General features: G+C 35.0%; 2 protein-coding genes and 1 pseudogene across 2 annotated transcripts; 1 reads left to right on the plus strand and 2 right to left on the minus strand.

Moving 5' to 3' along the window:
* Positions 1–2,470: 2,470 nt before the first annotated feature.
* Positions 2,471–5,698, minus strand: LOC107643277 (pectinesterase). The gene is made up of 2 exons (XM_016346871.3): positions 4,511–5,698; positions 2,471–3,313 (listed from the first exon to the last, which is right to left on the minus strand). The coding sequence occupies exons 1-2, from the start codon at positions 5,487–5,489 to the stop codon at positions 2,616–2,618; spliced, it is 1,677 nt and encodes a 558-aa protein (XP_016202357.1). The 5' UTR covers positions 5,490–5,698; the 3' UTR covers positions 2,471–2,615.
* Positions 5,699–46,120: 40,422 nt separating this feature from the next.
* LOC148563561 (uncharacterized) lies at positions 46,121–47,142 on the plus strand. Its single transcript, XM_088486852.1, has 2 exons — positions 46,121–46,465; positions 46,513–47,142. Exons 1-2 carry the CDS (start codon positions 46,121–46,123, stop codon positions 47,140–47,142), a joined length of 975 nt encoding a protein of 324 aa, XP_088342978.1.
* A 330-nt stretch (positions 47,143–47,472) lies between these two features.
* On the minus strand, positions 47,473–60,717 carry LOC107640332 (pectinesterase 2.1-like; annotated as a pseudogene).
* Between the last annotated feature and the right edge of the window lie 231 nt (positions 60,718–60,948).

Consider the following 60,948-nt stretch of genomic DNA (forward strand, 5'->3'; position numbering starts at 1 on the left):
ATTTTACTATACCTAATTAAGTATAGATTTATCAAAGAAAAGAAAAGGACGACCGCGACAATGCAAGTAGCCAACAGTACACAACAAAGCCGTGAAAGCACCCTTTCTTTCTCCTTTCTTTTCCCCCCTCTGGTTATTTATTTTTTAATATCAATCATATAACTTTATTTCGTGAGGTCCCAGAATTCAGATGCATGTATATAAAAGATTCTTACATATATATGCACATTGCCGAAAAAGCTATCAGTTAATTTAATTTATAAACACAAATTATTAATCTCTTTCACATATTAACAATACATTTTTTATATGTAAAATATGATTTATTTGGTGAGTTTTTAACAAAATATGTTTTTTTGAGTTTTTTTTAAATCTTCTAAAAATATAAAAATAATATTATATTTAAATATCTTATATAAAAATTTTTTTTATCAAAATTTTAAATATCAAACCGAATGAATTAGTTTAACCGAATTAACCGAGAATTGATTATCTGACCAATCCAATTGACTTGCAAAACTGTTCTGCAAATAAATATGTGACTGTCTCATCTTTCTTACATTTTTATCATATGCTAATATCAACTGTATAGATAATTTGAGTTTCTCAATAAAGTACAAAATATAATCACTAATTAAAATAAGATATTTACATCTGATCGCATATAAAATGAGTATTTCATATTTTGCTTATGCCCCTATTTTCTTACTCTTTTCAAAAGTAAAAAATTATTAGAGATATAATTATTTATATTATTATTTTTTATTAATTTAAATTTTTAAAATAAATAATATTATAGTATAATATTAAAATTTTTTATTTAAATAATTTAAAATATTTAAATTTTTAGTATGAATGATATTATAACAAAAATGAATAAACAAACAAATAATATTATTTCACTTTTGAGATAAAGTTTTCAAGGAATAAACAAATAATTATAAAAGTTATATGAACAATATTATATTATATTATATTATATTATATTATATTATATGATGAAGATGCATTTAGCAACTAGTTAACAAAATTTAGATTGATTAAGTGATTAATTTATTTTTTTTGTTTAAGTAAATGTTAAAATTTTTAATTTTGTTTTGTGCATATCATAATTTATTAGTTAATAATAAATATTTAAATAGAATTTAAATCTATAACAAATTAATCTTTAATCGATTGAACTGAAAAATAGGGGTGAGCACGTATCGGTTTGGTTCGGATTTAAGGAAAAATTAAAATCGAACTAATTAAAATATAATTGGTTTGGTTTGATTTGGATTTGTGTTTTTTTGTGTATGTACCCGAATTAAACCAAACCGATTAAAAACGGATTGATTCGGTTCAGGTAATTGGGTATCCGATGACTTTGAAATTCTTAAAAAATCTAAATTTTTATCTTAAAAATTCAGCAAGTACAATAAACATGTAACATCAATAGAAATAATCCAAACATGTTAAATACCAAATACATTAAAAACTAAATACATTAAAATTCAAGCATATTAAACACTAAACACATTAAAATCCAAACATATTAAATACCAAACCTATTAGAAGCTAAATACAAAAGTGTAATAAAACTATATATTTTTTATTTAATTAATATATGATTGGGTTCACAGGTTAGTTTGAGTTTCGCACACTCAGAATTGAAATCCGAAACAATCACTATAAATAATCATCGATTTGGTTCGAGTTAGACCCGATGACCTGTTAGTTCCAAAATCAATTTAATTGATTTAGTTCGAATTCAAACCGATAATTGAGTACCCACTACCCACTGTCCGTGCTCACCACTACTAAAAAATACATTATCCAATTAAAAAAACACAAAAAAAACCGTCACCTAACGCAACATACAACTTGTAGTAATTAATATAAAATTAATTTGTAAAGTAGGGGATGGCATTATTGTCTCCAACAAGAAAGTTGGGGAAAAGGATTAAATAAGAAACATGTAGCAGTGATGTCAATATTAAAATAAACATAGTGCGGTGATTAATTTAATATAAATAATATAAAATGATATCCAAACAATATAACTAGTTAATTAAAAGATTTTAATATAACTTAAATGGTATAATTTTTTCATATTTATTGAAAAAGTTGTGAATTCGAATCTCTATTTTTAATTAAAAAAAAAATTTGTTGGTACTTTGAATTTCGCATGGAATCATAGCAAAGATAAGATCGATGTTTTTTTTCTGTAGTTTCAAGTCAATAATGCATAAAACCAAAGGAGCATGACCATCAGGAAATACAAATAGTTCGGTAAGATTAGAGAGAGAGAAAAAATTAAATTTATTTTATTTAATATTTATTAATTATAATAAATAAGATATATTTTTACTGTTTTAGTTGATTTGTTTTTTCAAAACATTATTGAAGATCGAACTGATTTTTTTTTCCAATAATTATTGAAGATCGAACTGATTTTTTTTTCCAATAATTATTGAAGATCGAACTCGGATAGAGCAAGGCACAAGTTTATTCAGCAGATGCGATGCATTACATGCTTGAAGCCCTAATGAAATTAAACTCGATCGGTTACAAGTTGGAAAGGAGATTTGGGAAATTAAACCTCACACTAGTGTGGCATGCAGATGCAGTAGTCTCTAGAGGCCTGTAATGAAGTTAACACCGGTGTTCTTCAACCAAACATCGCCTTGGATTAGCTGAGCCACTGTGAACTTGCTAGCCTCTGCGGCACTGGTGATGATGTGGTAACCAGGCCACGTAACCCTCTTGCTGGTGCCAGCACCAGCACCACTGTTCATATACTCTCCATAATACAGCGTTTCCAAATAGTCCTTTGTCTTATCATCCCATTCAGACCATCCTGCGGGGTCAATATGCCCATCTATTGAAGATTGCATCACAACCGTTCTTGAATACTTCTTCCATGGCCGCCCCAGATAAGTCTTGATGGACCCCACCACGGGCTTCAGATCCGAACTCGCTGTTATTTTGCACTGCTGAATGGAGGTCCCTGTGTTTTGGTTGGGGTCTTCGCGTCCTTGGGCCGTCACCATGTTCTTTTGGTTGCTCATGGGCTTTCGGGCCACCAGGTTGCAATTCTGGAACACAACAGCAGCATTTCCAAAGATGAAGTCGATAGTGCCAGTGATGACGCAATCACGGTAGAACTGCCTGTTGCTGTGGGTGTACAGAGTGTCCTGGTAGGCATCGATGCGGCACCGGTTGATCACGGAGGTGTCGGCGCCCACACGGAGTGCCACCGCCTGGTGCTTCTCTGGCCCTGCCGTGTTTTGAAACCAAATGTCTTGCCCTATAAACCCATCACCAACGGCGGCTGCTCGTACACACAAACGCTCATTAATGCATCACATTACTAAAGAAAAATGATCAAACTAATTAACAAAACAAAAAGGATTCACGTGTTTCTTTTTTCTGATTTACTTTATTTCTTTTATTTTTTCATCACCAATGAGATTGGAGTTTATACATATTATTGTTTCTCTGGATCTAGAATCTTTGGCTTTTAGCTGGGGACAAATAATTAATACTTGTTTATTTATTCGCCCACCTATTGTAATATTCCGAAGAGCTAGTAGCATTTAATATGTTGGGTGCTAATAAATTAGGTTTGATTTGGGGCCAATTAAAAATCCAACGTAGCAGATCATGATAGTTAATAAGTGTTCAAGAATGGATAACAACGACAAAAGCAAAAGGAAAAGCACGCCAGTAATTTATTAAATTTTGGAAATATAAAATTAGTAAAAAAAAAATAATTTTATATTATTAAAAATATTATTAGTGACTACTTGATTATTATAAATTACAAAAATTATTAATTTTCTAACACTTCTTAAAATAAAATATTTTTATATGCTATAATTAGTCATTAAAATTAATTAAAATATATATTAAATTATAAAATACAAATTTAAAATGAGTTACATTATATATATAATAATAATTAATTTTAGTAATTAATTTTTACATTTTAATTTAGATATGAAAAGAAAAATGGTGTAGAACTCAGTTATAAAATGTATAGATACTTTACGCAACTGTAACGTCAGGGGCAAAAAATAGATCATCCCATTATATTTAAAAAATTAAAAAAATTTGGGTTGAATTTGTGTACCCCAAATTTTTTTAATTTTCTCTTCCATACTAATCTCCGATTAATAAGCTTAATTTTTTAAAAAAAAAAAAATCGAATGGTCCAATTTTTTCATCCTTTGTTTTAAAAAAAAAAGTTGTTCGACATTCATATCTAGCACCCACATTTTTCACAATAATATACAACACACATGCTTCTCATATAAAAAAATGAATCATTAATTTTGGTATATAAATAATATTTTTAAAATAAAAATATACAAAAATATATATTATGAACTTGACATGTACAATGTAGATAAATATGGCTAGATCAGAGCAGAGAATTATATAAAGAAAGAAAGTAAAATTAATTTAAGCATTATTAGAAGGTAAATAACATGAATAGAAAGAATCATGGGAGAGATGTATATATTACCGACGGTGGCGGATTGGAAGGTGCCAGTTCCATCGACAAAGTTCAAGCTGCCGGTGATAATTGTTGCATCCATACCGTCACCAACAAGCATGACGTTCTTCTTCTTTGAACCGATCTCAACATTCTCTTTGTACGTTCCCTTCTTCACATATATTACGTACCTTGTTTTACCGTTATCAGGTGCAGAAGCCACAGCCTCCGCCACCGTCTTGAACTTGCCGCTTCCATCCTTGGCCACCACAACATTAGCCTTTATATCAGCAGCCACAGACTCCAAAAGCCTCCGATCGGTGCGTGTGACCCATGAGGGAAACTCTCGGTTGAGTGGCTCCTCAAGGAGTTGGTGCTGATGGGTCTTTGTTGGCAAGACTGCAACAAACATGGCGAGAGAGGTTCTTGCCCTGGACATGAGGTCCGAGAGTTGAGGCTCCATAATGGCACGAGCAGAGCCATCTAAGCCATCCAAGCAAGTGGCATGGTTCGTGAGGACGCTGCTCAGCCACGTGTGCGCGTCTTGCAGGGAAAGAGTGGTGCGCTTAGTGAGAGCCACCACGGAGTCATAGACTCTGGAAATGGACAAGTCCATGAGGTCTGCACAGACTTGCAAGGCTGCTTCCTGGCGTGGAGTGGCGTTGAGGCGGACCTTGACGGCGTTGGCTGTGGCCATGGCTTCTTGGATGCCTGAGGTGGATTTGACAAGGAAGGATTGGAGAAGATTGTAGTTGTCTTCTGTGGTTGCCAGGATGTGACCTTGAGTTATTTCGGAGACATGGGCCAAGCAGGTTGCTCTGTTAACGGCGTGTTGACAGAGATCGGCACTGGGTTTGGTGCTGAGATATGAATTAGCAATAAGGGATGATGAGGCAAGGACACCAATTCCAACTACAACTACAACTACTACAGTAGTGAGGAGAAGGGATAGGAATTTCGGAGTCTTATTATTATTGCTTAGAAGAGGTTGTTGTTGCTGGTTAGCCATAGTGATTAGTGATTAGTGACTACTGCCTTTGCAAGCATGCTGCTTCTATCTTCTTTATATACACAATTCATAACCTTCCGTTCCTTCCAGGAAGTGAATAACATACAATTTTTAGATGCTTCCACATTATTAAATTTATTAAATAAACCTTTTCCTTTTATTTTTTCATATTTCCGCACATTGTTTTTCTATTACAACTTTAGTTAATAGAATAGGAAACGCCACCTGCATGAGACTCCCACTTTACACACTTTATTTATTTTTCATTATCTAAACCAAAAGATCAAAGCACTGTCAAAATTTATTATTTTTATCGTCAGTTAATTATTAATATTTAAAAATATAAAATAAAATATATTATTAATTATTAATTAAATAAAATAAATTAAAAAAATTAAATTAATAATTAAATAATAATTAAAACAATAAATTTTAATATCTCTAATATTTGTATATCTAAATTTCACTTTAACAGTACAATTTGGCTTAATTAACCACGGTATCTATGGTTCTACAATCTACACCCCTGATTCAAATAATAATTACTATCAACAATGTATGTAGTCGCTTCGTTTGACTTCATGGCGCCTTAATCCCCGGCCTTTTGAATTCACTGATTACGCAACTTTCCCGAATTATCTATGGCCATCAGCTCCACTTGGCAGCTACTTCTGTCCTTTGTCAATGTGCGTCTTATCAAACAAATTATGTATATATATTATTAAAAAAATATTAAAACATCATCATATATAATTTATTATTTTTATTCAATAATTAATTATCAATATTTAAAAATATAAATTAAAATATATTATTAAATTATTAAATTAAATAAATTAAATTAATAACTAAAAATAATAAATTTTAATAATTTTTTATTATTTTTTTATTATTTATTTATACCCACCAGGATTCACCCACAACTATCTTCTTCCTCAAGAAAAAAAAAATCTTTTTCAGTAAAATTTTATACAAGTATATGTGATTTTCGTATACATAGTTTTTTTTATAAAAGTAATATACTCATATTCACATGCTCTCTTGATTTTATTGAATTGAAGCGGATAACATGATGATTTTTTTTGGGTCTTTGTCTGTTGTTATACAAAATCCTAGTAAATCTAAATAATTTGGTTTAAAGACTTGCGACGACATCTTCGATTATATTTAAGGCCATTGAAAAATATATAAATTTGTTTACTACTTGACCAATTTGATGTCAGTAGATTTTTTGTGTGACTATATTAGTAGATTAAATTATCGGTTTATATATTCGTGTAATTTTTCAATATTAAAGATGACCAAAAATCATTTTGAAATGAATTTTACTAGTTTTTAGTTGAAAATGTTATATCATTACTGTATATTAAATGCATATTAAAATCAGTTATTAATATAAAATATATATTAAAAAATAAAATATATAATAAAATAAATTATATTATATATATTTATATATAAATATATATTAATTAACTTTAATAGTTAATTTTAATGTATAAATAATATTTTTATATTTTAATTTTATATAAATTTTTTATTTAAATTATTTAAATACTTTATTTAGTAAAATATTTAATGTGTAAAAAGTTTATCGTTTTGTATAATACATTATATATCGAATACTAAAACTCATCTCAAATGAAAGCTAAATCTCAAATATTATGCATTTGAGATAAGAAATAATTTATTTTTATCAGATCTCGAATACACCTAGAATATATAATAAATGTAAAATCAGCTGGTGTGCAATGGGAATATGATAGAGAAGTTACTCTATCCTTAACACCAGAGATTAAGAACAATGGTGCCTATATGGCGATATATATAAAGGATTTTACTAAGTAAATAATGATTTTTGTGAATAATGTGAATTATAGATTTTAAAATTAATTCAATAGAATAAAAATATATTACACTCTAAATTATCTATTTAAATCTTAATATTAGGATAATCATCTGCACATCTAATAAATTAAATATATGATATATTCATTATTCACATTGTTGAATATTTTTATTGTATATTTATACTTTTTCATATATAAAAGGTTCAACTGAGATTAATTTTCGTTTGAAGAGATTTTGGTAATTTTGGAAACTCCTCTTGCACATTTTTTTAAACATTGATACTATAGAGACAAAAAAATTAGAATTTATTTTATTTAATATTTTTTAATTATTAATAAATATTAAATAAAATAAATTTTAGTTGTTTTTTGTTAATTTTTTTTGTTATTAAATATTTTCATTTTTTTAAATACCTTCAAGTATTAAAAGCATATAGCAGGTCAACAGGTTTAGTTTGGTAAAGTTTTTACCTTTTAAAAATAACTTATAAAAACTAACTTTTAAAAGTTAACTTTTTAAAGGTTGTAACACTCGTGCTTAATAAATTAAATTAAAAATAATTTTTAATAAACACAAGCAACAACAATATACGTTTAGTAAAATAGTTTTTAAAATTTAAAAATATCATAATAGACATTAATGTAAGAATTAAATTTGAATATTAATTAGTGTACAAAATTATATTAGACTTTTTAATTTTAATAAGTACAAGTCAAATTTAAAAGGCACAAATCAATTTTAAAAAATTCTCCTTTAGATACTTTTAAAAGTACTCATATTTTTTAAAAGTTGTAAGTATAAGCATATGAATTTTTTGATTTATTAAACGCAAAACAAAATTACTTATACTTTTAAAAAGTACCAACACCTTTTCACAAAATTTTATCAAATTAAACTTATATATGTTCAGGAGACATCAACTGACTAAATGTCATGTGACACATACTCAGAATATTAAATTTTAGGATTAATTTGTCTCTCTTTTGTTTTAATTTAATTATTAGTTGACATTTTAAGATATTTTAATTTTGTTAGTTACAAGATAATATATTAGAATTTTGATATTTTATATTATTTTAATTAATTAATTAGTTAATATATTATAATATTTTAATTTAATTAGTTTTAATTGATATGTTAAGATATTTTTATTTAGTTAGTTAGAATACGTGTTAGAAAATTTATATTTTAAATTATTTTGACATAATTAATTACTTGATATGTTAAAATATTTTGATTTATTTAGTTATAATTAGAAGACATATTAGAATAGAGAGTAATTGTATAGATGTATGTATTATGATTAGTTTTGGAAGCTTCAAGTTTTTTAGGTGTTTTTTTTGACGTAATGATCTAGAATGCGGAGTAATTTAAAACACATCTCAAGTACATTGAGCTAATTTTTTTTGGATTAATCAGCGACCGATTTAAAAAATTTTATTAGAGGGAACAAAAATAACATATAAAAAAGATTAAAAATTTAATATAAATATATTTAGATATTGAAAATTTAAAATATATTAATAAAATTTTAAATAATTAATTAACACATCAAAAAGTATATTAATTTAAAAGTATTTTTAATTTTCATATTAATTTAAAAATATTTTTTTGTCACATATCTTTTATATCTATCAACTCACATTTTATTGATTATTTTTTATATAATACAAAAGAATTTATAGCTTAATAATTAAAGGATCTATAAAAAATGTAAAATTAAAAAAAATATAAAAAATTTAAAAAATAAAAATTCAAATCAAATTACCACCATTTTTTATATATATAGATATAAATAATGTCTTTTCTTTTATCAAGTAATTATTTAAATATTTTTTGCCATTTAATTAGAGAGTTGACACTCTATGATATTCATGGTAAAAAATTTTAATTTTGACGAAAATAATTATTATACATAGTACCAAAACTAAATTAAATAAAATAGTAAAAAAAGGATATATAATACATATTATCTTAATTAAATTAAAATAATTATTAAATACTAATAATCTCATTTTTATTTGAAAAACTAAATTTGACTTTAGATAATTAACTAATTAAATTATTATTATTATTATTTATTCGAGCATATATATTTATTTTTTAATATAAATAGATTAAATTTATATAATTCGATCATTTTTATTATTGTGTTGTTATTTAATAACCTAGATTTTTCATACATATATTAAAAACAAAAAATAAGTATGAGGGCAAACCTATTATTTTAAGAAAACATTTTATACTTATATATATTTACTATTTGTTTTTTTTTTTAATTTAATGGAAGCAATTGTCACCACATTTGCAAGTAAATTCGTCTCTGAACCTAATTTTAGGTGCACAACATTCTAAATATGTACCTCTATAATTCTACATAGATGTAACATATACCAAGTGCACTTAAAATATTTTTTTATAAAAAGTGTTATACATCTCGAATATGCAATACTCAATTTTTGTGATTATTTATCTTCTATCTATGGTATCCGTGATATATATAGAGAATATAAAAATACAAATATTTTTCACATCGTACATTTTAATAAATAAAATATTTGTTTAATTAATTTAAATAAAAAATATTCAACTTTATATAAATTATTTTTGTTGACAAATCATATAAATAAAATGACTATCACTCTCTTTCGATATCGTTTTAGTATAATTATGTTACCGTAATTATAGTAATTAAAATAAATAAAATGATTATCACTCTTTATATATATATATATATATATATTTTAATATTATTATGTTGAATAATAATATTTTTAAAAAAATATTTTTTAACAATAAAAAAATATTATTTTAATTTTAATAATATTTACGTAATTACAAACGGTAACATAGCTTTTCAAATTTCAATAAAAAGCCAGCGTGCAGCTAAGGCGGCGCATTAGCAAACATTTATAAAGGAATATCTGTATCGTAGCCCATATGCAAGGAACATGAGTGGTCGGGTAGCACTTTTGTTTTTTTCCCTCCTGTTTTTATTTTTAGAATAATTATATAAATCAATCACTAAAAATTTTAAAATTAAATATTTTTATTTTTAAAAAAAATTAATATACAAAAATATTTTTAAAATTTTATTTTAACAGATAAATTAATTTTTAATTTATTTTTTGAAAGAGTAATTATTTAAATTAGTCCTTAAAAATTTTAAAAATACACATTTTTGTTTCTAAAAAAATTAATAAACAAATCAATCTCTAATATTTTTTATTAGAAATCACAGTCATCTATCCATAAAAAAATAAAATAATAATTATTATTAATTATACAATAATACTTGTTGGTCGAAATATTCTATTTCGAAAAATATTGAGTTTAGAGGATAATAGATTTCTATTTCGAAGAATGAAGGATTACATCAAGACAGATTTATTGAAGAATGAGAAACAGAGATTAGTCGACGCACTCAGTTGAAGAAGAGAGGTTATTCGAAGATGATTGATAGAACCGCTTGAACTTAAAAAGGGGGATCGAATCAAGTTATTTCAAAACTGAACTTCTTTTGCTCTGTTTTTGCGGAAGCTCAAATGCAGGAGATTTTTTTGTTTTGTCTCATGTGCAGAAAAGAAACAGAGAAGGAAAGAAGAGAAATAGGCCAGTATGTATCCTGGTTCGGATTCTAAGTGCCATAAATCCTACATCCAGTCTCCACCACAACCATGGTGAAATTTTTACTATAATCCACTTATTACAATCACCAATACTATTGAATTACAACCTAATTCAACTAGTATCTACCATTAAGCTTTTTTCACCAAAGCTTAGCTACCTAAAGTGTTGTCCCAACTTGGAAGGGAAATCTAAATAGATTCAAACTCACCAAGTGCTAACCCAATTTGGCAAGGGGAACTAGTCCTAGTTCAACAACTTAATTACACATAATTTCAGTGGCTCTTTCATGCATCTTTTTGCCTTTTCTCTCATGGCTTTTCACTCACATTTTCAGCCTTTTTTTCAATACAAAAGATGATTCAAGATAGCCATAACAAAAAATCAGAAATGAAACTCGAGTAGAAGAAAAAGAATTCAGCTCAGTAGTTGAGATGATGCTCTTGAATGTGCTCTCTTTTACCTGACTTCAAATGTTGAGGTGAGGCTTCTTATATAATCAGCTTGCTCTTCTAATTTGCACTCCATTGCCTCTTCCAATCCTTCGTACCATCAACCCGTTGGAACTGTCTCTGAGGGCATGCAGTCCTTGCTCCATTCTGCTGCACTACCACTGCTTGTCGAGGAACCACTCTACCACCTCTGCTGTCCTTTGATTTGCTTTCTTCTATGGCATGTATTTTCTTTTCTCTCTGCTCCATTACCTTTGCTATACGAGGAGCTGCTCCACTACTTCTACTATTGTGCAAGTTTGTGTTTTGCTCTCTCATATTCTGAGATTTGCTTTACTGATGTTCTTGGAGTGATGTGTTGATGTCCTTGTGTCTTGAGAGTGTCCCAGCTGTCCTTTATTATTGACATATGTCCTTTTCTTCTTTATGTTCCAACCACTAACATTCGGTGCTCTCTCTCTTGGCTCATTTGGTTACCCATTCAAATACAAAGGGTTGATGCATTATGAACTTAAGTGTTGGATCTGTAGCATGTTAAGTAGCTGAAGCAATGCTAACTTGGGTTGAAGCAATATGAACTTGGACAATTGGGCCTGCATTACTTAAAACACACATTAAACCAATTTCAGGCTCTTACCCAAATAATATTTGTCATCATATATTAGTCCAAATTTAAACTTATCTCAACAATTTCTCCCTTGATGACAAACGTGATAAAAGATGATAATTGAATTTAAAAATTAATTTAAATGAGTTGAGAGCACTTCCCTTTGAAGACTATCTGAAGTGTGTAGTACTCCCCCTTTACTGTTAGCATTTCTCTCCCTTAATCATGGCTTTCCTCTTCAAGTGGATAAAACTTAAAACAGCTAAGAACAATTTCTAAAGCAATATATCACAGTAACAATAACACTAAGCACAGAGCAATCAACACAACCAAAGCACAAAGCACAGGCAAGTTAAAGTTAAGCATAGTAATAAATAGTAAGCATCATTGTCCTTAAACTAGGAGCAATCTGATGGCTTCCATTCGAGCTACAGGTGCAAAGGATTCATCGAAATCAATCCCTTCCTCTTGATCATAGCCTTGAGCAACCAATCTTGCTTTGTTTCGGACAATGGTTCCATCTTCACCCAACTTGTTTCTGAAAATCCATTTCGTGCCAGTGACTTTCTTTCCATTTGAGTGAGGCACTAAGGTCTAGACTTGATTCTTCTCAAACTGCTGCAGTTTCTCTTCCATGGCTAATACCCAAGATGGATCAGCAAGTGCTTCTTGGATATTTGAGGTTCAATCTTTGAAATAAGAGCTATGTTGTTGGATTCAGCTCTTTTCAAAGATGATCTTGTAGCTATCCCTTTGGAAGGATCACCTATAATGAATTCCTCAGGATAATTTCTCAAAAATTTCCATTCCCTAGTCCTTTTGGTTTGAGTTGAGGATTCAGGTTCCTCCTGATCAACAATAGCCTCTGCATCAAAATTGTTTGCTGCAACAGGAGCAGTTTCTTGAGAACTCGAATTTTGAGGATCTGACTCAGTAATCTTGGGCAATTCAGCTTCAAAAGTTGGACTATCATTAATGCAAATACTAGGAACAGAGTTAGATTCACAGAATGTGACATGCATGATTTCCTCAACAGTTTTGGAGTTCTTGTTATATACTCTATAAGCTTTGCTATTAGTGGAATAATCAAGAAAAATGCCTTCATATGTTTTAGGATAAAATTTTTCAAAATTTTCTTTGATATTCAGTATAAAACATTTGCAGCCAAACACACGAAAGTAATTAAGATTGGGAGGATGTCCTTTCCAAAGTACATATGGAGTTTTCTTCAAAAAAATTCTTATGAGGGTTCCATTTAAAACGTAACAAGCTGTATTCACAGCTTCAGCCCATAAAAATTTTAGAACCTCATATTCACACAACATAGCTCTAGCCATTTCTTGTAAACTTCTATTTCTTCTTTCCATAACACCATTTTGTTGTGGTGCTCTAGGACATGAGAAGTTGTGTGATATGCCTAGTTCATCACAAAAAGATTCAAAGTATTGATTTTCAAATTCTTTGCCATGATCACTTCTAATTGAAATAATTTTTAAACTCTTTTCATTTTGAATCTTCTTGCTTAATTTTTCAAAAATAGAAAATTTTTCATGTTCATGAGCTAGAAAGAACACCCAACCAAACCTAATGTAGTCATCCACAATAACCATTCCATAACTTTTTTCTCCAAGACTTTGAGTCCTAGTTGGTTCGAACAGATCAAGATGCAACAACTCCAATGGTTTCTTAGTTGAGACATCTTCCTTGGGTTTGAAAGAGGTTTTTGTTCATTTACCTATTTGACAAACATCACAAGTGATGTCCTTATCAAATTTAATATTAGGAAGACCTCTTACTAAGTCCTTTTTAACAAGATTAGAGATTTGGAACATGCTAGCATGTCCTAATCTCTTATACCACATCTATTTTTCAGATTCTATTGAAGAGAAACAAGTCACATTTTGAACTTTAAGATAATCTAGTGTGAGACCATAAACATTGTTACTTCTTTTGGCAACAAATAAAACAGCCCCTGTTTTCTCATTAATGACCCTACAATCTAATTTCTTAAAAGTTATAGGATATCCAGGTCACACAATTGACTTATGCTCAAAAGATTATGTTTTAACCCATCTACCAAAAAGATACTATCAATGCAAGTAGAAAAATCTTTGCCAACCTTACCAATGGTAATAATTTTACCTTTACCATTATCTCCGAAAGTGACAAATCCTCCATCATACTTGTTGAGTTTGATGAAAAAAGTATCCTTTCCGGTCATATGCCTTGAACATCCACTATCAAGATATCACATGTCCAATTTCTTCTTAGATGTAAGGCAAACCTGCATGTTCTTCAACTAACCTTAGGTATCCAAATCCATTTGGATCCTCTTATGTGAAATCTTCTTGGTTGCCCAAGAGCATTATAATCATGAAAAACTTTATATAATTTACTATCATTACCAAAAGACCTTAGAAAGATGAAGCATTGTTGAGGATCATGACCTTTTCTGTTGCACTTATAGCAATGGTTAGTTCTTGCTCACTGATTTTTGTGATTTACTAAAAATTTTTGGTTTGAAAATCTTGGAAGAGGAAGCTTCAGATTTTTTAACATTTTTGTTTGAAAACAGCCTTACTTTCATCTTTGAATGCAAGTCCATATTTTTCACAACCAAATATTTGACAAGCAAGTAATTTTTATCAAGATTTTATGAACTTTGAAGAAATTTTGCTAAGTCTTCATTAAGGTTTTTAATTTGTTCATTCAGCCTTTTATTTTCAGCAATCAAATCAGTGGAGGCAGTGACCATATGCTTGAGTTTGAATTTGTTTAATTCAGCTCTTAAAGTATTGTTTTCTTCTTTTAAAGAAATTTCATCACAAGCTTCGGTTGCCTTTACTTTTTCCAGTAAAAAATCATTTTCAGCTCTCAATGCTTCATTATCTTTCTTGCATTTAACATATTTATCTAAGAGTTTCTTAGAGTTCACAGTAAAGCCTTTGATAATGTAGTGCAATTCATCAATAGATAGGTCAGAGAGATCTACCTCATCTTCATCATCGTGATAAGCCATCAAGCATAGTTGAGCCTCTTGATATGAGTTTTCAGAACTGGTGTCATTTTCAAAGTCTTCCCATGTTGCCATCATCACTTTCTTTTTGTTCTTCTTTGATTTTTCGCCTTTCCTTAATTGAGGACAATCTGACTTGAAGTGACCCGGTTCCTTGCAGTGGTGACATGTGAACTTGGCTTGATCCTTCTTGAAGTCTTTGGATGGAGAACTTCCTTTGCCTTTCGTTTTTGAATCTCAGTAATCTTCTCATTTTTCTTGCAAAGAGCACCATTTCTTCATCTGAGAAACTGTCATCCGATTCCTCTTCTTTGGCTATCATTCTTGATTTTAGTGCTGCATTTTTCTTTTTGTCATCTTTGTCTTGAGACATGTGAGTGGTCTCATGGGCCAGCAGCTTGCCTCTTAGCTCATCATATGTGATTTTGATTAAATAATTTCTTTCAGAGATGGCTGTGCTTTTTACTTTCCACTTCTTCGTAAGACTCCTTAATATTTTCCTCACCAAGGTTTCTTCATAAAAGCTCTTTCCCATGGCATCCAGATTGTTGATGATTATTGAGAACCTTTCGAACATTTAATCGATGTTCTCTTCCTCTTTCATGTTGAACATTTCATACTCCTTCATCAGCATATCAATTCTGGTCTCCCTTACTTGTTTAGTGCCTTCATGGGTGAGTCTGACTGTCTCATATTTCTTTAGCCATCTTGCACCTTGATATTTTTTTTGTATTCTTCAAAAATTATTGCGCAGTGCATTAGGTTGATTGCCTTTGCATTGAGTTCAACCTTCTTCTTTTCTTCCTCTGTCCACTAATTGTTTTCTTTTGCCACAACTTTTTCATCAGCGTTTTGCTTAGTTGGGACATCTGGTCTGTTGAGAATAATCTTCCAAATGTTATAGTTGATTGACTGCACAAAGATTCTCATTCTCTCTTTCCAGTAGTAATAGTTGCTACCATTGAAGTAGAGAGGTCTGTTATTTGACTGACCTTCAGTGAGCATGAACGCCATGATGTTAGGACCCATATTGTTGGCCATGGATCTTTACTCCAAGCTGTGAAGCTTAATTCCTTGAGACCTTGCTCCTGATACCAATTGATGGAACTACTTGGACTTGAAAAGGGGGTGTTGAATCAGGTTAGTTCAAAACTGAACTTCTTTTGCTCTATTTTCGCGGAAGCTCAAATGTAGGAGATTTTTTCGTTTTGTCTCATGTGCAGAAAAGAAACAGAGAAGGGAAAAAGAGAAAGAAGCCAGCATGTATCTTGGTTCGGATTCTAAGTGCCATGAATCTTACATCCAATCTCCACCACAACCATGGTGAAATTTTCACTATAATCCACTGATTACAATCACTAATACTATTGAATTACAACCTAATTCAACTAGTATCTACCACTAAGCTTTCTTCACCAAAGCTCAGCTACCTAAAGTGTTGTCCCAACTTAGAAGGGGAATCTAAACAGATTCAAACTCACCAAGTACTAACCCAACTTGGCGAGGAGAACTAGTCCTAGTTCAACAACTCAATTACACAAAATTTTGGTGGCTCTTTCATGCATCTTTTTGCCTTTTCTCTCATGGCTTTTCACGCACATTTTTAGCCTTTTTCTCAATACAAAAGATGACTCAAGATAGCCATAACAAAAAATCAGAAATAAAGCTCGAGTGAAGAAAAAGAATTCAGCTCAGTAGTTGAGATGATGCTCTTGAATGTGCTCTCTTTTACCTGACTTCAAATGTTGAGGTGAAGCTTCTTATATAATCAGCTTTCTCTTCTAATTTGCACTCCATTGCCTCTTCCAATTCTTCGTACCATCAACCCGTTGGAGCTATCTCTGAGGGCATGCAGTCCTTGCTCCATTTTGCTCCACTACTACTGCTTGTCGAGGAACCACTCCACTACCTCTGCTGTCCTTTGATTTGCTTTCTTCTATGGCATGCATTTTCTTTTCTCTCTGCTTCATTACCTCTACTATACGAGGAGCTGCTCTACTACTTCTACTATTGTGCAAGTTTGTGTTTCGCTCTCTCATATTCTGAGATTTGCTTTACTGATGTCCTTGGAGTGATGTGTTAATGTCCTTGTGTCTTGAGAGTGTCCCAGCTGTCCTTTATTGTTGACAGATGTCCTTTTCTTCTTTTTGTTCCAACCACTAACATTCGGTGCTCTCTCTCTTGGCTCATTTGGTTATCCATTCAAATACAAAGGGTTGATGCACTATGAACTTAAGTGTTGGATCTGTAGCATGTTAAGTAGCTAAAGCAATGCTAACTTGGGCTGAAGCAACATGAACTTGGACAATTGGGCCTGCATTACTTAAAACACACATTAAACCAATTTTGTGCTTTCACCCAAATAATGCTTGTCATCATATATTAGCCCAAATTAAAACTTAGCTCAACAATGACAATTTGCGGTTACACTCAATTACACAGAAAGAGCAAGAACAGTTATTTAAGGATTGGAACACATGGGAGTTACATTTGAAACTGATTGGTCAAGGATTTCTATAAATAAGTTAAAAGTCAAAGGAACTAGGATTGGATCTTTACTTCAGAAAAACACTCAAACACACTCACATCTCAGGGACTTTCTGAGTCTGCATTCGAGTAACTTTTCTATAGGGTTTCTTTCATCATTTTTAAATTATGTTTATATTTTCTGTAATCTTTACTTTTTCTACAAATTTATCTTTCAAGCAAATTTATCTTTCTGTTTTCTTTTAAGATTCAGTACTCTATTTTTCAAATTCAAAAGTCCTTTGATCTTGTCAAAGGCAATTTACCGCTTATTTAAATTCAATGCAATTTACTTCAAATTTAGGCAATTTATTTTCGAAGTTTATCTTGTTTATATTCCAGATTTTCTTTTATTTTGTTCAATCAAAAAGACATTTTGATGCACTTTAAAGAACTGGTACTCACAGAGGAGTAGGTTTCGCTCTCAAACCATTAGATATCAAACCACTTTCGATTTGTTAAAAATCATCAAAATAATACTGTACCATAATTTTTTTGTATTTTTTAGACAAAAATAATAATAAATTTATTCATTAGATTTTTATGTATATATTTATAATATAAAAAGAGTTTTTGCATATATATATATATATATATATATATTCACTCAATAATAATAATAATAATAATAATAATAATAATAATAATAATAATAATAATAATAATAATAATAATAATAATAATAATAATAATAATAATAATAATAATCAATAAAATTATTAGAGATTATTCTACAAAAAGTTAAAAGTTAAAATCAATTGATATTTTTGCATTTAATATAATTAAAAGATGTCCTATTTTAAAAAATATGTTTGTATTAAAAGAAAATATTTTAATTTGGCTTTCAAAACATCATTATTCACCTTGCTTGTTTTCAACAAAAAGAGTGTCTTAATATGCTAGTATCATCGTCTACATGCACAAAGCTAAGCTTAATAGTAATAAAGGTTGACATATATTGAAAGTGAAATGGACAGGAGACTGTTATGTCGAATAGAAAAAAAATTTGAAAATTGATCTGTGTATTAATTTTTCTTGGGAACAAAAATGTCTGTTTTAAAATTCTTGGGGACTAATTTGGATAATTATTCTAGCGAAAAATAGGCTGATGACTGATTTGTCTGCCAGAGTAAAACTTTGGATATTAATCTATGTATTAATTTTCCTTAAGAACTAAAATGTCTATTTTTAAATTTTTTAGAGACTAATTTAAATAATTACTCTTATTATTATTATTATTACTATTTATTTTCTTGAAAATAGATAGTTATTATTTTACTGTAAAAATATATTATATGATTTTTTTCTCTCCCACTCCTTGTAATGTTAATCTTTTTTTTCTTTGCATTGATCCTCTTGTATCTTAAAGTTTATGCATATGTCCATATTTTTTATTTTGAAAAAAGTTATAAATTTATTATTTTTGGATAACACATATCAACTCTAAACAATGAAGGCTTAATCTAAAATTTGAAAAAAAATTCTCAAAGTCTTAATTCCCTATTGAGAGACATCGAAAAATACACCAATAGACCCAAAGAAATAATCTTTTAACACAATTTAAGAGAAAAAAAATATTTGCTCAGATTGGATGGCGAAGCATAGTTTTAACAATAATTTTATCTTTCTTTTTATAGATACACCTCAGAGAGAGTCAGAGTCTCTCTCTTCTTTCATAGTATTTTCTAACCCGACAGGTCAAGGACTAATCCTCATATCTTGGAGTTCTATTTAAGGATTTGCCACATGTCAATTGATTATTGCATGCATAAGGTATGATTTGAACTCCCGACACTTATTTAAGTGAATTAGTAAAGTAAATACTAGACTAACCCAACTTAATTAGAGTTAGAGGCTCTTATTGCAATACAGAGGGTGCAAAACCCTGTAACTTTGAAGTTTCTTTTTTTAGGACTTAGGCATTGATAGTTTGCCTACCAAAAAAAATTATCCTTCTATTATTATTATGGACAATAATATAATTTTGCTCAAATATTGAAAAATTAATAGGAGTATGGCTCAGATATGGCTCTTTAACTCTAAGTATCACTTTTTGTAACTCAAAGAAGGATAAACTATCATTTTTATCTATAAATATTCATAACGTTGACAAATCTACTCACAAAAAATTGCAACTGACTTTATACTTATGAAAAATGGATTCTGAGAATAAATTCCCAAAATAGTCCTTGAGATTCACGCAATGACCTAATTTGGTCCTCGAGGTTCCAATTTCACCATAGTGGTCTCTAAGGTCATTTCTGGTACTAACTCAGCTGATGGAGTACTAATGTGGCTATTCTTTGCCACGCTGAAGATAACCAAAACGATATCATTTTGGTTTGGCATCCATCGTTTGGCAAAACGACATTGCTTGGGTGCAAATGTGAGTAAAAACAGTTTGTGATCAAACATAGAAATCTGTTCTCCTTCTACACTAATGTCATTCTTCTTCTTTTTCTTCAATGGCCAAAAGCTAGGGTTTGATTTCTTGGGGTTGTTTGTGTTGCGATGACAATAATGACGTTGAATTGATAGGTTAGATCATCTTTTTCGCACCTGGAGCCAAGTATTTACATCATTATCATATACAGTGAAGGTAACCTTTGTTTTTTTTTGTATTTTTTAAATTTTTAGTATTTCGTATAATGATTGTATCAGTGGCACTGGTACAATGAATTTTTATCGTTTCTTCATTCACTAGGGTTTGAGAGATTTTTTGGTGGGTTGGGGTTTCTGCTCTGTTTTTTCAAATAGATTACAATTGGGTTGACAATTTAGAATGGGGCTGAGAGAGATGGTTGTCATAAATTGGGATGTTGTTATTACTTGAAAATTTTATCATTTTTTTTGCATTTTGAAGATATGTTTCTAAAATTCTTTGCAAATGAATTAGTTACTGGATATTATGTTTCATCACGGGGTAATTTCAGAAAAAATAAAAAAGGGGTGTTCGCTTGTTCACCAGATAACAGGAGTTGTCTAAGTGATCTAGATGTAGATATATTGGATGTATTCTATATGAGAAACTACTATAAAGAGCTTGGATATACTAACATAAAATAATGTTGGTGGCTAGTTCTTGATAGAGGCTTGGAGAATGGTTTACGGGAATTAAAATAGCGATACAGAGCTAACAGAGATGATCATTTGTGGCAAGAAGAATGGAGAAGTAGTTGATGTATATTATGAGCATGGTATTTCGATTCCAGAGGTATTATTAAGCAAGAAAATAGTGGTATATTTGGATGATAAAGATGAAAAAGGTGTTGTGTGTGTTACAAGTGGTACTAGTAATCACCCACTCAAAATCACTTTCAGACTCATTCCTAAACCCATTCCTAGCAATAGTAAGAAGAAGGCTCATTCAAAAGCTAAAGAATTAACACCAGTAGCTCTATAAGTGTTTCTAAACCAACCACTAATCTTACATCTAACAAGAATATTTCCATTCTTAAAGATACCAAAAATACCAATCCTAGCAAGCCCACCATCCCTAGCAAGCCCACCAAACCCAAAAAGTCCACCATTCCTATTAAGCCCAATAAGCTCACTGTCCCCAAAACGTCCAATAAGTCCAACAAACTAACATTTACCAAGAGACAATATACCAGGTCTATTGCAAAGGGATTCAAGAATAAAATTTACAATAATAAAGTCCCTTTTAAAGTGTCTTCTAACTCTCATGACTTTTATGAGAGTGCAGAAGATGAACTCTTTAAGCCAGGCTTTGATAACGATATTTCTTCTGAATCTGATGAAGGTGCAAGGAGGGTGAAAGGTGGCAGAAAGGTTGTGAAGTTGAAAAGGAGAGGGTTGTGTCACTAACATCAAAAGGAAATGAAAAGATATTAGTTGATCAAGATGCATTAGTTCAAGATATTAGTGATGAAGATGTGGATCTTGGGTTTTTAGAAAATGGTGTTGAGGGATATGACTATGGCTATGATCTAGGGGTTGACTCAGATGGAACAAACTTATGGCATTCGGAGGAGAGAAAGACTCTTCCAAATTCAAAGGATGAACTTGATGAAGTTGATTCTGATGATGCATGTCCAGTTTTCAGGGAGGATTTAAGATTTAGGGAGTTTCACTTGGAGATTAGTGCGAGTATAAGTGGGAGTTTTGAGAGTTTTGGGAGGTTATTAGGGAGTATACAATTCAAAAAGGTAAGCATATAAGGTTGAAGAAAAATGATAAGGAGAGGTGTAGGGCTGTTTACAAAGTGAAAGAGTGTCATGGGCTGTTTATGCATCACGGGACCATGTGGACACTTGTTGGCAGATAAAAATCTTTAATGATGATCACACGTGTCTTAGAGAAGATAGAAACAAGGCTACCAATAAATATTGAGTTGCAGTAAGCTGGTTAAAAAGGTGAGAAAATATCCAAACTTTAGACACTATGAGGCTACAGCTTATTTCAAGACTAGGTTTGACTTAACTCTAAACAAGAACTCCATATCTAGAGTCTTGATGGATGCAAGAAGTGTTGTCTATGGGGATGAGAAGGAGTAGTATAGGATGGTTAGGGATTATGCATTAATACTGTTGAAGACTAATCCTAGATCAATCATCTAGATTTCAATAATATCTCAACCAAATAGAGACGTTATCTTTAAGAAGATGTATGTATGTTTGAATGGGTGTAAGAATAGATTTAAAGCTAGTTGTTGCCAATTGATTATTTAGATGGTGCCTTCCTAAAAACTTAGTTTGGTGGTCAGATTCTATTAGCAATAGGCTAGGATGCTAACTATCATATCTATGTCATAGCTTGGGTATAGTTGACATGAAAAATAAGAAAAATTGAAAACAAATTTTAGAGTTTTTGCATCTGGACCTAGGCCATTACAAGGAGCATGGTTGGTGTTTTATCTCCGATATGCAGAAGGTAATCCTATCTTAACTCCCATAGGTAGTTTTATTAAATCACATGATGAAGATGCATGTTAGTAGAATTGTTGGAGAATAATGAGATTGTTATGTTTATGGTTGATGATGACTTCTTTACTTGTTGCTATAGTTGCCACTGAAAGTGATATATCATGTTGTGTAATGTTTGATTAGTATAGGGACTTTTTTAAGGTACGACCTTTCGAAAATTAAAGACTTTTATGAGTAAATTTACCAAATATTAAGGACCTTTATGGAAATTATTATTAATGAGAAAATCATTATGGGGCATGATTTATATTATTTTGATGATTGGTGTACCATTATATTGCCTGATTCTAGTCTTTCATGGACAGGGACTAATATCAGCAATCAAAGAAGTGATGCTAGGCATACATCATGGTCGGTTTTGGATACTTACAAGTATTATAAATTAAATTAGTGTTCTTATTATTATGTAAATGGTATTGCTTTAATTGGTTGTTATTCATACTTAGGCATTCCTTGTATGCATACTTGTGTTGTACTATCCAGAGTCAACAAGCCATCAAAAGACTTTTGCCATAAATGACTTACAATGGAAGCATACAAGAAGACTTACAACCATCACATCAATCTAATTTCTGGCAACCTTTGTGAGAAAACGTAGATGATATAATATGCCTCATGAACAAAAAATTAAGAGAAAATCAGAAAAGCTAAAGATGAAGATAAGAATGGATGCAGATGAAAAAGTTGGAGGAATTAAAAGGACAAAATCTAAACTTAAACTAGACACCATGACTTAAGACAACATTGATCTAAAAGGACAACTTTGAACATTTACTTGTAGAGTTTTTGATGAAAAAAGACACACAAGAAAGGGTTACAAGAAGAAAAGAGTTGCTAATGCTGTAGAGAAATCTAAGAAAAAGGAGAGTGAGGGAGATGTACCTCTTCAAGACCAGTCAATTGAGCAGACAGCAGCTGCAGCTGATGATTAGCAGATTGTTGTGGCTCATGTGAATACCCAGTCTGTGGAGATTGAGCTCTCTCAACCAACTGAATCTGAGATAGAAAACTCTCACAGGTACAATGTTTAATTTATATATAAATATATGTTATTTGAGTTTTCAGATGTATAATGTTATTTTTTCTTTTCATAGGTTATTGTTCCCACGAGGCCTTTAAAGTTGGCACCAAGAAGAAGGTCCCCTACTAGAAACATCTATCTCAGTCAATCCATTGTAAGGTGCTATCTTAGAAACAACAAGGATGGAATACTTTATAAAGTTTGTCCCAACTCTAGGATTCAAAGCTCTAAAAAAAAAAAAAAACTGAAATCTTTGGATCAATATAGATAGGACATTATTTTTTGTAAAAAATTAGGCACTGTTTGATTAAAAATGTGTAGTCACAAATTGTTATTTTGGTATAACCCTATGAATGTATGGAAACATTAGACATTTAATATTTTTTTGCATTATATTTAGTAGTTTGAACCTTGATAAGCAATTAAACTACGACTTCTTATGGTTATTTGTTATTTCCATTCTACACTCATTCTTTGAAGGTTTAATTATTCTATTGGTCCCTATAGTTTTGTGAAATTTTCAATTAGGTCCCTGTATTTTTTTTTCTTTTAATTAAGTCCTTGCACCAAAAATTTTTTTTAATTGAGTTCCTACACTTTTTTTTCTTTTATTTGGGTCCCTACACTAATTTTTTTATTTTTAGTTAGGTCCTTATAAAATTAAGCCAATTACTGCCAAGAAAGACCTAATTAAAAAAAAATTTGGTGCAGGGACCCAATTAAAAAGAAAAAAAATATAGGGACCTAATTGAAAATTTTACAAAACTATAGAAAACAACATAGTAATTAAACGTTCTTTGAATCAAGCAACATTCATGAATCTAATGCAATTATGGGACAAACACTTTACATATATTTTATTACATAGAATGTTATAACAACTTTAGATTTTTTCATTACATACATAAACTAACTACAAAGTACATTCAAACATTACATAATATTACTACAAAGAATAGTACCATTAAAAGCAGAACCAACACTAACACATGAAGAATTATTTTTTGATTCCAAACATCATCTTTCAACTTTCCTAGTCTTCAGGCAAAGTTCAGTTTAAGTTCATCAATTTGAATAACAGGTTCTGATTTTGTAGCAACTTCATCTTGCCCAATATCTGCCCACACAAACAACTCACACCACCTCTTTCAATTTTTCTGTAACAAGCAAAAAAAAATAAAGATGTTGTAAAAATAGAGAAGAACTACAAACTTAACACAACACTAATAAATTAACTCACATTATAATTGAAATAAACAAAGAAAAGTTTGTTTGGATTCGAATTTGTCCCAGACCATTGTAAAACCAGACGACAGCCACAACCACACTATTTCGGCATCCGCACTGTGCTCCCACAGTTAGTCGTCCTCATCCAATACCAATTAGAAGGTGACCTTATCGAACTGAACGTAGTAGTGCTCCCACCTCCTATCATAGTTACTAACTGCAAATGTTCATAGAGCATTTATTAAGAGGAAGAAAAAGAAGAATAAGAAGGAGAGGAATGCAATTTGAAAAATTGGAGATGAATTAGGATTTTATAATGGAAAAGGGACAAAATTGAGTCCAATTATAATTTTGCCACATTATCTTGCCGTCGGAGACCTCTAGTATGGCAAAGAATAGCCACAAAAAAACTCTGTCAGCTGCGTCAACATCGAAAATAATTTCAAGTACCACTATGGTGCTTTGAGCTAAATGTGGGGGACTACTATGGTGAAAATAGAATCTCGTTGACCGAATTGGGTAATTGCGTGAAAGGGACCACTGTAAAAATTTATTCGGATTTTGATGGACAAAACTACCCAAACCTTCAAAGATAATCCAAAATTCCTAAACTATCTTTCTAATCTAACCTCTTCCATCTTAATTCCCAATGCTCAATCGCAACTTATTAACACCGTCCCAATCCTCAACTTCCAACCCTTTACCACTGCCACCCACCACCAAAAGAAACTATCGATCGTTAATAATAAAATTGAACTATCTCTTAAACAATTTTATCTTCAAAGACAGTATAGTAGTAGCATCCATGAAGAATTCTTCTAATAAAAGAAACTTGTGAAGACACCAATATGTACCTGTTGTGCTCAGAACTGGAATTTCATTGCTGAAAAACTTGAGTATACCAACCAGGCTCCTGTCCATTTTCACGCAAGACAACGCGACCCCTAACGGAAAAAATGCTTCACTTTGGCCCTTGTCTATGTACTTCATCATCCAACATGGTCCTTTTGTCACTTTCGCCGTGAGAGACTAATAGAACTTGGTGAGATGGCATGTTAAGCTGATGAGTTGGGGATTAAGATGGTGATATGGATGTTAGTTGCCAACATGGTGTGTTCAAAAGCAAAGGGGTCTATCTATCCCAATCCACATAAGTGAAAATGATGTCGTTTTGCTCCCCAGAAGACCTTTCATTTCAAGCCTAATAGTTATTTCCATAAAACCACCTTCACCCTGTCTCACAATTACAAGAAATTCCTAGCAGAGGAAGCATCTTCTCCATTGAAGCAGTGGTAATCATGCGAAGGTTGATGGAAGTGCTGAAAGTATTGCTGACAAGGTTGCTAACGGATCTTGGACAGTGCTGTTGATGGAGCTTAAACGACATTGCTGACAGAGCTTGGACGGTGCTGTTGATGGCACGAACTCTTAAGGTAAGCATCATTGTCCTGTTGTCTCTTTATGTATTGTGCAGTGTGTGGTCCTAAGTTTGACATGCAACTATTGATGTCTGCAATCTGGCAGCGATCTAGGGAGAAGAAACGATAAAATAATATTGCATTATTATTTTCTAGAAAATTTTTTAATTAAATAATATGAAAGTGTAGAAGTATGTTTTGTTCAGGGTATTCTTAAATTAAATTAAAGTAGGATAATAGTTAAAGGATTGAGTGTGGGTATAAAATTATTTTATTATCTAACATGTTTAGAGTTGTTAATTCTGAGAAATTAAAATATTATTATTTTCTAGATGGGTGAATATATGGTTGTTTCTGTGTTTCACCATGGGGGGGGGGGGGAGGATTTCAAGAAAGACAGTGAGAATGTTCTTCAGTATTTATATTGTAAAGTAAAGAGGTATCCACCTATGGATGTGGATTACATTGACTATTTTGATATGGTGGCATTATTTAAAGAATTAGGCTACTTGGTGTTTAAAGAGATGTATTGGTGTGATATGAATGCCTCTGACTCGGAGTTTGGACTTCATGTCATTAAGGGCGATTAATGAGATGAGGGAAGCTCTTTTGAGAAAAACAAGGGAGGTTACTGAGTTTTATATTTATTTTGATCATCCAGTTGATTTGTGATGAGCGGATAATTTATACGCTTTTTGGCATTGTTTTTAGTATGTTTTTAGTAGGATCTAGCTACTTTTAGGGATGTTTTCATTAGTTTTTATGATAAATTCACATTTCTGGACTTTACTATGAGTTTGTGTGTTTTTCTGTGATTTCAGGTATTTTCTGGCTGAAATTGAGGGACTTGAGCAAAAATCTGATTCAGAGGTTGAAAAAGGACTGCTGATGCTGTTGGATTCTGACCTCCCTGCACTCAAAGTGGATTTTCTGGAGCTACAGAACTCGAAATGGCGCGCTTCCAATTGCGTTAGAAAGTAGACATTCAGGGCTTTTCAAAAATATATAATAGTCCATACTTTGGCCAATAATTGACGACGTAAACTGGCGTTCAACGCCAGCCTTCTGCCCAAATCTGGCGTCCAGCGCCAGAAAAGGATCCAAAACCAGAGTTGAACGCCCAAACTGGCACAGAAACTGGCGTTCAACTCCACAAATGGCCTCTGCACGTGTAACACTCAAGCCCAAGCCCAAGCACGCACCAAGTGGGCCCCGGAAGTGGATTTGTACATCAATTACTTACTCATGTAAACCCTAGTAGCTAGTTTATTATAAATAGGACCTCTTACTATTGTATTAGGCATCTTTGGATTACCTTATGATCCTTTGATCACGTTTTGGGGGCTGGCCATCTCGGCCATGCCTGGACCTTCACTTATGTATTTTCAACGGTAGAGTTTCTACACTCCATAGATTAAGGTGTGGAGCTCTGCTGTTCCTCAAGGATTAATGCAAAGTACTACTGTTTTCTATTCAATTCTTCTTATTTCTCTTCTAAGATATCCATTCGCACCCAAGAACGTGATGAAGGTGATGATTATGTGTGACGCTCATCATCCTTCTCCCTTATGAACGCGTGCCTGACAAACACTTCTGTTCTACATGAATTAAGCTAGAATGAGTATCTCTTAGATCTCCTAACAGGAATCTTCATGGCATAAGCTAGAATGATGGCGGCATTCAAGAGAATCCGGAAGGTCTAAACCTTGTCTGTGGTATTCTGAGTAGGATTCAATGATTGAATGACTGTGACGAGCTTCAAACTCGCGAGTGCTGGGCGTTAGTGACAGACGCAAAAGGAGGGTGAATCCTATTCCGGCATGATCGGGAACCGACAGATGAATAGCCGTGCCGTGACAGGGTGCGTGAGCATATGATTCACTGAGAGGAGGGGATGTAGCCACTGACAACGGTGATGCCCTTGCATACATCCAGCCATGGGAAGGAGTAAGACCGATTGGATGAAGATAGCAGGAAAGCAGAGGTTCAGAGGAACGAAAAGCATCTCCATTCACTTATCTGAAATCCCTGCCAATGAATCTACATAAGTATCTCTATCCCTTTTTATTGTTTATTTTAATCTAATAAAGTATCATGTTTAAATCCGCCTGACTGAGATTTACAAGGTGACCATAGCTTGCTTCAAGCCAACAATCTCTGTGGGATCGACCCTTACTCACGTAAGGTTTATTACTTGGACGACCCAGTACACTTGCTGGTTAGTTGAACGGAGTTGTGTCCACACATAGTAAAGAGCCATAATAATGATTCCATACAATAACAAAGAGTACTACATTAATGTGATCACAATTTCGTGCACCAAGTTTTTGGCGCCGTTGCCGGGGATTGTTTGAGTCTTCGGCAAGCTTTTGGTCCGGTAACATCAGTGCCAGATTCCCTTTTGATCCGGCAACAGCACCAAGTTTTTGGCGCCGTTGCCGGGGATTGTTTGAGTTTGGACAACTGACGGTTCATCTTGTTGCTCAGATTAGGTAATTTTCTTTTTATTTTATTTTCAAAAATTTTTCAAAAAAAAAAAAAATTTCTAAAATTTTCTCATCTGTCTTCGAAAAAAAAAATAAAAATGTTTTCAAAAATAAATTATTCTATGGCTTCAAAATTTTTAAGAATGAATTCTAGTGTTTCATGAAATATGTTGAATCATATCTGGCTGTAAAGCCATACCCAAACTACTTTGGGATTGGTATTTAACTAATCACTCCAGCCCATGTAATTATATGTTGCAGCCTGGCTGGCTGTAAAGCCATGTCTAAATTCATTTGGACTGAGGCATCAATTTGTTATCAAGAGCAAGTTAGTTGGAGTTAATCCACCTGCTACTGTTTCTGATCACCTGCTGAAGCTTGGCTGGCCATTGGCCATGTCTAGTGTTTTGGACTGGAGCTTTCTTTGAAAGCTTGGCTGGCTAGTGAGCCATGTCTAATTCCTGGACTGAAGCTTTAGACTAACATGGCAAGATTCCTGGAATTCATATTAAAAATTTTGGAATCCTTATTTTTCCTTCTAATTTTCGAAAAATATAAAATAAAAATCCAAAAAAATTAGAAAATCATAAAAATAAAAAATATTTTCTGTTTCTTGTTTGAGTCTTGAGTCACATTATAAGTTTGGTGTCACTTGCATATGCATCTTGCATTTTTCGAAAATTTCATGCATTCATAGTGTTCTTCATGATCTTCAAGTTGTTCTTGGTAAGTCTTCTTGTTTGATCTTGATGATTTTTTGTTTTGTGTCTTTTCATGTTTATCATATGCATTCTTGAATTCTTAGTGCGTAAGCATTAAAGAATTCTAAGTTTGGTGTCTTGCATGTTTTCTTTGCATTAAAGATTTTTCAAAATTATGTTCTTGATGTTCATCATGACATTCAAAGTGTTCTTGGTGTTCATCTTGACATTCATAGCATTCTTGCATGCATCACATGTTTTGATCTAAAAATTTCATGCATTGCATTTTTTTTAGTGTTTTTCTCTTGCATCATAAAAATTTAAAAATAAAAAAAAATATCTTTCCCTTTTTCTCTCATCAAATTCGAAAATTTGAGTTGACTTTTTCAAAAATTTTTAAAAATCAAGTTGTTGCCAATGAGTCAAATCAAATTTTCAATTTGAAAATCTTATCTTTTTCAAAATCTTTTTCAAAAATCAAATCTTTTTCAAAATTCTTAGTTATTTTCGAAAATTCCAAAAATATTTTTCAAAAATCTTTTTCTTATTTTTATACTAAATTTTCGAAAATAACATAATCAATTAATGTTTTGATTCAAAAATTTGAAGTTTGTTACTTGCTTGTTAAGAAAGATTCAAACTTTGAGTTCTAGAATCATATCTTTTGATTTCTTATGAATCAAGTCATTAATTGTGATTTTAAAAATCAAATCTTTTTCAAAAACTAATTTCTATCATATCTTTTCAAAAATATCTTCTTATCTTATCCTTTTCAAAAATATCTTTTTCAAAATATCTTTTCTAACTTCCTAACTTCTTATCTTTTCAAAAATTTGTTTCAACTAACTAACTAACTTTTTGTTTGTTTCTTAACTTTTTCAAAACCACCTAACTAACTCTCTCTCTCTCATTTTCGAAAATATCTCTCCCCTTTTTCAAAATTTCTTTTTAATTTATTAATTATTTTAATTTTTAAAACTTAATTTTCGAAAATTACTAACAATTTTTCAAAAACCATTTTCAAAAATCACTAACTCCTTTTCAAAAATAATTTTCGAAAATTCCCTCCTTCTCTCTCATTCTATTCTATTTATTCATTCATATCCTAACATCTCATCTCACATCTCTTCCATTCGTACAGTTGCATTTCTTCCTTTACATCACATTCTTTGTCTCCCCCTTCTCTTCCACTCACAAAGGGATCCCTATACTGTGGTACAGAGGATCTCTATTATTATTATCATTTTTCTGGCCATTCTTCCTTGTCATATGAGCAGGAGCAAGGATAAGAACACTCTTGTGGAAGTAGATCCAGAACCTGAAAGGACTCTGAAGAGAAAATTAAGAGAAGCTAAAATACAACAATCCAGAGATAACCTTTCAGAAATTTTCGAACAGGCAGAGGAGATGGCAGCCGAAAATAATAATAATGCAAGGAGGATGCTTGGTGACTTTACTGCACCTAATTCCAATTTACATGGAAGAAGCATCTCTATTCCTGCCATTGGAGCAAACAACTTTGAGCTGAAACCTCAATTAGTTTCTCTGATGCAGCAGAACTGCAAGTTTCATGGACTTCCATCTGAAGATCCTTTTCAGTTCTTAACTGAATTCTTGCAGATATGTGATACTGTTAAGACTAATGGAGTAGATCCTGAAGTCTACAGGCTCATGCTTTTCCCTTTTGCTGTAAGAGACAGAGCTAGATTATGGTTGGATTCTCAACCCAAAGACAGCCTGAACTCTTGGGATAAGCTGGTCACGGCTTTCTTAGCCAAGTACTTTCCTCCTCAAAAGCTGAGCAAGCTTAGAGCTGATGTTCAAACCTTCAGACAGAAAGAAGGTGAATCTCTCTATGAAGCTTGGGAAAGATACAAACAGTTGACCAAAAAGTGTCCCTCTGACATGCTTTCAGAATGGACCATCCTGGATATATTCTATGATGGTTTATCTGAGCTATCAAAGATGTCACTGGACACTTCTGCAGGTGGATCCATTCACCTAAAGAAAACGCCTGCAGAAGCTCAAGAACTCATTGACATGGTTGCTAATAACCAGTTCATGTACACTTCTGAAAGGAATCTTGTGAATAATGGGACGCCTATGAAGAAGGGAGTTCTTGAAGTTGATACTCTGAATGCCATATTGGCTCAGAATAAAATATTGACTCAGCAAGTCAATATGATCTCTCAGAGTCTGAATGGAATGCAAGCTGCATCCAACAGTACTCAAGAGGCATCTTCTGAAGAAGAAGCCTATGATCCTGAGAACCCTGCAATAGCAGAGGTAAATTACTTAGGTGAACCTTATGGAAACACCTATAACTCAACATGGAGAAATCATCCAAATTTCTCATGGAAGGATCAAAAGCCTCAACAAGGCTTTAATAATGGTGGAAGAAACAGGTTTAGCAATGGCAAACCTTTTCCATCATCAACTCAGCAACAGACAGAGAACTCTGAACAAAATACTTCTAATTTAGCAAATCTAGTCTCTGATCTATCTAAGGCCACTGTAAGTTTCATGAATGAAACAAGGTCTTCCATTAGAAATTTGGAAGCACAAGTGGGCCAGCTGAGTAAAAGGATCACTGAAATCCCTCCTAGTACTCTCCCAAGCAATACAGAAGAGAACCCAAAAGGAGAGTGCAAGGCCATTGACATAAGCGCCATGGCCGAACCTGTGAGGAGAGGAGAGGACGTGAATCCCAAGGAGGAAGACCTCCTGGGACGTCCAGTGATCAATAAGGAGCTTCCCTCTGGGGAACCAAAGGACTCTGAGGCTCATCTAGAGACCATAGAGCTTCCATTGAACCTCCTTATGCCCTTCATGAGCTCTGATGAGTATTCCTCTTCTGAAGAGAAGGAGGATGTCACTGAAGAGCAAACTGCCAAGTTTCTTGGTGCAATCATGAAGCTGAATGCCAAATTGTTTGGCATTGATGCTTGGGAAGTTGAACCTCCCTTGTTCATCAATGAACTAAGTGATCTGGATCAACTGACATTGCCTCAGAAGAGACAGGATCCTGGAAAGTTCATAATACCCTGTACCATAGGCACCATGATCTTTAAGGCTCTGTGTGACCTTGGTTCAGGAATAAACCTCATGCCCCTCTCTGTAATAGAGAAACTGGGAATCTATGGGGTGCAAGCTGCTAAAATCTCACTAGAGATGGCAGACAGCTCAAGAAGACAGGCTTATGGACAAGTAGAAGATGTATTAGTAAAGGTTGAGGGCCTTTACATACCTACTGATTTCATAGTCCTGGATACTGGAAAGGAAGAGGATGAATCTATCATCCTAGGAAGACCTTTCCTGGCCACAGCAAGAGCTGTGATTGATGTTGACAGAGGTGAAATATTCCTTCAATGGAATGAGAACTCCCTTGTAATCAAAACTCAAGGATCTCCCTCTGCAACCATGGGGAGGAAGCAGGAAAAGCTTCTCTCCAAGCAGAGTCAACCAGAGCCCCCACAGTCAAACTCTAAGTTTGGTGTTGGGAGGCCACAACCAAACTCTAAGTTTGGTATTGAACTCCCATATCCAAACTCTAAGTTTGGTGTTGGAGAGTCTCAACAAAGCTCTGCACATCTGTGAGGCTCCATGAGAGCCTACTGTCAAGCTATTGACATTAAAGAAGCGCTTGTTGGGAGGCAACCCAATGTTTATCTAATTCTTATTTTTATTGTTTTTCATGTTTTCTTAGGATCATGGTCATGTGGAGTCACAAAATAAACAAAAAAATCAAAAACGGAATCAAAAACAGCAGAAGAAAAATCACACCCTGGAGGAGCATCTGTCTGGCGTTCAAACGCCAGAACAGAGCATAGTTCTGGCGCTGAACGCCCAGAATGGGAGCATCCTGGCGCTGAACGCCCAGAACAGGCATGGTTCTGGCGTTCAACGCCAGAAATGGCACACAGATGGGCGTTGAACGCCCAAAATGGCCACCAACCTGGCGTTGAACGCCCAGAGTTGGATACAAGGGCATTTTGCATGCCTAAATTGGTGCAGGGATGTAAATGCCTTGACACCTCAAGATCTGTGGACCTCACAGGATCACCTCAGGATCTGTGGACCCCACAAGATCCCCACCTACCTCCACTCACTCTCTTCTCAATCATCCTCTATTCCCAATAAACACTCTTCCTTATTAACCCTTTACCACTCACATCCAAACACCACTACCTTCAAAATTCAACATCTCTCTCCCACCCAATCCCACCCATATGGCCGAATACACACCTCCATCCATCTCCTCCATATCCTCTTCTTCTTCTTCTATTCTTTCTTCTTTTGCTCGAGGGCGAGCAACATTCTAAGTTTGGTGTGGTAAAAGCATAGTTTTTTTGTTTTTTCCATAACCATTGATGGCACCTAAGGCCAGAGAAACCTCTAGAAAAAGGAAAGGGAAGACAAAAGCTTCCATCAAGGGTCTATAGCTCAGTGGTAGAACATTTGACTGCAAATCAAGAGATCCCTGAGATACCTCAGGGGATACATTTTCTTCCACACAATTATTGGAAGCAACTAAGGGTGGAACATCAAGAGCACTCCATCATCCTTCATGAAATCAGAGAAGATCTAAAAGCAATGAAGGAGGAGCAGCAAAGACAAGGAAGAGACATAGAAGAGCTCAAGGACATCACTAAGGTGGACTCATTCCTTGTTCTTATTTTCTCTGTTTTTCGTTTTCTATATTATGTGCTTATCTATGTTTGTGCCTTCATTACATGATCATTAGTAGTGAGTAACTTTGTCTTAAAGATATGAATGTCCTATGAATCCATCACCTCTCTTAAATGAAAAAAACTGTTTTAATTCAAAAGAACAAGAAGTACATGAGTTTCGAATTTATCCTTGAACTTAGTTTAATTATATTGATGTGGTGACAATGCTTCTTATTTTCTGAATGTATGCTTGAACAGTGCATATGTCTTTTGAAGTTGTTGTTTAAGAATGTTAAATATGTTGGCTCTTGAAAGAATGATGACTAGGAGACATGTTATTTGATAATCTGAAAAATCATAAAAATGATTCTTGAAGCAAGAAAAAGCAGCAAAAAAAAAAAAACAAAGCTTGCAGAAAAAAAAAAAGAAAAAATTAGGCGAAAAAAAAATAGAAAGAAAAAGAAAAAGCAAGCAGAAAAAGCCAATAACCCTTAAAACCAAAAGGCAAGGGCAAATAAAAAGGATCCCAAGGCTTTGAGCATCAGTGGATAGGAGGGCCTAAAGGAATAAAATCCTGGTCTAAGCGGCTAAACCAAGCTGTCCCTAATCATGTGCTTGTGGCGTGTAGGTGTCAAGTGAAAACTTGAGACTGAGCGGTTAAAGTCAAGGTCCAAAGCAAAAGAAGAGTGTGCTTAAGAACTCTGGACACCTCTAATTGGGGACTTTAGCAAAGCTGAGTCACAATTTGAAAAGGTTCACCCAATTATGTGTCTGTGGCATTTATGTATCCGGTAGTAATACTGGAAAACAAAGTGCTTAGGGCCACGGCCAAGACTCATAAAGAAGTTGTGTTCAAGAATCATCATACTAAACTAGGAGAGTCAATAACACTATTCGAAATCTGAAGTTCCTATAAGATGCCAATCATTCTAAACCTCAATGGATAAAGTGAGATGCCAAAACTATTCAAGAGGCAAAAAGCTATAAGTCCCGCTCATTTGATTGAAGCTATGTTTCATTGATAGTTTGGAATTTATAGTATATTCTCTTCTTTTTATCCTATTTGATTTTCAGTTGCTTGGGGACAAGCAACAATTTAAGTTTGGTGATGTGATGAGCGGATAATTTATACGCTTTTTGGCATTGTTTTTAGTATGTTTTTAGTAGGATCTAGCTACTTTTAGGGATGTTTTCATTAGTTTTTATGATAAATTCACATTTCTGGACTTTACTATGAGTTTGTGTGTTTTTCTGTGATTTCAGGTATTTTCTGGCTGAAATTGAGGGACTTGAGCAAAAATCTGATTCAGAGGTTGAAAAAGGACTGCTGATGCTGTTGGATTCTGACCTCCCTGCACTCAAAGTGGATTTTCTGGAGCTACAGAACTCGAAATGGTGCGCTTCCAATTGCGTTGGAAAGTAGACATCCAGGGCTTTCCAGAAATATATAATAGTCCATACTTTGGCCAAGAATTGACGACGTAAACTGGCGTTCAACGCCAGCCTTCTGCCCAAATCTGGCGTCCAGCGCCAGAAAAGGATCCAAAACCAGAGTTGAACGCCCAAACTGGCACAGAAACTGGCGTTCAACTCCACAAATGGCCTCTGCACGTGTAACACTCAAGCCCAAGCCCAAGCACGCACCAAGTGGGCCCCGGAAGTGGATTTGTACATCAATTACTTACTCATGTAAACCCTAGTAGCTAGTTTATTATAAATAGGACCTCTTACTATTGTATTAGGCATCTTTGGATTACCTTATGATCCTTTGATCACGTTTTGGGGGCTGGCCATCTCGGCCATGCCTGGACCTTCACTTATGTATTTTCAACGGTAGAGTTTCTACACTCCATAGATTAAGGTGTGGAGCTCTGCTGTTCCTCAAGGATTAATGCAAAATACTACTGTTTTCTATTCAATTCTTCTTATTTCTCTTCTAAGATATCCATTCGCACCCAAGAACGTGATGAAGGTGATGATTATGTGTGACGCTCATCATCCTTCTCCCTTATGAACGCGTGCCTGACAAACACTTCTGTTCTACATGAATTAAGCTAGAATGAGTATCTCTTAGATCTCCTAACAGGAATCTTCGTGGCATAAGCTAGAATGATGGCGGCATTCAAGAGAATCCGGAAGGTCTAAACCTTGTCTGTGGTATTCTGAGTAGGATTCAATGATTGAATGACTGTGATGAGCTTCAAACTCGCGAGTGCTGGGCGTTAGTGACAGACGCAAAAGGAGGGTGAATCCTATTCCAGCATGATCGGGAACCGACAGATGAATAGCCGTGCCGTGACAGGGTGCGTGAGCATATGATTCACTGAGAGGAGGGGATGTAACCACTGACAACGGTGATGCCCTTGCATACAGCCAGCCATGGGAAGGAGTAAGACCGATTGGATGAAGATAGCAGGAAAGCAGAGGTTCAGAGGAACGAAAAGCATCTCCATTCGCTTATCTGAAATCCCTGCCAATGAATCTACATAAGTATCTCTATCCCTTTTTATTGTTTATTTTAATCTAATAAAGTATCATGTTTAAATCCGCCTGACTGAGATTTACAAGGTGACCATAGCTTGCTTCAAGCCAACAATCTCTGTGGGATCGACCCTTACTCACGTAAGGTTTATTACTTGGACGACCCAGTACACTTGCTGGTTAGTTGAACGGAGTTGTGTCCACACATAGTAAAGAGCCATAATAATGATTCCATACAATAACAAAGAGTACTACATTAATGTGATCACAATTTCGTGCACCAATTTGCCAGAGGTAGTTGGTGAAGGAGTAAGAGAGAAGGTTGTGATGGATATGAAAGCGAAGAGGACGAGGCTTATAAGTCTCCTCCTACTGGATATGAGACTGATGACAGTAGCAGTCACTACAAGAAAATCACCGGATACTGTTGGATTTACCAAAAAATTTGCCGGTAATCTATTTACAGTCAAATTCACCTTTGGAATAAATCAGACGGTATAGACCTCGACAGTAATTTTTTACCGACAAATTTTTTTATATGCAGCTAATTACTGTAAAAAATTTTCTGCCAAAAACTTTTACCATCGGATTTATCCCTTGGTAAATCCGACAGTAATATGCTATTTACTAATAACTAAATTAATAATTACCGGCAGATTTATCCGACGGTAAATCTGCCGATAAACTTAAATTTTACTTTTTCTTATAAATTCAATTATCATCATCCTCCTCCTACAGGAGAAGAGAACAAAAGCATATATAACTAATACCAATCAATCAAACAAGTAAAAAAAATAAAATTAAAGTACAAAAAGAAAAAAAGTATAATAACCAACTGCACTACAGGGCAGTAACTCCCATATTCTGCAAACAGAAAGAAAAATTAAGTATATATGCACATTATGACTAGAAACTTGTCTTAAAGTATTATTTTCACATTTATGAAAAAAATTAAAACCAATTAAGAACCTTTTATGTTCAATAAAAGATAATCCATATATCATATCTTATTACTCTTAATGGCTTATGCAGTTGATTTTGTAAGCTTAATCCAAATTAAAATTCTACCCAATACCATCCAAATCAACATATAAATTTGTTCACTCTTTTTCAAACATTAAGATTTTGAAAGAACTAAAAATAGACTATAAAACTTATAGAGAATGTTCACCCTATCAATGTTTGGTATCATTGTACTCTATGAATTTTTGTTTTGTATGTGACTTCAATTTTTCTGAAAATAAGATATGAACAATTGAACATTAACTTTAGAGAGAAAGTAAAAGTGGAGATAACTAATGTGTGATTGAATTTGAAGTTTCGATAGACCAATAAGAGAACAATTATAAAAATAACATTAAAAATAATCATCAATCATAAAACAAGTTAGAAATAAGTAATTGATTTTTACCTACCACCACCAATCTTGCTAACCTAATTGTTTTGAAACTACAACGATAAAAGAAGTTAAAATTCAAACATGTTAAAAATAATTTGAAAACTAATTCAAAATTTTTTAAAGCAAGTACTGAACAGTATTTCACATAAATAAACACTCACAACTTCAACATATTTGTTATTTGGGTGCTATTTCTTGTACTGTTCTCTGAACTCAAACTTGGAAAACAAAAACATAACAAAAAATCTCAACCAAGAATCAAGAACAAACTAAAAATCATAACAATAGAGTTATATGTAACTCAATAATAGCTAATTACGTCAAATTAAACAAATTATCTAAACTTACATCAAAATTTAAATTTGAAAAACTAAAAAAAAAAAAACTCAGTCAAAAGTGAAATCAGTGTATTCACCCACACTGCAAAAGCAGAACCAAGAACATAGCGATGGAGGAATCACGAGAAGAGGAAGCAGAGGATGACGATATGACAGGAACTAAGTACGACTAGCAGCGAGAATCCGAGTTGGCAAGAACATTTGAACCATGGACCACGGTCACTGAAGAAGGAGTGAGATAGGGTTAGGGTTTTTTTATTTAGAATGAAGTAAAAATAGGGATGAAATAGGAAGAGGGATGAGGGCAACTTACCTGGAGGAAGGAGGAGAGACGTAGGTCGACGATTAAGGGAGCAAAGATAGCGGCAGCAATGGCAGAAGCGACAAAAATGGCGGCGACAAAGTGACCAATGCGTTGCAAGGAGCACCTAGCTGACTTCACGCAGTCTTTGGATGCAGTTGGCGGTGGCCGACGCTGGCAGAGGGGCTGTCAGAGATGGTTTGGGGGAGAGAGAGAGAAAGGAGATGGTTAGAGAGAGAGAGAGAGAGTAGTTCAAAAATTAGGGGGGAGAGGGTTTGTGGTTCGATTTTAGGGCAAAATTACCGATGGAAAAATCCAACGGTAACACTTTGAAAGTGACCAAAACGCAACATTGTACTAATCAGAAATTACCGGTTGATAAATCCAAAGGTAAATCTAACAGTAATCTCGGCGTCAATTTTTCTTATTTTCCCTCTAATTATGGCCGGCTAATTTACTGTCGAAATATCAAATCCAACGGTAACCTTTTTATCTGACGAATTTATTGCTAATTTACTGTCGCTAATGTCCGACGCTAAATTCGATGATAAATTTGATGGTATTTAACATTTTTTTTGTAGTGAGTGATGAGATCTTGAGGAATAAAATAAAAAGAAGAGTCCTATAAAAAAGGTTGGGTCACCTAAAGAAAAAAAATAAGGTAAATGCTACTAAGAAAAAAGTGACGGAGTCATCTATCAATGACCCAAAGTTTTCACCTAGAACTACTAAAAAGAGGGCCTGTAGGAAGTATTCTGGAATTAGAAGGAAATATATTCTACGGGATAAGAATGATAAACAATAGATGCAGGATGAGAATAGTAAGCCTGGACTAGATTTGGGTGGCTCAAGAATGAGTAATAGAAGTGGGCCTGATGAGGGGAAAAATGGCAAGGGAGATGCTAATGTGGGAGATACTACTAAAGAGCCCACACCAACCCAACTGCAGTATAATTAGATAGTGACTTTGAGAAGCCATATGAGTATGAAAGTGAGGTGTTTAATAGCCTAGTACCATCTGGAGATAAAGAAAGGACAACTTATAACTCTTTCAATGAATACTCTGAGTTGGGTGAGGTGGAGTTTAAAATTGGTCAAATATTTTCCACTATAGAGTTATTCAAGAAGGCTCTCAAGGACTACTTTGTGTATGAGGGTAAGGATGTGTTGTATATTAAAAATGAGAAGCATAGACTTAAGACAGCTTGTACTAATGAGAATTGTCCTTGTTTGATTTTTACATCATGAAATACTGCAAAGGTTACTTTCAAGTGAAGACTCTGTTTAATAAGCATTATTGTGAAAGAGATTTTGGAAGTAACTTGTTTGACAAATCTCCGGTTGCAAAAAAATTAGTTAAGAGGCTTCTTGTTGAACCTGATCTAAAACTAAGGCAAGCAATGGATTATATGATAAAGGAGTACAAGGTTCAGCTGAATCCAAGGATGATCCAGGATATTGAAGGTTGCAAGAAAGGTTGTCATTGGAAATAAAAGAGCATAGTTTGGAAAGACTTGAGATTATCTGATGGAGTTGAATAAAAGCAACCTCAAAAGTATGACTTTGATGAAAACAATCCCCCAATCTGAATCTCTCCCACTGTTTGATAGGTAATATATTAGTTTGGATACTTGCAAAAAGGGGTTTAAGAAGGGATGCAGGCCACTAATTGAATTGGATGTCTGCTTCTTAAAAGGTTATTATGGTGGACAGTTTCTGAGTGTAGTCGGACAAGATGTCAATAATCACTTATATGTTATTGCTTATGCAATTGTCCCTAATAAATGCAAGGACACTTGAAAGTGGTTCTTGACATTGTTGCAGAAAGATCTAGGAGAGGTTACACAGTTTGGATAAAATTTATATTAGATCAATAAAAAAGTAAGTCATGGACCCTAACTAGCTAATTTACATGTATGATAATTTTGTGTGTGTGTGTGTGTGTAATATATATATATATATATATATATATATATATATATATATATATATTATTTTTTGGGATTTAAGTAACTGCTATGTGTTGGTAATTTTGTGATTATGACAGGGCTTGGCATTTGCAATTAAGGAAGTGATGCCTAATGCGTATCACATGAATTGTGTCCTTTACATCTGAAAAAAATTTAACAAATAGTTCAAAGATCAACAAACAAAGTAGATGATTTGGGAGTGTTCTAGGTACACCATCTTCCAAGAGTTCAACACAACAGTAGAGAAGTTAAAGCAAATCAATGAAGGTGCATAAGAGTTTTGCAGAAGTTTGATCCTATAATGTGGTGTAAGGCTTATTTCAGTCATGGGACCAAGGTTGACAATATTGCAAATAACATGTGTGAGTCTGGAATGCCAAGATTGTATTGCAGGAGAAAGCCAATTCTTTCCATGTGTGAGGACTTGGGGTACTACATTATGACAAAAAAGGTGATGCTAAAAAGAAGTTGGAGAATCACATTGGTCACTTGGTCCCTGTGCAGCAAAAGAAGCACCAAATGGAGGCAATCTGGGTTGGTGACAATTATAGAGTACTCTTTGAAGTTCACATACAAGGACACAAAGTGGGAGTCAACTTGCAAAATAGGACTTGCACTTGCGATGTTCGGTAATTGACTGGTATTACTTTACTCATTACATAGTTGATCTCCTTCTACTTTTATTTAATAAGTATTCATATCTGTTGGTTATTGTACAGGGATGCCATACAGGCATGCAATTGCAACCATGGCTAAATTGGGGCTGAAGTCAGAGGACTTTGTCCATAGATGGCTCACCCTGGATGCTATATATTAATCTACATACTCGCACAGCCTCAAACCAGTCAACAATGAGGAGTACTAGATGCCAACAGAGTGTCCTAAGCCACCATCTCCTTCGGTTAAAAAGGTTGCACATCGTTCAAAAATAAAGAGGAGAATTGATCTTGTTGAGAGAGAGAGATGCATTCTAACAAGGCAAGAAAGACTTTTAAAGTTACTTGTAATAAGTGTGGCCAGAGCCACCTGCTCCAATCCTCCTAAAGATCCTAACTGGAAACCCATGACCAAGAAGAAAAAAAGAGCTAGCAAGGGGAAACTTGTGTCATAAGCTATCATACAAGTATATCCAAAATATGGTTTCATTTGTCCTAAATAAAATATGGTTAGGGATTTAAGTGTCATATCATTAAATGGTTAGGGTTCGATTTGTCTATAAATAAAAAAGCTATGGATTTTTTTTGAATTTTTTCTCAATGTATAATTTTACGGGTTCAAGGAAAAGATGGAAATAACTAGAATGAGAATGATGCAGGAACTATTATGGATCCACTGGTTATCACTTTAACATAATAGTTGTATATATAACTTATTGTGATTGTATTCTCATTGTTTATATTTTCTTTGCCAATAGACAAAGACAAAGAAACACAAGAAAAAACTACCTAAATCAACTTCAAATGGAGAGAGACTACAATGGCACAAAAGGATGAAATTCCACTTTCATAGTCTTCCCCCAAGCTGAAGAGGTAATGTAAATAATGAATATCTTTTTGTAAGGTCTAAATAATTATCTGTGGTCTAACTCTAAATAATTATAATTAGTCTAATTAAATGTCTTCTTATAGCATGCATCAAAGACCATCAGCTTGAACTACCCACTTCCATAGATCACAACAGTAGCACAAAAGATGAAGCGCCCTATTGTTAGGCCTCTAACTCAACCTATATTTGTTCAAACTACTGTGATGCATCAAGTTCCTCATACCACGGGGTCAACTTTCAAGTGCCCTGCTTCGCCCAACATACAAATTCCTACCAACCCAGCTTTTAACGCTTCTACTGCATCTGCAGTGCCTAAATCCAATGGACAAAGTGGAGTTACAGCTGAGACAATCGCAGCAACAAGTTATGGGACTGCAACAAGGCTTTTCAAGTTCAACCCCGCTCCAGCCTTTAGGTCTCCAAGAAAGATTTAGATGCTCCATTCCAGTTGTACTAACAACTACTGTAAACTGTCTTTTTTAAACTGTAGGTTGACTTTTAAGAGAAACTTGACTTTAATTGACCATATTATGATACGTGTTTAGGAGGTTGTTTTATTTCCTTATCACATTATGATACATTGCTTGGTATTGGTAGTTATATAATCTTGCCCTTTTCTGTTAGTAAATAGCTATATGTTGCCCACTTTTGTTGAAATATATGCACATAATGTGCTTACTTTGTGTCTAAACTCATGTGATATATTACGATGGCTTATATGCTCATATATGTTTTGATTTGTTTTATTATGCATTATATTATTCCAACAGCATTCACCATGGATACTTTTTTAATTAACAATTATATTTCATGAAGCCAAGTGTTTCCAACATAAACAAAACCAAGACAATCCAAACAAAGCTATTACATTTCATACCCTAACCAAAAACCATTCTAAAATAAACTAAATTGAACAACATTCTATAATTTTATCAACAACCCATCCTAACAACCACATCATAACCAGAGCTAACCAGATTGTTTGAAAAAATTTGCAAATACAACTCCAGTAGCAATAGCTACAACCATAAATGCAAAACTAAAACTCCTTAAATAATTAACATTTCTAAATTTCTTCATTTGAAACTTTAAGCCAATAACTTTGTTCTCTAGCTCATTGAGTTTCTCATCAACCATATCAGGTGGACTAAGGAATTGATTTTGCTTTTCACTGAAACCACAAAAATTGATAGCCTTTGAGGGATCCTCTTCAAACAATGCAATATAATCATCCAACCATACAAAATATTTGCAATGAGGAGCTGTATTTTGCAGAGTATATACAACACATGTGAAGATATGTTAAGGGAGATGAGGCATGAAATAACGAAATTTGCAATACCTTGAAGTATGGGCATCTATAGAAAAGCCTATTATGGTTCAACTTTGTTGACGACATAAATAGAATTGCGTGAATTCCTCAGTTGTATTCAAGGGCAACAAAACTCTTCTTCTTCTTTGCTCCAGCATTGCCAACAAGACTACAGAAAAACTCCTACCATCATCATTAGCTCCTTCTCTTCCACTCCGGAGCTCTCTGCTACTACTCATGGCGTTTTAGGGTTTTAGAATTATTACAAAGAGAGAGACGACAACACTGATCTACGAAAGATCTTTTGAGGGTGCAAAACAACATCGTTTTTGCTTATGTGGATTAGCACATATAGACCCATCTCCTTTGAATGCACCATGTTGGCAACTAACATCCACATCACCATCTTAATCCCCCAACTCATCAGCTTAACATGCCACCGTGTTAGACTCTCACAGAAAAAGTGACAGAAGGTCCACATTGAAAGACAAAGTACATGGACAAGAACCAGAGTGGAGCATTTTTTTTGCTAGGAGTCACATTGTCATTTGTAAAAATGGACAGGACGGGTTGATAGTTTACTCAAAAAACTTCAAGGAGGATCATGTATGTATTTGTGAATATATTATAATTACAAATCTAATTTCTATCTTCTTATAAATAAAAAGACATTAGAATATTAAATCGAAATAGCTAGTTGGATGGAACATGCAACATCTGATTAATTAATCTATTGTAAATTATAATGAGGAGTTTTATATGCTTCCTTAATCTTAACGAGGTTAATTGTTTTTATAGGAAAAAGTTATAAATTAAGATGGTTCAATAAGCTAGATCCAAGAATCAACAGAAGGCTATTCACAAAAAAGGAAGAAGATTGGTTACTAGCGGACGCACTACATTTATGATAATAAATGAGTCCTCATAGCGAGACTGTTCTCAGAAAGAACAAATAGCGCCATCAAGAATTTCTGGCATATCATAATGGCATGAAAGCAAAGAGAGCATCTAAGTTTTGTGGCAAAAGAACCTTCAAATACATGATTTTCAATAACAACGACAAGGTCACATGAAGGTGATGGTAAAGAGGAGGTGATAATGGTGGTTGCAGCAGTAGTAATAGCTGCTACAGAAGTTAAGGGATGAGAGTTGGATAAGGAAAAAATTTGAGTAGTGATGGTACAAGGTTAGGGTTTGGAATTAGAGGTGAGGTAGGTTTATTATAAGGGATAGTTTAGAAATTTTGAATAATTTTTTAAGGTTTGAGTAATTTTGTCTATCGAAATTCATATTTCATAGGTACAAAGTTAGTTACGATTTTTCGTAGGTAGACTTGTCAATATACTGAATATTTATGAGTAAAAATGATAGTTTATCACTTAAAGAAATAAAAAACCAATAATTAAGTTCAATTTTTTAATTTTGATATGATTATTACTAATTGTTGCTTTTCCTATATGTATAATGCAATACTATTGTGTGTTCAATAGTATATGATATCAATAAAAGTATATGTAAATTTTGATTTTTCTAATCTCTTCTTCCCATCTGTTATCTAGTTTGCCCAATGTCCATGGAAGACTAATTAAATAGTTCCATCCATTAACTAGGCCAATATCATTTGAACAATCCTTATTCTCTAAATATATATGATGCATGCTAACGAGCTATAGCTCAAATGGCATAGTCTCCCTATACTCACCTAAAAAGTTGCGGGTTCGAGTCTCTCTATTTTTGGTAAAGTATATGATGCACTACAAGACTGATAGTTGCTACAAGGTTATGTAAAGTATAAACTACATACAGCGGAAGAGCTTTATTTTATTTCACGAGCAACAGCATAAAAATACACATATTATAGAGTCTAGAGGTCTGAAATGAAGCTAACCCCGGTCTCAGCCAACCAAAGATCACCATGCATGAGCTGCGCAACTGTGAACTTGCTAGCTTCTGCGGCACTCGTGATAACATGGTGTACTGTATCCCTTATACATCGGAAAAAACCGGCTTATACCTCGGTCATATCAAAATCAAACTATTCAACGTAACAAAATTCTATCCCACTATACCTCTCCCCCAAATATCTCGCACTGGCGTCGGCCACGAAGATCTCGGTACTAACCGAAGAATAATTCAACCTCACACGAACTATAAATCAAGTTGAGGGCCGACGATACAGGGCAGATCATAAAACATAAACTCACTTACTATATACGCATTTTTTAAGTAATTTTTCACTGACTTAAGCGTCGGAGTCCTTTTTTGCAGGTACCATGCTCGGGTTCAAGTTCGCAAGGGTGCTACGCTTTCGAGCCGGGACGTTGTAGTGACGGAAAGAGCAGAACCGAGCTATACCTCGAAAAAGCGTATCCTTGCCAGAACATTTGGTGCCTACCGTGGGGCCATCGCCTTGCTTCCAGTTTTGATCTAACACTACTATAATCGACTTGTGCTTTCTTTTCTTTTCAGAAGGCGAAACATGACGGATCATTCCATGACTCCTCAGGCCAACCCAACCAATGTTGAACTCTTGGCTGCTAACGCCACTCTATAGGCGGAAAACCAACAAATGTCCAAACTATTAGCAACAATTTAGAACAATGGCGAAGAAAAGAACGACAAGAAGGCCAATTCGCAGAAGACAGGGGAAACACCTCCCAAAACAGAAAGACGACGGACTAGCCCATTCGCAGAAGAAATAATAAATTTTAAAATGCCTAAAAATTTTTCACTTCCAATGACTTTAACGCTGTACAAGGGGATCGGAGACCCTAAAGTTCATGTCACAAAATTTGAATCCATGATGTTTCTTAATAGTGACTCCAATCCCATCTTGTGCCGATCTTTTCCAACCTTTCTAGATGGAGCTGCTTTATTGTGGTTCTCTAACTTATCTACAAGTTCAATATCAAGCTTCGATGAATTTGCAAAGTTGTTCATAAACCACTCAGTAGCATCCAAAATCTATGTGCGAGATTCAGACTATCTTAGTACAATCAAACAAGGACAACATAAGAGCTTGAAGGATTACATGGTGCGCTTCACAAAAGCGGCCATGGAAATCCCAGACCTTCATCCAGAAGTACAACTGCACGCGATAAAAAGTGGCATTCGACCTGGGAATTTTAGGAAGCAATAGCAGTTGCAAAGCCAAAGACATTGGAGGAATTTAGAGACAAGGTAACCGAGAACATTGAAATTGAAGAATTATGTGAAACTTGGAGAAACGAAAGACCCTTATCTCGAAAGGAAGAGGAAAAACCTCCCAGATCTCACAACAAGGACCCCAAAAAACCTTTCGAATTAACACCAAAGTTCGACTCATACACCAAATTCAATACCAAAAGAGAAGACATCATCAAGAAAATATTGCACAATAAACTAATAAAACCACCGAGCAAAGAAGGCACATATCAGGACCAAAAGTATGTAGACAGAAGCAAGCATTGTGCATTTCACCAGAAGTACGGCCATATCACTGATGAATGCGTAGTAACCAAAGACTTGTTGGAAAGATTAGCAAGACAAGGCCTACTGGATAAATATGTCACTTACAGGAGCCAGAAGGAATCAAGAGATACTGACAAACTGAGCTATAGCTCCGACCACAAAGAAAAAGGAACCTGGTATGGACCAGTCAAAACTCCTACATCTAAAGGAGTGATAAACTTCATTTCAGGTGGCTTTGCAAGAGGAGGAGCAACCAGTACAGCTAGGAAGAGAAGTTACAGAGCCATGATGATAATGGAAGGGTCTTAGCAAAGGACCCAAACTTTGGCTCCAACAACCAAAATCACTTTTGGCGCATCTGACTTTAAGTCGCAATGTCCAAACTTGGACGATCCGGTAGTAATCTCAATACACATGGGAAAACTAACAGTAGAAAAGGTTCTACTCGACCCGGCGAGTAGTGCCGACGTCTTATTCTACTCCACCTTCAAGAGGATGCAACTCAATGACAAAGCACTACAACCATCACCCGGGGAATTGGTAGGATTCTCCGGAGAAAGAGTCCTTGTATCAGGTTATGTATGGCTGAGAACATCACTAGGGGAGTCTCCGAACTCAAAAACCCTAGATATTTAATTTTTAGTAGTCGACTGTGCAAGTCCCTATAATGTTATTTTGGGGCGTCCGTCTCTTAACTCCTTTGGAGTCATCATCTCTACAGTTCACCTTTGTGTTAAGTTTCCTGTGCATGATAACATAATAACAACAGTCCATGCAGACCACAAGGAGGCTAGACAATGCTACAATGTGGGTTTGAAAGTCAACCCAAAGGAGATTATCACAAGAGTCCATTCTGTTTACAACTCGAAAAGCATTCCAACCTTGGCCGAGCTAGATCCAAGGAACAGCAACAGTCATCCTGCCCCAACGGATGACCTAGAGATGGTACAACTTAGGAAAACAGACCAGTTTACTAACATCAGTTCTGTTTTCTCTGCAAGAACAAAACAAAAGCTGATTGACACATTAAATTCCAACTTCAACCTGTTCGCATGGATACCTGCTGACATGCCAGGGATCGATCCGAACTTTATATGCCACAAGCTAGCAGTCAACCATAACGCCTGACCTATAAGACAAAAGAAACAAAATATGGGCACAGAAAGAAGAAATGCAGCAACTACAGAAACACAAAAATTACTTGATGCAGGTTTCATCTGAGAAATTCGTTTTTCATCATGGTTAGTGAACGTGGTAATGGTTAAGAAGAGCTCGGGAAAATGACGCATGTGTGTGAACTTTACAGATCTGAACAAAGCTTGCCCGAAGCAACATTGATAGACTGGTGGACGACACCTCAGGAATTTTTATATTTTATACCTCGGTCATATCAAAATCAGACTATTCAACAAAACAAAACTCTATCCCACTAAACCTCTCCCCCAAATATCTCACATTGGCGTCGGCACGAAGATCTCGGTACCAACCAAAAAACAATTCAACCTCACACGAACTATAAATCAAGTTGAGGGCCGACGATATAAGGACAGATCATAAAACATCAACTCACTGACTATATACTCATTTTTTAAGTAATTCTTCACTGACTTAAGCGTCGGAATCTTTTTTGCAGGTACTATGCTTGGGTTCAAGTTCGCAAGGGGGCTACGCTTCCGAGCTAAGATGTTGTAGTGACAGAAAGAGCATAACCCAGCTATACCTCAGAAAAGAGTATCCTTGCCAGAACACATGGTAACCGGTCCAATGGACCCTTTTGCTGGTACCAGCACCCGGCCCATTGTTCATGTACTCTCCGTAATACAGTGTTTCTAGAAAGTCCTTACTTTCGGCATTCCATTCAGCCCATCCAGCTGGATCGATGTGATTGTCTAGGAAGGATTCCATCACCACTGTTCTTGAATACTTCTTCCACGGACGACCCAGATAAGTCTTGACCACAGGCTTCAGATCGGAGCTTGGTGTCACCTTACATTGCTGAATTGAAGTGCCTGTATTCTAGTTAGGGTTCGCTCTTCCTTGGGTCGTAACGATGTTCTTCTATCATAAAATTTTATTAGGATCCACTTCATTTATTATTACTTTTAAAATATATTTTATTCTCTCTAAAATATTACACTAAGGAGAAATCAATTTTATTTTAGTTAATCCAAGACATAACATTATATGAACACTTAGTGGCGAGAATTGATCAAACAAATGAGAATAGAAAAAGGAACTTTTACCAATGGTGGCAGTTTGGAAGGTGGGAGTTCCATCCACATAATTCAAGCTCCCTGTGATTATTGTTTTATCCATACTATCACCAACAAGCATGACGTTCTTCTTTTTTTTACCGATCTCAACATTCTTTTTGTACGTTCCCTTCTTCACATAGATTACGTACCTTGTTTTACTGTTGTCAGGTGCAGAAGCCACAGCCTCTGCCACCGTCTTGAACTTGCCGCTTCCATCCTCGGCTAGCACAACATTAGCCTTTATATCAGCAGCCACAGACTCCAAAAGCCTCATATCGTTGCGTGTCACCCATGACGGAAAATCTCCGTTCTGTGGCTCCTCAAGGAGTTGTTGAGGATCGCTTTCTAACGGTGGCAGAAGTGTAGTGGTGCACGAAATTGTGATCTCTGGTAATGGCTCCAAAAGCTTGGTGCTTTGATCTTAATTCATAATTTGTCACAACTTCGATACAACTAACCATCCAGTACACTGGGTCGTCCAAGTAATAAACCTTACGTGAGTAAGGGTCGATCCCACGGAGATTGTTGGTATGAAGCAAGCTATGGTCACCTTGTAAATCTCAGTCAGGCGGATATAAAATAATTATTTGGAGTTTTCGAAAAAGGATAATATAATAAGGATAGAAATACTTATGTAAATCATTGGTGAGAATTTCAGATAAGCGCATAGAGATGCTTTCGTTCCTCTGAACCTCTGCTTTCCTGCTGTCTTCATCCAATCAGTCTTACTCCTTTCTATGGCTGGCTTTTTGTAAGGATGTCACCGGTGCCAATGGCTACTTTCAATCCTCTCGGGAAAATGGTCCAAATGCTCTATCACAGCACGGCTAATCGTCTGGAGGCATCACCCTTGTCGATGGTTGCATCTTATTCCTCTCTGTGAAAATGGTCCGATGTGCTGTCACTGCATGGCTAATCATCTTTGAGGTTCTCGATCATACTGGAATAGAATTTACTATCCTTTTGCGTCTGTCACTACGCCCAGCACTTGCGAGTTTGAAGTTCGTCACAGTCATTCAATCCCAGAGTCCTACTCGGAATACCACGGACAAGGTTTAGACTTTTCGGACTCTCATGAATGCCGCCATCAATCTAGCTTATACCACGAAGATTCTGATTAAGAGATCCAAGAGATATTCATTCAATCTAAGGTAGAACGGAAGTGGTTGTCAGGCACGCGTTCATAGGGAATGATGATGATTGTCACGTTCATCACATTCAGGTTGAAGTGCGAATGAATATCTTAGAAGCGGAATAAGTTGAATTGAATAGAAAACAGTAGTACTTTGCATTAATCTTTGAGGAACATCAGAGCTCCACACCTTAATCTATGGAGTGTAGAAACTCTACCGTTTGAAAATACATAAGTGAAAGGTCCAGGCATGGCCGAATGGCCAGCCCCCAAAACGTGATCACAGGATCAAAAATACAATCCAGGATGCCTCATACAATAGTAAAAAGTCCTATTTATAATAAACTAGCTACTAGGGTTTACAGAAGTAAGTAATTGATGCATAAATCCACTTCCGGGGCCCACTTGGTGTGTGCTTGGGCTGAGCTTGAAGTCTACACGTGGAGAGGTCATTCTTGGATTTGAACGCCAGCTTTTGTGCCATTTTGGGCGTTGAACTCCACTTTGCAACTTGTTTCTGGCGCTGGACGCCAGAATTGGGCAGAGAGCTGGCGTTGAACGCCAGTTTGCGTCATATAAACTTGAACAAAGTATGGACTATTATATATTTCTGAAATCCCTAGATGTCTACTTTCCAACGCAATTGGAAGCGCGCCATTTTGAGTTCTGTAGCTCCAGAAAATCCATTTTGAGTGCAGGGAGGTCAGAATCCAACAGCATCAGGAGTCCTTCTTCAACCTCTGAATCTGATTTTTGCTCAAGTCCCTCAATTTCAGCCAGAAAATACCTGAAATCACAGAAAAATACACAAACTCATAGTAAAGTCCAGAAATATGAATTTAACATAAAAACTAATGAAAACATCCCTAAAAATAGCCATATTCTACTAAAAACATACTAAAAACAATGCCAAAAAGCGTATAAATTATCCGCTCATCACAACACCAAACTTAAATTGTTGCTTGTCCCCAAGCAACTGAAAATCAAGTAGGATAAAAAGAAGAGAATATACTATAAATTCCAAACTATCAATGAAACATAGCTCCAATAAGATGAGCGGGACTTGTAGCTTTTTGCCTCTTGAATAGTTTTGGCATCTCACTTTATCCATTGAGGTTCAGAATGATTGGCATCTATAGGAACTCAGAGTTCAGATAGTGTTATTGATTCTCCTAGTTTAGTATGATGATTCTTGAACACAGCTATTTTATGAGTCTTGGCCGTGGCCCTAAGCACTTTGTTTTCCAGTATTACCACCGGATACATAAATGCCACAGACACATAACTGGGTGATCCTTTTCAGATTGTGACTCAGCTTTGCTAGAGTCCCCAATTAGAGGTGTCCAGGGTTCTTAAGCACACTCTTTTTTTTGCTTTGGACCTTGACTTTAACCGCTCAGTCTCAAGTTTTCACTTGACACCTACACGCCACAAGCACATGGTTAGGGACAGCTTGGTTTAGCCGCTTAGGCCAGGATTTTATTCCTTTATGCCCTCCTATCCACTGATACTCAAAGCCTTGGGATCCTTTTTATTTGCCCTTGCCTTTTGGTTTTAAGGGTTATTGGCTTTTTGCTCTTGCCTCTTGGTTTTAAGAGCTTTTGGCTTTTTCTGCTTGCTCTTTCTTTCTATTTTTTTTGCCTATATTTTTTTTTCTGCAAGCTTTGTTCTTTGCTGCTTTTTCTTGCTTCAAGAATCATTTTTATGATTTTTCAGATTATCAAATAACATGTCTCCTAGTCATCATTCTTTCAAGAGCCAACATATTTAACATTCTTAAACAACAACTTCAAAAGACATATGCACTGTTCAAGCATTCATTCAGAAAACAAGAAGCATTGTCACCACATCAATATAATTGAGCTAAGTTCAAGGATAAATTCAAAACTCATGTACTTCTTGTTCTTTTGAATTAAAACATTTTTCATTTAAGAGAGGTGATGGATTCATAGGACATTCATAACTTTAAGACATAGTTACTAACTACTACTGATCATGTAATGAAGACACAAACATAGATAAGCACATAACATAGAAAACGAAAAACAGAAGAAATAAGAACAAGGAATGAATCCACCTTAGTGATGGTGGCGTTTCCTTCTTGAGGAACCAATGATGTCCTTGAGCTCTTCTATGTCTCTTCCTTGTCTTTGTTGCTCCTCCCTCATTGCTTTTTGATCTTCTCTAATTTCATGAAGGATGATGGAGTGCTCTTGATGTTCCACCCTTAATTGTCCCATGTTGGAACTTAATTCTCCTAGGGAAGTGTTGATTTGCTCCCAATAGTTTTGTGGAGGAAGATGCATTTGAGGCATCTCCGGGATCTCATGGTCATGAGCTTCATACGCCTCTTGAGCTCCATGAATGGGCTCTCTTGCTTGCTCCATCTTTTTCTTAGTGATGGGCTTCTCTTCCTCAATGTGAATGTCTCCTTCTATGAAAGCTCCAGCTGAGTAACATAGATGGCAAATAAGATGAGGAAAAGCTAGCCTTGCCCCAGGGGAGGGCTTTTCGGCTATTTTGTAGAGTTCAAGGGAGATGACTTCATGAACTTCTACTTCCTCTCCAATCATGATGCTATGGATCATAATGGCCCGATCCACAGTAACTTCAGATCGGTTGCTAGTGGGGATGATGGAGCGTTGGATGAACTCCAACCATCCTCTAGCTACAGGCTTGAGGTCCAGTCTTCTTAGTTGAACCGGCTTGCCTTTGGAGTCAATCTTCCATTGAGCTCCTTCCACACATATGTCCATGAGGACTTGGTCCAACCTTTGATTAAAGTTGACCCTTCTAGTGTAGGGGCGTTCATCTCCTTGCATCATAGGCAAGTTAAACGCCAACCTCACATTCTCCGGACTAAAATCTAAGTATTTCCCCCGAACCATTGTAACATAATTCTTTGGATTTGGGTTCTTACTTTGATCATGGTTCCTAGTGATCCATGCATTGGCATAGAACTCTTGAACCATTAGGATGCCGACTTGTTGGATGGGGTTTGTTAGAACTTCCCAACCTCTTCTTTGGATTTCATGTCGGATCTCCGGATACTCATTTCTCTTGAGTTTGAAAGGGACCTCAGGGATCACCTTCTTCTTGGCCACAACATCATAGAAGTGGTCTTGATGAGCTTTGGAGATGAATCTTTCCATCTCCCATGACTCGGAGGTGGAAGCTTTTGTCTTCCCTTTTCCTTTTCTAGAGGATTCTCCGGGTCTTAGGTGCCATCAATGGTAATGGAAAAACAAAAAGCTTATGCTTTTACCACACCAAACTTAGAATATTGCTCGCCCTCGAGCAAGAAAAGAAAGAATTAGATGAAGAAGAAGAAGAAAATATGGAGAAGAGGGGGGAGGTGTGTTTTGGCCAAGAAGGGAAAGAGAGGGTTGTGTTGTGTGAAAATGAAGAAGAATGGAAGGCTTTATATAGGGAAGGGAGGGGGGGTTAAGGTTCGGCCATATGGGTGGGTTTGGGTGGTGAAGGGTTAATAGGGAAGAGGGATGGAGGTGATAGGTGAAGGGTTTTGGAGAAGAGTGTTTATTGGGAATAGAGGATGATTGAGAAGAGAGAAGAGAGTGAGTGGAGGTAGGTGGGGATCCTGTAGGGTCCACAGATCCTGAGGTGTTTAAGGATTTACAACCTTGCACCAAATTAGGCATGTAAAATGCCCTTGCACACAACTCTGGGCGTTCAGCGCCAGGTTGGTGCCCATTTTGGGCGTTCAATGCCTATTTGTTGCCCATTTCTGGCGTTGAACGCCAGAACCATGCTTGTTCTGGGCGTTCAGCACCAGCTCTTCTCCAGGGTGCAATTCTGGCGTTCAGCGCCCAGATGCTGCCCATTTTGGGTGTTCAGCGCCCAGATACTGCCCATTTTGGGCGTTCAGCGCCAGAACTATGCTCTGTTCTGGCGTTGAACGCCAGACAGGTGCTTCCTCCAGGGTGTGATTTTTCTTCCGCTGTTTTTGATTCTGTTTCTAAATTTTTCGTTTATTTTGTGACTCCACATGATCATGAACCTAAGAAAACATGAAAAAATAAAATTAGATAAATAAACATTGGGTTGCCTCCCAACAAGCGCTTCTTTAATGTCAATAGCTTGACAGTGGGCTCTCATGGAGCCTCACAGATGTGCAGAGCTTTGTTGAGACCTCCCAACACCAAACTTAGAGTTTGGATATGGGGGTTTAACACCAAACTTAGAGTTTGGTTGTGGCCTCCCAACACCAAACTTAGAGTTTGACTGTGGGGGCTTTGTTTGACTCTGCTTTGAGAGAAGCTTTTTATGCTTCCTCTCCATAGATGCAGAGAGAGATCCTTGAGTTGTAAACACAAGATTATCCTCATTTATTTGAAGGATCAATTCTCCTCTGTCTACATCAATCACAGCTCTTGCTGTGGCTAGGAAAGGTCTTCCAAGGATGATGAATTCATCCTCATCCTTCCCAATATCTAGGACTATGAAATCAGCAGGGATGTTAAGGCCTTCAACCTTTACTAACACGTCCTCTACTTGTCCATAAGCCTGTTTTCTTGAATTGTCTGCCATCTCTAATGAGATTTTAGCAGCTTGCACCCCAAAGATTCCCAGTTTCTCTATTACAGAGAGGGGCATGAGGTTTATTCCTGAACCAAGGTCACACAGAGTCTTAAAGATCATGGTGCCTATGGTACAAGGTATTAAGAACTTTCCAGGATCCTGTTTCTTCTGAGGCAATGTCAGTTGATCCAGATCACTTAGTTCATTGGTGAACAAGGGAGGTTCATCTTCCCAAGTTTCAATGCCAAATAATTTGGCATTCAGCTTCATGATTGCACCAAGGAACTTGGCAGCTTGCTCTTCAGTAACATCCTCATTCTCTTCAGAAGAGGAGTACTCATCAGAGCTCATGAATGGCATAAGGAGGTTCAATGGAATCTCTATGGTCTCTAATTGAGCCTCAGAGTCCTTTGGTTCCTCAGAAGGAAGCTCCTTATTGATCACTGGACATCCCAGGAGGTCTTCCTCCTTGGAATTCACGTCCTCTCCTTCCCTTACAGGTTCGGCCATGGTGATTAATTCAATGGCCTTGCACTCTCCTTTTGGATTTTCTTCTGTATTGCTTGGGAGAGTACTAGGAGGGATTTCAGTGATCCTTTTACTCAGCTGGCCCACTTGTGCTTCCAAATTTCTAATGGAAGACCTTGTTTCATTCATGAAACTTACAGTGGCCTTGGATAGATTAGAGACTAAGTTTGCTAAATTAGAGGTACTTTGTTCAGAGTTCTCTGTCTGTTGCTGAGTGGATGATGGAAAAGGCTTGCTATTGCTAAACCTGTTTCTTCCACCATTATTAAAGCCTTGTTGAGGCCTTTGATCCTTCCATGAGAGATTTGGATGATTTCTCCATGATGGATTATAGGTGTTTCCATAAGGTTCACCTAAGTAATTTACCTCTGCTATTACAGGGTTCTTAGGATCATAAGCTTCTTCTTCAGAAGATGCCTCTTGAGTACTGTTGGATGCAGCTTGCATTCCATTCAGACTCTGGGAAATCATATTGACTTGCTGAGTCAATATTTTATTCTGAGCCAGTATGGCATTCAGAGTATCAATTTCAAGAACTCCCTTCTTCTGAGGCGTCCCATTACTCACAGGATTCCTCTCAGAAGTGTACATGAACTGGTTATTAGCAACCATGTCAATGAGTTCTTGAGCTTCTGCAGGCGTTTTCTTTAGGTGAATGGATCCACCTGCAGAAGTATCCAATGACATCTTTGATAGCTCAGATAAGCCATCATAAAATATATCCAGGATGGCCCATTCTGAAAGCATGTTAGAAGGACACTTTTTGGTCAGCTGCTTGTATCTTTTCCAAGCTTCATAGAGGGATTCACCTTCTTTTTGTCTGAAGGTTTGAACATCCACTCTAAGCTTGCTCAGATTTTGAGGAGGAAAGAACTTGGCTAAGAAAACCGTGACCAGCTTATCCCAAGAGTTCAGGCTGTCTTTGGGTTGAGAGTCCAACCATACTCTAGCTCTGTCTCTTACAGCAAAAGGAAAAAGCATGAGCCTGTAGACTTCAGGATCTACTCCATTAGTCTTAACAGTATCATATATCTGCAAGAATTCAGTTAAGAACTGAAAAGGATCTTCAGATGGAAGTCCATGAAACTTGCAGTTCTGCTGCATCAGAGAAACTAGCTGAGGTTTCAGCTCAAAGTTGTTTGCTCCAATGGCAGGAATGGAGATGCTTCTTCCATGTAAATTGTTCGAAATTTTCAATAAGGTTGTCTCTGGATTGTTGTAATTTAGCTTCTCTTAGTTTTCTCTTAAGAGTCCTTTCAGGTTCTGGATCAGCTTCAACAAGAATGCCTTTTTTCTTGTTCCTACTCATAAGAAAGAGAAGAGAACAAGAAAAGAAGAGGAATCATCTATGTCACAGTAAAGATGTTCCTTATTGTTAGTAGAAGAAGAAAAGGAATAGGGGTGAAGAAGAATGAAGAATCCAAACACAAAGGTGATGATAGGAGCAGTGATGTGAGATGAAGAGAAGTGTTAGTAGATGAATAAATAATTAGAAGGAGATGAGGGAGGAAAAATTTCGAAAATAATTTTTGAAAAAGAGTTAGTGATTTTTGAAAATAGTTTTTGAAAAAGGTTAGTAATTTTCGAGAATTAAAATCAAAAATTAAAATAATTAGTTAATCAAAAAGAATTTTTGAAAAAGAGGGAAGGTATTTTCGAAAATTAGAGAGAGAGAGTTAGTTAGGTAGTTTTGAAAAAGGTAAGAAACAAACAAAAAGTTAGTTAGTTAGTTGAAACAAATTTTGAAAATCAATTTTGAAATCAAATTTTGAAAAAGATGAGATAAGAAGATATTTTTGAAAAGATATGATTGAAATTAGTTTTGAAAAATATTTGATTTTTAAAATCACAATTAATGACTTGATTCACAAGAAATCACAAGATATGATTTTAGAATTTAAAGTTTGAATCTTTCTTAACAAGTAAGTAGCAAACTTGAAATTTTTTGAATCAAAACATTAATTGATGATGTTATTTTAAAAAATTAGGAGATAAAGATAAGAAAAATATTTTTGAAAAATATTTTTAAAATTTTTGAAAATAACTAAGAAAAATGACAAATATTTGATTTTTGAAAAAGATAAGATTTTAAATTGAAAATTTGATTTGACTCATAAAAACAACTAGATTTTTAAAAATTTTTGAAAAAGTCAAATCTAATTTTCGAAATTTTAAGAGAGAAAAAGGGAAAGATATTTTTTTTTTTATTTTTGAATTTTTTATGATGAGAGAGAAAAACACTAAAATGATGCAATGCATGAAATTTTTAGATCAAAACAATGAATGCATGCAAGAATGCTATGAATGTCAAGATGGACACCAAGAACACTATGAAGAACATGATGAATATCAAGAACATATTTTTGAAAATTTTATATGCAAAGAAAACATGCAAGATACCAAACTTAGAATTCTTTAATGCTTAGACACTAAGAATTCAAGAATGCATATGAAAAACAAGAAAAGACACAAAACATGCAAATGCAAAGATCAAACAAGAAGACTTACCAAGAACAACTTGAAGATCATGAAGAACACTATGAATGCATGAAAATTTTCGAAAAATGCAAGATGAGTATGCAATTGACACCAAACTTATAACATGACTCAAGACTCAAACAAGAAACACAAAAATATTTTTGATTTTTATGATTTTATGAATTTTTTTGTATTTTCTTTTAATTTTTTTCGAAAATCATTTTGAAAGAGAAAAATAAGGATTCCAAAATTTTTAATATGAATTCCAGGAATCTTATGCTCTTTAGTCTAAAGCTCCAATCAAAGGGTCAGGCATGGCTGAATGGCCAGCCAAGCTTTAGTATGTAACTCAGACATGACACGCCTGACATACCCTATCCAGAAGAATTGGACATGGCTTTACAGCCAGCCATGCTTCAACATGCTTCATGAAACGCTAGAATTCATTCTTAAAGATTCTAAAGAAAAATATATTTTTGAAAATATTTTTTTGAAAATTTTTTCGAAAACAGGTGAGAAAAATTTTTTTGAAAGATTTTTGAAAAATTTTTGAAAATAAAACAAAAAGAAAATTACCTAATCTGAGCAACAAGATGAACCGTCAGTTGTCCAAACTCGAACAATCCCCGACAACGGCGCCAAAAACTTGGTGCACGAAATTGTGATCTCTGGTAATGGCTCCAAAGGCTTGGTGCTCTAATCTTAATTCATAATTTGTCACAACTTCGATACAACTAACCAGCAAGTGCACTGGGTCGTCCAAGTAATAAACCTTACGTGAGTAAGGGTCGATCCCACGGAGATTGTTGGTATGAAGCAAGCTATGGTCACCTTGTAAATCTCAGTCAGGCGGATATAAAATAATTATGGAGTTTTCGAAAAAGGATAATATAATAAGGATAGAAATACTTATGTAAATCATTGGTGAGAATTTCAGATAAGCGCATAGAGATGCTTTCGTTCCTCTGAACCTCTACTTTCCTGCTGTCTTCATCCAATCAGTCTTACTCCTTTCTATGGCTGGCTTTTTGTAAGGATGTCACCGGTGCCAATGGCTACTTTCAATCCTCTCGGAAAAATGGTCCAAATGCTCTGTCATAGCACGGCTAATCGTCTGGAGGCATCACCCTTGTCGATGGTTGCATCTTATTCCTCTCTGTGAAAATGGTCCGATGCGCTGTCACTGCATGGCTAATCATCTTTGAGGTTCTCGATCATACTGGAATAGAATTTACTATCCTTTTGCGTCTATCACTACGCCCAGTACTTGCGAGTTTGAAGTTCGTCACAGTCTTTCAATCCCAGAGTCCTACTCGGAATACCACGGATAAGGTTTTGACTTTCCGGACTCTCATGAATGCCGCCATCAATCTAGCTTATACCACGAAGATTCTGATTAAGAGATCCAAGAGATATTCATTCAATCTAAGGTAGAACGGAAGTGGTTGTCAGGCACGCGTTCATAGGGAATGATGATGATTGTCACGTTCATCACATTCAGGTTGAAGTGCGAATGAATATCTTAGAAGTGGAATAAGTTGAATTGAATAGAAAATAGTAGTACTTTGCATTAATCTTTGAGGAACAGCAGAGCTCAACACCTTAATCTATGGAGTGTAGAAACTCTACTGTTTGAAAATACATAAGTGAAAGGTCCAGGCATGGCCGAATGGCCAGCCCCCAAAACGTGATCACAGGATCAAAAATACAATCCAGGATGCCTCATACAATAGTAAAAAGTCCTATTTATAATAAACTAGCTACTAGGGTTTACAGAAGTAAGTAATTGATGCATAAATCCACTTCCGGGGCCCACTTGGTGTGTGCTTGGGCTGAGCTTGAAGTCTACACATGGAGAGGTCATTCTTGGAGTTGAACGCCAGCTTTTGTGCCATTTTGGGCGTTGAACTCCACTTTGCAACTTGTTTCTGGCGCTGGACGCCAGAATTGGGCAGAGAGCTGGTGTTGAACGCCAGTTTGCATCGTCTAAACTTGGGCAAAGTATGGACTATTATATATTGATGGAAAGCCCTGGATGTCTACTTTCCAACGCAATTAGAAGCGCGCCATTTTGAGTTCTGTAGCTCCAGAAAATCTATTTTGAATGCAGGGAGGTCAGAATCCAACAGCATCAGCAGTCCTTCTTCAACCTCTGAATCTGATTTTTGCTCAAGTCCCTCAATTTCAGCCAGAAAATACCTGAAATCACAGAAAAATACACAAACTCATAGTAAAGTCCAGAAATATGAATTTAACATAAAAACTAATGAAAACATCCCTAAAAGTAGCTAGATTCTACTAAAAACATACTAAAAACAATGCCAAAAAGCGTATAAATTATCCGCTCATCATGCAGCAAGCACGTCCAGAGAGGTCCTCGACCTACATATTAAGTCCTGGAGTTGAGACTCTATAATGGCATGAGCAGAGAAGCCTTCTAAGCCATCCAAGCAAGTGGCATGGTTAGTGAGAACACTGCTCAGGCATGTGTGTGCGTCTTGCAGAGAATGAGTAGTGTTCCTTTTAGTGAGAGCCACCACTGATTGAAGAACTCTATCAATGGACAAGTCCATGAGGTCTGCACAGACTTGCAAAGCTGCTTCCTCCTTTAGACTACCGTTGAAGTGGATCTTGATGGCGGATGCCTGAGTTGGACTTCGTAAGGAAGGATTGGAGAAGATTGAAGTTGTGGTCTTTTGTGGTGACCAGAATGAGGTCTTGTTGTGCTATTTCTGAGACATGGGCCAAGCAGGTTGCTCTGTGAATGGAGATGATGACAATGAGGAGGATGGAGAGGCTGAAGGAGGAGGAGAAGGAGGTGGTTCTGATGATGAGATATGAAGCGATGAAAGTTGTTGAGGCGACAACACCACCAAGGATCAACAACAGTGATTTTTTATTTTGATGATGGAAATGTAGAAGAAGAGGTTGTTGTTGTTGATGTGTAGCCATTATATATAATATGTGTGGTGCTAATTGCTAATCTTTGCTTGCTTCGCAGTCCCCTTATATAGAACTGCCACAGACTACAGAGGCATTCACTACTTTACTTCTTCAAACTCTGATAATAATGTAAAGAAACACCAGATTGTTCCAACATTCATTATGTCCACTCCTATGGCTAGAGGACGCGAAGCCAATAGATTCTTTAATTTAGACTTGCTGTCTCTTTTCTTTTTTAGG

Source organism: Arachis ipaensis, chromosome B5 (assembly GCF_059453495.1).
Source record: "Arachis ipaensis isolate K30076 ecotype BB chromosome B5, ASM5945349v1, whole genome shotgun sequence".
NCBI lineage: Eukaryota > Viridiplantae > Streptophyta > Magnoliopsida > Fabales > Fabaceae > Arachis > Arachis ipaensis.

Excerpts from the sequence above, each read along its gene's own strand:
- LOC107643277 (XM_016346871.3), bottom strand. The coding sequence starts at position 5,489 with ATGGCTAACCAGCAACAACAACCTCTTCTAAGCAATAATAATAAGACT. Across the intron at positions 3,314-4,510 it reads CTTCCAATCCGCCACCGTCG|CCGCCGTTGGTGATGGGTTT; the intron begins GTAATATATACA and ends GTGTACGAGCAG.
- LOC148563561 (XM_088486852.1), top strand. The coding sequence starts at position 46,121 with ATGACTTTAACGCTGTACAAGGGGATCGGAGACCCTAAAGTTCATGTC. Across the intron at positions 46,466-46,512 it reads TCCCAGACCTTCATCCAGAA|GAAGCAATAGCAGTTGCAAA; the intron begins GTACAACTGCAC and ends TGGGAATTTTAG.